Below are 66,023 nucleotides of genomic sequence, written 5' to 3' on the forward strand. Positions count from 1 at the left end.
TGCCATACACTCACAGTTGTTTTTTGTTTGTTTTTTTTTTAAAGCCAGTTTCACCTAAGAATACATGTGACTAAGCAATCAAAAATATTTTTATTAAATTTCATGGTTGAGTACATATCCGGATGTATACCAAACTATGATTGACTCAATGAAAAGCACTTGTGTGTGGTGTGAATTGTGAGTTAAACTGGCCACTTTTTTTTCATGAAATACCATTTTTAATTGAAAGAACAACTGATGGACAAACTACAATTATTCAGACTTGGGTATCAGGCAAATATTTTCTAAAAAAATTAATGAAGTGAGCCTGTCACTTTAAGAATACCACTTGATAGTATTTATCGCCATTGACAAAATTTATGCTTTTGAACTGAAATAAAATTTTTGAAATATTAGCTTCCATCTCTGTGAACTTGACCAATTTTCTGATTCAATTTGTGGTAATATGAACAAAGGTGGAGTTTTTCGACATTGTATAATGAAATGTATTTGCATTTGCATAACTCCGTGAACTAATATTTTTCAAATGACCAATGTATGATGTAACAAAATCATGCATGGATAAAAGTCAATTGAAAGTTCAAGATTAAAAAAAGAAGAAGAAAGAAAGTTCAAGATAGACCAGCCATATAGACTGAATGTTTGTGTCCCTCCAAATTCATATATTGGAACTTTAATGTGTTGGTAATTGGAATGGGGCCTTTGGAAGATGATTAGGTCCTCTCTATGGAGCTTCTATGCCCTTTATGCCATGTGAGGACACCAAAAAGATTGCTGTCTATGATGGAAGCAGGCTTTCACCAGACACCAAATCTGCTGCTATTTTGATTTTGGACTTCCCAGATTCCAGAAATACAAGAAATAAATTTCTGTTGTTTATAAACCACCCAGTCTGTGGCATTCTATGCTATGGTTATAGCAGCCCAGCAGACTAAAAGGTCAATTAAATTTTTTGTAACAGAGTATGAAAAGTTCATTGATACAGATTCAGATTCCATATTGAAGCTAAAACTTTAAAGCATTAAGACATCACCATTTGCTAAGTTTTGGTGGAGTATAAAAGAGAATATTATACATTGTCTAAAAGGCTATTAAAATACTCTTCTTTTTCCAATTACCTATTTGTGGGAGGCTAGATTTTTCTTTTTTTACATACTTCAACCAAATAGCATATCAAAACAGAGTGCATGCACAGGCAGATAGAAGAATCCAGCTATCTTTTATTAAGCCAGACATTAAAGACATTTGCAAAATGTAAAACATTGACCTTTTCTCACATAATCTTTTTTGTTTTGGAAGATATAATTATTTTTTTATAACATTAAAGTAGGCTTGGGGTGCCTGGGTGGCTCAGTTGGTTAAACGTCTGCCTTCAGCTCAGGTCATGATCCTGGGGTCCTGGGATCGAGCCCCACATCGGGCTCCCCATTCAGCGGGGAGTCTGCTTCTCCCTCTCCCTCTGCCTGCCGTTCTGCCTACTTGTGCTCGCTTTCTCTGTGTCAAATAAATAAATAAAATCTTTAAAAAAATAAATATATAAAATAAATAAATAAATAAATAAAATTAAAGTAGGCTTATGGACATTTAAACATAATATATTTATAGTTTTGTTTTAATTTTGAATATAGTAAATATCAATCGATACACTCTCCATAAACACAGTTCTTTAGCTTCCTCAGAAATTGTTAAAAGTGTAAAAGTATCTTGAGCCAAAAAAAAAATCAGAGCTGACATAAATGTTTTAGAAAGAAAAAATATATGACTGATACAGGGACTGATATTAACAACTTATATTATAGTTTACTTCAAAACACCTAAAGATGTTTCTCTGACCTGTCTCCATAATGCAGCGTTTCATAATTTTAGTACTGCCGTTGGAAACAAAGCATAACAAAATCTAGAGGCCACATTAACTGATAGTCATTGAGCCCTTCTGCTTTTTTCTCAGAAATACCAACTTGAGGACTTGCTGTATTTTGCTTTAGCTTTCTTATCTCTAGCAAGTTTGCACAGGAAAAATATTTACTCCAACTCTAAGATTTACATTATCTCACTTCTATTGTCTCAGTGCACAATTTCCTCTATTTTAAAATTATCATTGGCATTCAATTTTGAACATAATGAGTTTGAAATCCTGTGTGAAATCCAAATGGAAATCTGCAGGAGTGAGCAATAGTACAGAGAAGTTGGACCAGGCATATCCATTCAGGAGAGCCCTTCAAATACAGACACTAACAGAAGTTGAAGGCTTGAATGAGAATTTGGAAAGAGAAAAAGAGGACAATGAATAGAAATGTTCAGAATACCCTCATTTAAGGGAAACATGGATGAAAATGAACAAACAAAAGAAGACCAGAAGAGATAGTCAAAGGTTTATGAGAAAAAAACAGAACTGTGACTTGGAAATAAGGGCATGCTCAACAGTGTTGTTTTGACACAGTAAGATTGATTAAATGAGGAGGAGTGGCTCGTTAGAAGGTCATTAATGACATAACTGAAAACAATTTTGGCTGGGTTATGGAGGTAAAAGCCAAATGATAAGAAGTTTCAGAGAAAACAGAAATTAAGAGACTAGAAATGTTAAACTTGGCCTAATATTTCTGGAAGTTTGAAGTTAAGAATAGAAGCCAAGAATCAGACTTCATATTTCTAGTTGTGCTTATAAGTGGATATTACTGTTAGCATTTAGTTTGGGTTTCACTATTGAAAAAAAAAGCAGCAACAACAACAACGGATGACCTATGCACAGGGAGCTACAAAGGTACTGAATCATCCTGCCCGGGCTACTTTAACAGAATGCCACAGCCTGGATGGCTTAAACAACAATTCTAGAGGCTGGAAGTCCAAGATCAAGGTGCTGGCAGGGTTGGTTTCAGGTGAGATCATTCTCCTTGGCTTGCAGAGAACCACCTTCTCATTGTGTCTTTACATGGCCTTTCTTCTGTTTGTATACATCCCTGGTGTCTCTTCTTCTTCTTATAAAGACACCAGTCCTATTGGTTTAAGGCCTCACCCTTTGATCCCATTCAATTTTAATTACTTCCTTAAAGACCCTTCCTCCAAGTAGAGTCCCATTGAGGATGAAGACTTCAACACGTGAATTTTGGAGAGAACACAATTCAGTCTATAAAAGGCACATGGAAGGGCGCCAAATATTAAGTGAAGTGTTAGAGCTTTAGTGATCAAATTTCTAAAGGATGGAAAGTGCAGATGAAAAAAAACTGGCAAATAAAATAAGATTGCAAGTCAGTTCAGAGTAAAAAGGTCAGGAGGCCCAAGAGAACAAGCAGCATGTCCAGGGACTTACACATAGTGTATATTCAGGATATGTGGCTGGGATGGGGAACACAAGTAGAGGAATCATGAAAGAGAGATGCAGAAAGAGATCTGTCTCTCTCTAAAAAATGAGGAAACGACTGTTATAGCAGAGACAACCACAGCAGTAACAGCAATGCCACAGAACTAATAATTAATAATAATACATGTCTTTGCATTTGTTTAGTAATATTTTTAAAGATTTTATTATGAAAAAATCTTATGGTGAAAAGTGAGTCCAATAACTGAAATGATTTGCTCAAGATTAGAATCAGAAACCTGACATCTGGATTTCTGGCCTACTCTTCTGATAGGCTTGCTCTCTCAGACAATCCAATAGAGTTTTATCCCAATGGCCAATAAAATAGAGTACTACTTACTATTTGTCATTTTATTTCATCAATATTCTTCAGATAACATTCAGTATTGGCAGTGTAGAGAGGGTGTGCATGTAGAAATGGACACATAAAATCAAAGGGTGGTTCCAGCAGAGACATTGGCTTGTGTTTCTGACTTTATCTGAGGGGACACATTTTATGTGTATTGCTGAGGTCCTGAGAACTTCTCATTGCTTACAATTAAAATGGGCTCATACACTCAAATACCAGAACAAACTTTGAAATCAAGAAGAGAGAGATTCAAAGCACAAGAAGGATTTGATGTGCCTTTCCTGGCTCTGAAGAAAGTGGGGGCACGTGCAAAAGAAGGTAGGTGGTCTGTAGGAGATAAGACTGGACCCCAACCAATAGCCAGTTAGGGAATAGGGGACTACATAGAACTGAATTCAGCCAATGACCAGAATGAACTTAAAGACAGATTCTTCCTCAGAACCCCAACATAAGAGTTCAGCCTGGCTGACATCTTGATTTTGTCTTTGTAAGACTCTGAGAAGCCAGATGAGCCATAATAAACTCTGACCTGGAGAACTGAGGGACAATAAATTTGCATTGTTTTAAGTTACTATATTTGTGGTAATTTGTTACACAGCAATAGAAAACGAATACAGTTATAAATGTTCTGGCCCCAAAACAAGGAAAATGGAGTCAGTTTTAGATCCAGCTGGGAAGGCCCCATTAGGTTTCAGGACTTAAGGATATTCTCTGGGGCTTTCACCTCTGCCTTCTGGGATCTTCGTTCTGAATCATCCTTCCTTTTTTATGAAAGGTAGATCCTGTTTGTAGCTGACTGATATTATCACACCCTGCTTCCTGCCAGGAGAATTTGGGGATGCTGCGAGTCTCCTTTTATTTCATATTCTTTTCTGCCCCTTTCAGTCCCAGCCGGTAGTGTTCCTGCTAGTAAAATATTCCCAAATACTTTGTGGCTTTATGTGGATTTCTGGAGGGTTTACTCCAACAGACAAAGGACTCACTCATAAATTTTTTTTTCTGAGATAATTCCTTTTCTATTCTTGGCTTGAGCTGAGATGTCTAAGGGACATTGCCAATAAGCTTTTTAGAGAGGCGTTCAGGTCTAATTGAGACCTATGAGGCACACCTTTAATCTCTGGTGATTAAACACTCTGACCCTTTTGATCTTTCCAGGGTGGCAGCAAAATGTTGTATAGACACACCCACACCTTTTACCCAGTGCCACATTTTCAGGAGTAATTTCTTAATTTTAGCATCTTTTGCTATCTCTATAGGCTGAGAATTTCCCAAATCAGCATGCCCATGTACTTTTTGGTTAACAGTTCTTTCTTCAATGTCTTTCTATCTTCTTATATTTTATTATGAGCAGAAGGAAGGAACCAGGCCTCATCTTCAACACTTTTCTTAGAGATCTCCTTAACTCAATATCCAAGTTTATTATTTACAAGTTCTGCTTTCTATGTAACAGCAGGAAACCACTTTTCTAAACTTTCCACTACTACATGGCATGGATCTCCCTTCCTTCAGTGTTCAGTAGCAAGTTCCTCACTTCTTGCTGAGCCCTCAGCAGCAGCAGTTTTTTTTTTTTTTTTTAAAGATTTTATTTATTTATTTGAGAGACAGAGAGAGAGTGCACACACACAAGGTAGGGAGAGGCAGAAGGAGAAGCAGACTTCCTGCTGAGCAGGGAGCCCAAGGCAGACCTGAGCCGAAGGCAGACGCTTAACTGACTGAGCCACCCAGGCGCCCCATCAACAACATTTTTCATGTCCATATTTCTACTAATGGTCTTCCCAAAGCAATCAAGGCTTTTTCTGTCATGTTTCTGAACCTCAGTTCATTACCTGATTCCAAAACCCCTTCTACATTTGTGGGCATTTGCTCTGGTGGCATCATGGATAACAAAATCTGCTACAGAATAAATTATCACAAATTTAGGAGCTTAAAACAAGATACACTTAATATCTTACAGTTTCTGTACGTCAGAACTCCAGCCAGGCTTGAGTGGGTTCCAAGTATTCAAGACTTAAATAAAGGTGTCTACTGACTGCATTTTCATCTGGAATTCAAGTTCTTCTTCCAGGCTCATTCTTGCTATTGGCAGAATTTTGTTCCTTGCAGCTGTAGGACTAAGATCACCATTTCTTTGTTGGCAATTAGCCAGGGGTTACTCTTGGCTCCTTGCTGCCACTATCCACTCCTTGCACATTGCCCCGTTCCATCTTCAAAGTCAGCAATGGTGTATCAAATCCCGTCTTGAGCTTTGAATCTCTTTGTATCAAAAAAAGAGTCTACCTGAAAATCATCACTTAGAGCTGGGTTTAGTCCAACTATGAGGCTTGAACTGTAGATTTTCTACTTCTATTTAACGTATAATTTGTGGACTTTTTTTTTTTTTAATGTTTTTTTTTTTTTTAAAGATTTTATTTATTTATTTGACAGAGAGAGACACAGCGAGAGAGGGAACACAAGCAGGGGGAGTGGGAGAGGGAGAAGCAAGCTCCCCGCAGAGCAGGGAGCCCGATGCGGGACTCAATCCCAGGACCCTGGGATCATGACCTGAGCTGAAGGCAGTCGCTTAACCAACTGAGCCACCCAGGCGCCCTGAACTTTGGTTTTAATATAAACTTCCTGCAAAGAACTCTTCAGTAATCTTTTCTGCCTTGGTCTGAGAGCATATCTTGATTAAGGTATTTTCCTCTTTCCAGCCTCTACCTCTTGCTATCAAATGGTAGCCCCTTGTTCCTCTCAAATTTCGGGAATCATGTGAGGCTTTCCCTTATGTAACTTGTGTACCTATTTGAAAGTCTTGCTTTTATCTTATCAATTACAGATTATAGACTGAAATGCCAGGCACTTACTTATGTGACATTTTTAAATTCTTCCGGAAGCAAATAATAAATGTATATAAATAAATACAAGTAATAAAATAAGTCTTTATTTTAATTGGGATTTAGTCATATTAAATTACCATGTGTTATAATACTTGTTCACATCACAAAGATTATATTAAATAAGAGTATGTCTTCAGGAGCTATTACTAATGTCAGTTACTACATATGAAATTATTTTTGAAAAAAGTTCATGTTGATGTATGTTCCAACATACATTTAGTTATTTTTTTTAATTAGTAACTAAAATTATGCAAAAACTCTACTTCACTTTCCTGTTTGAGAGAAGATCCTTCAACCACCAATAACTAAAGAAGATAAAAATAGGTTGCTCTTAACCTCCTTAAATTAAAAGAATTTAATCAGAGATAGAGTGACAACTTGATTAAAATCAGATTTTTAAAGAACTAGAAAAAAGAAATTGTCCTTTGTTATGTATTAATTTATGTAAGTAATAATTTCATCCAAAGTCAAGTAAATTATCAGTCTCTGTTCAACTATGATGTAAGTTTTCTGTGCCTTAACTCTTCAAAGTCCTGTTAAGTAAAAACATAATTTTTAATATAGAATATAGAACCTAACACTGAAAAAAATGTCAGTGCGGATGGCCATATTTTTCTTTAACCTTTTGCAAAGTCTTTCGACTGTATTCCTGTTTATTCACGTTAAGCCGCACATTGAATTTAAGGGGAGCTGTTTATGTCAGGGACTCTTAGCCTGGAGTCCGACGACATAGAAGGGCATTACTGCTTTAAAATTAACACAGGCTTTGTGTACATTTGCCTTTTTTTTTCTGATGGAGAGTTTAAATTATTTGTCAAATTCTCACACTTTTCTATTTGTAGTACTTAAAAATCTTAACAATAATATTCAGCATTTCATCCACCAAAAGATGAAGTCAGTCTATTTTTCCACCCCTTGAATCTGGTCTGTCCTCGTGAATTGCTTTGACCTATGAAACATGGCAGAAGTGACACGGTGTGAGCTCCAGACCAAGGCCTCAAGAGATTCTACAGATTCTGCCGTAGCTCCCATGGAACTCTGAGACCACCTTGCTCTGAAAAAGCCATGGGAAGAAAGCCCAGCCACCTCATTCTTTGCAGCCAACCCAGCTAGTGACCCAAACATGGAAGTGAAGCCAGCTGAATACAACTAAGTGAGGGATCCTAGGTAAGACCAGCAGAACCACCCAGTCAATCCACAAAAATGTGAAAGATGATAAATCACTGTTGTTCTAAGCCACCAAGTTTTAGGTTATGGTATGTGATGTAGCAACAGATAACTGATCCACCAAAAATCTAATATGCCTCAAAAAGCTGGATTAGAGGCAAACAGCAAGTTTCCCTTCAAGTACTTTTTCCTTTACTACAGAGCCATTTTGACCAATGTGCCCCAAATGGAGACTCTTTATCAACATTTTGATGCTATCTTCTTCTACTATCTAAGTCAAAAGGAGGCGATATTGATTTTCAGAAAAATGTATTACTTTAAAATGCTTTCATAATTTTAAAAAATACCTTTGAAATAATTTTATTATATATGTTTTCTTTGATGTAGTCAAAATTTCCAGGATCTTTTTATCAGTACAAGAGCTCACAGGCCTAAATCCACATTTAATTTCTCTGGGTTAGGCAGCTACTTTTGCAAGTAATATTTGCTCTGCTCTGTTGTCTGATATTTTTCCTTCTGCTTGATTTTTCCTCCTTAGCTTAGGGAAGTTAGAAAGCCTTTGGGGGTGAAATTGACCTATGCCACTGGGGGAAATAGAGCCCAAGTCTGGGAAATCTTGTGCTCTAGACTGAAAAGCGTAAGAATTGTGTGCCTCAGCAGACTGTCAACCAGGAGGCCGCTTTTGCACATCGACTGGCAACGGCTTTCTGTCGCTGCCTCATAAGTTTGTCTCGTTAGTTTTCTTCACACCCAATTCTTACAATAGTGTCAGTGAAATTTCTCCACCTTCTCTCTGCAGATGTAGGGAATCTCCAAGTTGAACTTCTAAAAGCTCTCATGGAGGAGGAGCCTCTCTCTGAGAAACTGATCATTTTATGCTCACTGTGTCTTGACTCAAAAGTAGTTATATATCTTTATCACCTATTCTAGATCTCCTTTGCCCTGTTTATTTCCCACCTGAATAAATGCCTATGATATGAATTTAAATGTGGTCTAATTTAAACAGAAGGTGATCTCAATTCAGTTGTCGCTTATGATTTAAAGATAAATAGTGTTGCTTTTGTTTTCTTTTTTTTTAAGATTTATTTATTTATTTTAGAGAGAGGGGGAGCACAAACTGGGGGAGGGACAGAAGGACAGGAGGAGAGTCTTTTTTTAAATTTTATTTTATTTGAATTCAATTAATTAACATATAGTGTATTACTAGTTTCGGAGATAGAGTTCAGTGATTCCTCAGTTGCATAGAACACCCAGTGCTCATTACATCATGTGCCCTCCTTAATACCCATCATCCAGCTGCCCCATCCCCCCACCCACCTCCCCTCCGGCAACCCTCAGCTTGTTTCCGATAGTTAAGAGTCTCTTGTGGTTTGTCTCCCTTTCTGATTTTGTCTTATTTTATTTTTTCCTCCTTTTCCCCTATGATCCTCTGTTTTGTTTCTTAAATTTCACATATGAGTGAAATCATATGACAATTGTCTTTCTCTAATTGACTTATTTCACTTAGCATAATACCCTCTAGTTCCATCCACGTAGTTGCAAATGGCAAGATTTCATTTTTTTTTTTTTTTTTTTTGGTGGCTGAGTAATATTCCATTGTATATATATACCACATCTTCTTTATCCATTCATTTGTCAATGGACATCTGGACTCCTTCCATAGTTGGGCTATTGTAGGCCTTGCTGCTGTAGACACTGGGATGCAGGTGCCCCTTTGGATCACTACAGTTGTATCTTTTGGGTAAATACCTAGTAGTGCAGTTGCTGGGTCATAGGGTAGTTCTATTTTTAACTTCTTAAGAATCCTCCATACTGTTTTCTAGAATGGCTGCAACAGCTTGCATTCCCACCAACAGTGTAAGAGGGTTCCCTGTAGGGAAAGAGAGTCTTAAGCAGACTCTGTACTTAGTGTGGAGCCTGAGAGGAACTCAGTCTCATGACCCAGACATCATGATCTGAGCAAAATCACAAGTCAAGTTGTCAACCAAGTGTGCCACCCAGGTACCCCTGATGTTGCTTTTCAATCAATGATGTATTCAATTGTTATGTGACATTAAAATACTAAGCTTAGTTTTGCACACACATTTTCATTAAAATATATTTTTTAAATCCTTCAGTTAACTCACCACCTATTTTTCTATTAGGTTTTCATTATCAATGTCTTTATTGATTTGTTATCAATGTTAACAGAAATGTTATGTTTTTAAGACAAATTTAAATAAAATTTCCTCCCTAAAGTTTAGAATGTTAAAATAAACAAAACAGAACTACTTGGTGAATTAAGTTGAAGATAATAATCTAGTACCAATAAAATGAAAAATAATTGACTTTCTCATATAGGGTGTTTCCCCCAGGATTTAAAAGGAATCTTAATATTTCATTCTAAATTTCTAATCCCTCTATTATTTTTCTTTGTAGGTGACACCCTTCCTAGTTTTATTGAACTTTTCCTTCAGTATGCGTTGCATGGTGAGCCATTTCAATAATGATATGCATACTCCAAAATAATGTATTTCTTTACCTTTCTGAAATTCTTTCTTTGACAATCTCCAGCCCTGGTTTGCCCTCCTTGTTTGCTTTCTCTATTCTTGTCCTACAGATACTGAGCATTCCTAGAGAAAGTAACAAAATTATGCACATACTGCTGTCTTCCTAATGCACTCTCTCTGTTTCTTCTTACAAATAGAGGGTACCAGTGTGTCTAGCTAATATAATCCATTTCTCAGCTTATCTTGGTAGTTCTGGTAACTTAGAAGTGTGCTGACAATTACTGGAGAAGTTTTACTTTCCTGACATAGATTCTATGCACCCCTTATTCTCTACTTTTTCCTCATCTTCTTCCTATGTCCAAGATATGAGAAGGATATGAGATACGAACCGATGGAACTAGAGGTAGAATGCCATGTTGACACCATGTAAGGGGACCAGCTGTCCTGGTTTACTAGGGACTAAGGAGGTTTCTTAGATGTGTGACTTCCAGTTTTAAAGCCAGGACAAGTTGGTCATGCCACCTTGATGTGACAATGAAAATGAAAGATATATACTTAGGATGGCAGAAGAGAAAGAAGAGAAGGATAGAAGGGTGATTCCTGATGGCACCCTCGAGGTGCTGTATGAGCCATGCCACCCAGGCTTTTTATTACATCAGAGAAATAAGTCCTTATGCATCAAATCATTGGGTGTGAGTTTGTTACACCTGCTCAAATATGATCTCTAACTGTACTTACTACCTTGAAGCACTCTGGTTTATGTGAAGCACACGACAATCCATCTGAATGGTGTCAACTGCAGTTGTACAGCACACAGCCTGTGTGCCAAAACTACACTTTCTTAAAGCCGTGTACCTCCTAATGTTCCAACGATGATTATTCCTTGCAGATAATGCTGTTTCTTAGATATCCTCCCTTTTGAAATTTCCCCAAACTGTATTCCCTTTCTTTCCTTCATGTGGCCTTTAAAAAAAAAAAAAGAATTAGTTCTCTTTTTTAAAGTGTACCTCCCCATGTGTGAAATTGATTGCTTCCTTTCCCATCTCCTCTGGGGTCTTAATTTATCTGATTTGTTTGAATAATATTTAGTTTCATCTTTTTGTTATTGTAACAATAAATTTGATGGAATTCTCATATAAAGATATGATCCTTGGTAAACTACTTTACCTTAATGTTAAATATTCTAGTTAAAAAAATGAAATTTTGAATAAGTTATTAATGAGCTTGCTCACGTGAATCATCCAAAATTTAGATCTATCTTTTATTTGTATAAGTTTCTTAATGTGTTACCAGCAAATATAGAATCCTCTATGGAAAAAAACAGAAATTAAACAAAACTCTTATTTAAGGTTAATGCTAAACACATTTTTTTTCTTTTTGTATTTTGAAGTAGCTACAAACCTTCAGAACTTAAATCAACATTATTGAAATAATGTACTTCTGATTTAGATTTCCCCCTGCTTTCCCCAACATGCCATCCTAGTTATATGTAAAACTTTGGTGGTAAATTGAGAGGGCAGCTTCTGATTCTCATTTATTATTAAGTAGTATGCTAGAACCTGATGTTTTTATCTATTTGGAGATATCATATGGCTCTCTGGTAGGCTACAGTGCGAAACATCTTTGTTGAATAAGGTTGCTAATGTGATAAGAAATATTCAATGGAGAGAAAAGACATTTTGAAATAAATATAAATCCTCAATCTATATGATCTTAAAAAGTTCACTTAACTTCTGTCTCATTTTTCTTTCTTTTTTTTTTTTAAGATTTTATTTGTCAGAGAGAGAGAGAGAGAGAGTGAGGAAAAGCAGGGGGAAACAGAGGGAGAAGGGAGAGGGAGAGGGAGAAGCAGGCTTCCTGCTGAGCAAGGAGCCCGATGTAGGATTTGATCCCAGGACCCTGGGATCATGACCTGAGCCAAAGGCAGATGCCTAACCGACTGAGCCACTTAGGTGACCCTTCTGTCTCATTTTTCTAATTATTTTTCAAATGGATAGTGTATATACCACAGAAAAGTAGGATGGTATAAATAAAGGTATGTTGTTTCAGTTCTCCAGAGCTATTTAAATTGCCCAAGAGACTAGATGAAGAGAGGGGCAGTAGAAATTATATGTAGTATTTGTGAAATAATAGATTTATTTCTATCATATAGTGTTTTAGTTACTTATTACTATATAACAAACCATTCTACAACTTAGATGCTTAAAAGAGCAATCATGTTGACATCTCTTATAGTTTGTGGTTCCACTGGGTTCAGCTAGACAAATCTTGCAGTGGGCCTACTTGGGGTTCTTTATGAAGTTGTAGTAAACGGTGGCTTAGGCTGGAGTCATCAGAAGGCCCAACTGGGATGATGGGTTGGCTGGGCTTCTCCACTTCTCCAGAGGATCTCAGGGCCTCTCCACTGGGGCCTTCTAGTGTGGTCTGCCACATGGTCTCTTTAGCAGGGTACCCAGACTTCGTCTTCTACTTTTTTTTTTTTATTAACATATATTATTTGTTTCAGGGTAGGTTTTGTGATTCATTAGTCTTACACAATCCACAGCTCTCACCATGGCACATGCCCTCCTCAGTGTCCATCATCCAGCCACACCATCCCTCCCATCCCCCTCCACTCCAGCAACCCTCAGTTTGTTTCCTGAGATTAAGAGTCTCTTAATCTGGTTTCATCTTGTTTCATTTTCCCCTCCCTTCCCCTATGATCCTCTGTCTTGTTTCTCAAATTCCTCATAGCAGTGAGATCATATGATAATTGTCTTTCTCTGATTGACTTATTTCGCTTAGCATAATACCCTCTAGTTCTAACCATGTTGTTGCAAATGGCAAGATTTCAGTTTTTTGATTAGCCAGACTTCTTTAATGGCGGTTCCCAAAGGTGACCATTCCAAGACATGACACAGAAGCTGCCAGCCTTCTTCAAATCTAGATCAGGAGATTGTATAGTGCCACTTCTGCCTCATTCTACTGGTTAATGCAAGTCATAGGCCAGACCAGATACACTGTGAGGCAACTGCTTAAGGGCGTAGAGTCCAGTAATCATGGTTCTTTGAGGGCATCTTTGGTGTCTACCTAGGACAAAAGTTGAAAGGAACAAAAACATTGCTTCCTTTTTCTGGTGTGGGAATCTATAGATATGCCTTTTAGAAAATAATTTTTTTTTTAAGATTTTATTTATTTATTTGACAGAGACACAGCAAGAGAGGGGACACAAGCAGTGGGGAGTGGGAGAGGGAGAAGCAGGCTTCCCGCTGAGCAGGGAACCCGATGCGGGGCTCGATCCCAGGGTCCTGGGATCGTGACCTGAGCCGAAGGCAGACACTTAACGACTGAGCCACCCAGGCGCCCCTAGAAAATAATTTTTGAGTGGTGTTTTCATTATGTTCCTAGTTTACCATTCATGTCTGACAGAATGCTATGTTTCATATTTTAAAGACTTGGCATACGGCACTCCTCAACCAATTCAGTTCTAGACTTAGGATTTCAGTTACATTTTTCCATCAGAAGAATTTTCAAAAAAATAGAGGGGCTTAATCAAAATTAAATGAAAATGAAAGGAATGATCTAAAGGAATGATCATATATTAGGCTAACTGAAGAGCACTAATAAGAAATATAGGCACCTAGATAAAACTGACTAGGAAGAAAATTATGAATTACCTCATGGAGGTCATTTAACATCTAGCCTGATGTAGAAAAAACAAAACAAACTTTCTGAGAAGTTAACCACCCTGCCACAGGCCTCTTGGCCCTGCTACATTATATGACTGTCCCTGCCTCCACCATCACCAGAGTGAAATATAAATGAGTTCCCTGGCAACATGTGTGGGATGGGAAGCGTGGGATTCACAGGAGGCTTTGTGACCCTAGGAAAATGTTTTCCGAGATGAGTTACTCCCACAGATTCTTCGTTCAGTTTATTTTATGTTTTCTAGTATATTATATTAATCTTCCGTATTAATACAACCTACCTCTCAGAGGTTGCTGATGTCAGAGTGTACTGGTGTAGCAAATAACAGAGACTTAGAAAAAGAAAAAAAACAAGATATGGTGTCTAGAAGAGCAGAGAGACTAAAGACAATAAATAAAATAATATCTCTCATTTACCTTGGGCCTATCAAGTTAACAAATTATGTGCAGCAAATCAAGAGATTAATTTTATCTCATATTTCACTGACATTTTATTAAAGAATGCATTGTACATAGACGTAATGAAGTTAGAGAAGTCCACCTTGACAAATGACATTTTGCACTTTTATTTATTTTTTTTTTTTTAAAGATTTTATTTATTTTTCAACAGAGAGAGAGACACAGCGAGAGAGGGAACACAAGCAGGGGGAGTGGGGGAGGGAGAAGCAGGCTTCCCGCTGAGCAGGGAGCCCGATGTAGGGCTGATCCCAGCACCCTGGGATCATGACCTGAGCCGAAGGCAGACGCTTAACGACTGAGCCACCCAGGCACCCTGCACTACTTTTAAATGACTATAGTTATATGTAATTATTTCTGTTTCTACATGTGACCATATGACATAGGAGTCAGGAATTAACTTTTTACTAAGTCAGTTTCAACTGTTCTCAGATATTTAAAATGTGGTTCAGAGAATACACAAATGACCTTTATCAGGATAAGTGATTAGAGAAAAGCGTGATGGTGACTTCATGTTTGGAACTGGGCATTTAAACTATATATAAGCCTATATAAGAAAAGGTAGGAAAAAGCAGTTATGAGAATCCAATGGAAGGACATATTTTAGAAGATTCTAACGTGCTGCTTTAAATTCCTTGCTGTCTTTGGGAGCTGGACAAGGTTATGAATTTCAGACTCATACTAGCATGTGTATTATAGGTGCAATTTTAGGGTCTATTGAATTTCTGCTCTATCTAGGAGCCTGTAGGATAAGGATAAGAGCATTGTAGCCAGCTACTCAGTAACCACAGATATTTCAGTCTTTATTTCGGTTAGCTGGTAATTCTGCAAAATGAATCTTATTCTGGAGTTTGTTTAATCGTTTGAAGGAAAGGACTATACCTTACACATTTTATAAGCAAAAACAACTTTTAGGCTTGTTTTCAAGAACAGAAACAAATAGAGTTGGCAACAGGACTTTTAAAATGGAAAGCTTAAATAAGCATTCTTTTAAAAAGAGTATTTAAGCAGATAGCCACAGCTGGATGTTCTTATCATTAGGCTTACTATGTCAAAGACTTCTATAGTCTAGGGCCACATCAGGTCCAATTAACTACCATAACTTGTGTGTGTTTGTGTAAACAAAACACTGTTATTAACAGTAGTATTGAAATAATCTGGAAGGGGATTGGTAGCCCTTCATATTTATTTGCAGCTTCTGCTATGGTCTTGTTTAATAGTGTGTGAGATGCATTAGCAGTGAACAGAGTTCTTTAAATTTGTGGGGAAATTTGAAAGATTGCCAGCAATAACTCTTTTCCAGACTCTTTCCAGATGCAAAGTAACTAACCCCTTCCTTTCAAGGGTAGTGTGAAGGATAGCAGCTAGGGGAAAAAAGTACAGTTTGATATGGGAGGCTAGGCACGGCCAACTTCTGGTCTTTGTAGTAGAGAAACTTGCAAGCTTGTTGATCCCACCAGGTGTTTGGTACACCAGTCAGGTGTTGGGTTCTGCTGCTGCTGCTGCCTTTGACATGCATGAACTCACCAGGCTGCCACGTTAGAGTCAGGGGTAAATGCTGAAAAACCAAAGGTAAAGTATAGCTGAAATAGAGACTGAGTTACCCTGTAGTAGAGCATACAGCAAGTACGCTGAATGCTTTTCGTAGTAAACAGAGTTCTTTCAATTTGTGGCATAATCTGCAAGACTGCCAGTGATATTTATTTAAAGAATTACTTTGTAAACAAATCTGAGGGATCTACACTAGTTAAACTAGAAGACTAAAATGAATCCTTTGAATTTTCATAGCATTTCATTTAAAATCATCGAAACTCTGAAATTAAAATATTAGATGTTTGCAGCTTTCAGGGATTGTAATTATTGAAAACAAAAGTTGCAAACAGGAAGGTATTGAAATATACCTCTACCAATCAAGGAGGGAACTGAATGTACTCCATGATAAGGGGAACTATCAAAATAAATGTAAAGAAAGTTTATATGATGAGCTTTGTCTTGTAAAAATATTTGTTGAATGATGTTACTCTGAGTGAGGTTAAAAAAAGAATACATCTCTGGAAAGATTTGGGCTGAAAACTGTGCATTTCAATATAAAGAAATTTAAATTGAGAATATATTTTATTTATTAGAGCTTGCTCTCAACTTATTAAGTTACCTCAGCACTTAGAAAATTTTCAATTAAAAATACCATGGTCTACAGAGAAGCATTAATGGTGTCAATAATTTCAAATTTATTCAAATGTGAGGAAAATTTCAGGAAATATTTTTTTTAAAGATTTTATTTATTTATTTTGACAGAGACACAGTGAGAGAGGGAACACAAGCAGGGGGAGTGGGAGAGGGAGAAGCAGGCTCCCCACTGAGCAGGGAGCCCAATGCAGGGCTCGATCCCAGGACCCTGGGATCATGACCTGAGCCAAAGGCAGACGCTTAATGACTGAGCCACCCAGGCGTACCAACAATGAGGAAAACTACGTTTTAAAAAAATGCATTCTTTGGAAAAATATCAGTATGTGGTGCTAGAGAAAATATACTAAGAAATTTATTAACGTATATGAATATGTACTAAGAGTGAGTATGCTGCTTATGCCATTTTTAGCATTCATGTAATTGATAAAAAAAATCTTATAAAATTTTGTATATAAATGTATATTTATGTTAATATATGTAATTGTCATATTTTTGGAAAATAACACTTGAATAGAACTATTCGATATCTCCAGCAATATAACATAATCAAGTTTCCAGTCAATAAATAAATATATGTAAGAATTACACAATTTTAATTAACTTTATTGTCTCTTTCTCTTTTTTGTTCTCAAAAAATGTCCTGGTTAGGTCAATAAATAGGCCCACTAAGTGTACACACACAAACACATACACACACATATTAGATATATACATGCACATGTGTCTAATATATATATATATACACACATTTATATACATAAATAAATATATATATATTTCCCAACAATGGAGATTTCAGCTTTTGGTGAGAGAGATTTAAAGGTAGCAATATAGTCTAGAAGAGGTGGAAAAAACAAAAAACATCATTGCTTCATATCAAAAATGGGAGAGATAAATGTGTATTCCAAAAAGAAAGGAAGGTTAAAGTAATCCCAAGTTTCCTTTGCCCTGCAACAGTCCCCCAGACTTTAAGAAACTGTGTTCATCCTGCCACAATGGTGTATAACCTATCGCTAAGCTCAACATAATGCCAGGTACGTTGGAAGCCTCCAAGTAAGTAATTGTGGAATGAAAGAACAGACAGGCTTTACATGCTGTGAACCTTGCTAAGTGTGGGGAATGCAAGGCTGTGTAGGGCATAGTCCATGCTCATCAGAAATTTTTCTATTGGGGAAAGCAAAAGCCATAAAAATGAAATGTGAAATAAACTTTTAAGCCAAAAAAAATTCTAAGCGAGTCTAAAGATTAATTACAGCTCAGTTATCCCTGATGCTATTTCAAACAGCATTCTGAGATGGTTAGTTATCATAAAAAAAATAGGCCCACTCAACCAATTTTTTGTAACTTCTCTATTGGGCAGAAATTATTTTAGTTATTATATCAGCAAATAGTTTAATGGAAATGATAGTATGATGTACATACTTATTTAAATTTTTTCTCTGAACATATAATATCACAGCCATGAAATTGAAGGACTCGATGACTATAAAGCTGCATGGCAAACAAGCTAAGTGGTAATTAAAATTGCTTAAGCAAATGCAAACCAATTTGTATTTTTAAAAAAAATCAAATTTCAACTCTCTAATTCTGGAGATTTTATATCTTCTGCCTTTTCTGCTTGTGCTTCGGAAAAGAACCTCAGAATTCACATAAAACGAATTAAATACTAAGATCAACAAGCTCCAAATGCCATGGATAGGCTAGGAATAAACAGAATGGAAGGGTAAGCACAAGCACGATCTATTTGGTTTTATGATCTTCTAGTTAAGTGTGAGAACTGTACTTTGAAATTCCAGAAAAAACAGATGGGACGCTGGTTTGATATTTGGGAAATAAACATTCAAATTAATGGTGAATGGGAGATGGAGAGCTCATGGCTTTAGCATAAATAATAAAACAATAAAGATAGCACGTTTTCTACTCTCTCAGTTGACGACAGTACATTTACCTTCCCAGTAGAAATCTGGAATCTAAATAACCCAGGTCCAAGTGAGTGCAAACAACTGGCCTGTCTAGTTCAACAGTAACTGCCTATAGTCAGGCCTTCTAGGGCAGTTCATCTGATTCTACAGTCTGACCTCGACTATGGACTTTTTCCCCTATAGTGGCCCCTGCGGGTCATCCAACTGTCCAGGAGGGAAGCAGCCTGAGTCCGAATCATGACTGCTTTCAACCTCCATCTGGTGGAGGCCATGTCCTTTTCATGAAGCGGATGGGAATGTCGCCCTATACCCCTGCTATTTTTTTATTTTTACAATATTCTTCCCAGTCCTTGCCTTGCTTCTCTCAGTCCCAGACTGAGAAAGTAAAAGCATCAAGGGAATTTAATGGATCGAAAGGGAACCCGGACCACTGAAGAATAGGACGGGTCTGGAGTGGTCTTTTGGAACAAGGGGTTTAAGGGAGAGGCAAGGGGCAACTCTCCCAGCTCAACTGCCCTTCCTAGGAGCGGATACGGCCCCCAAAGCCAGCGAGTCCCTCCCGGCCTGGAAGACAAAGAAAGGCTCAAGGCCCAGTGGTGACGGGGTGGGTGGGGGCAGCGACTCGCGTGAGCTCGGGGACGTGAGAACGCAGCCCCCGCCCCTTTCTCCGCCCCTCCGAAAGGCGGGGCCCCAAGGCCACCCCCGAAAGGTTCCCCAGCGACTCGGGCAGCGGGGTCCAGGCGCCCGCACACGCCCAGGCACGGGCGGCGACGGGCCGGCGCACTGGGGGGAAGGGAGGGGCAAGGGGAGGAGCCGGCGGGCGAAGAAAGGCCGAACGGTCGGGTGGGGGCGGGGCCTGGTCCTGAGGGCGGGGCGGCGGAGTGGGGCGGGGCGGAGCCGGCCGAGTCCCGGGCTGCCTGAGACAGTCACTGCCCTGACGGCGGCGGCGGCGGTTGGCCGGTGGGGGTTAGGAGGAGCACGACCGAGGCTGCTGGGGCAGCTGGAACTGGCAGTTGCCGGGGGCCAACAGGAGGATCTGGAGCTGAGAGCGAACCCCAGGCCGGGTGGAGGAGGCGGCTGCAGTTGGAGTCCGGGGAGCGCTGGCGGCCGCGGATTCTCAGAGGAGCAAGTGTCTGGGGTTTAGAGTCTGCAGCGGCGGCGGCGGCCACGGCGGCGGCTGGGGCCGAGGTAACCGAGGGGCGGCAGCGGGGGTAGAAGCGAGGCCCCTCCTCAGGTCGGAAGCTCGGGGGCTGTGGCTAGGCTCGAACCTGGCTCACCCACCCACCCTTTCCAGTCGCCGGCCCCAGACCGACTTCTCCCCACGTTCCGCCCTGGGTCGGGCGGGGGCGGGAGCGGCGCGTGTGGTGGGGGCGCAGAGCTGGGCACCAACAGGGAGGCGACCCCTCATCTGGGATTGGCAAGGACGTCGGGCACCCCCTCCCCCCTCAAAAGACACACCCCAAAATCTCGGGCGGGGCGGGGTGTTGGGGCGTTCCCAGCCTTCTGGAAGGGAAGACCTCGGCGTAGAAGCTGCACCTCCGTCCGTGGCTTCTCAGAGGTGGCCCTCCTGTGGCTCCTGGAGGCTGCTCAAACCGAAGGTGGTTCCCGTCTCTGGGAATCCCGGAGTTCCTTTTGTCTATCAGCTGAAACTGGAGGCCGGAACTCTAGGCAAACACCCACCAGCCCTGAAGCACTCTACTCCTTATCCCTTTTCTGTCTCGGAAGGAATTCTCCCCAGCAGCCTTTTCTCCGGCCACAGTAGTAGATTCCATTCCTCACCCCCATCCGAAACCTTTATCTTTAGCGCCGAGGAAGGAAGGAATTCACGTTGTACTTGTGTTTAGATTTATCATTCAAGATCATCCCCATCCTCCCCTCAATTTTTTTTTTAACCCATTCTCATCCAGCCACAACGCAGGTAAGCATCCCCTAGATTTTGCAAACTATCAACAAAGAAGTGTGACTAGCCGAGTCAACAGAGTCCTTGACTGGCTGGACTGTGCAGTTTAATAGAGCTTCCTTTAACTGGCGCTGTTCTACCAAGCTACTCGGAAAGACCTTTTTGGCTGGAGTTAAGGATGTTACTGTGTGTGCATAAAGCCTTTTTTTTTTCTTTCTACATAAAGTTCTTTTTTTTTTTAAATCTAGAGTAACTTGATTAAAATGTAGTTGTTTGGGAAGCATAACCATAGAGGAAGTAAAATACAGAAAGGAAATTGTAATTATGATTCTGGGGATAATTGTCCAACTTTTTCAAAGTGCCAGAGATGAAGCATATGGATTTTTTTTTAAGTATATGGAATTTTGAGATTATTTTAACTGGCAAATTGTATCCTTTGTAAGCTTTTAAGTAAACAGCCTCTTAACATACAATATTTTGCACCAAGATATTGTTGTTTTATTTTAGTTACTGGTGGAAATTGTTGATTTGCCAGATATCTTGCCTAGAAATCTGTGAACAGGTTCATTAAGAATTTACTCTCTTGAAAAATGCATTTAACGAATGCTTTGGATTAAGAAGGTGTTCACAGTGGCCTGTCATTTATGCCACATAGAAGACCTTAATCTGAAACAGTTCCCTCCATGGCAGTTTCCCAGACGCCTGAAACTGGCAAGGTCTAGTACTTTGAGTGACTATCCGTCAACAAGAAATATAGAGCTACCTATCTACTGTATACATGTAATCTCTTTGATGGCATTTACTATAATGGACATCTTTTCTGCATCTAATTTTCAGATACAGAATTAACACTTCGAATCTGGAGAAGCATTTTGTACAAATTGAAAGATTGGGCATTCTCTTTAGTTTTCCAGATGTATTGTCTCATCTGCACACTTGAAACATCCACAATCACATAAACTCCCAAGATATAACCATGGAGTTATGTGACCCATCAAGATTTAGGGAAAGTATTGCCACGCTTTGGAACCAGGCAATTTTCCACCAGTTCAACAATTAAACTAATATATTCTCTGCTGATAATCAAGAGTAAAGAGCCAAATAAAGTCATGCACATTCTATTGGCAAATGGCATCTGTGGTTGTTGAGTTTTACTGTAACTCGTTACTATATCATTCACAGTCAACTTAATTTGCAAGTTATGTCCTAATGGATGTAAAGACCTGTGTTGATGTATCCGGGATCTAGCAAATGTTGAAGATAAGGAACCTATTATGACTAATCCTTGGGAAGAGAAAGTCTGCAAAATGGCTCAAACGAGTTTACTGCAGGGGAAGCAGTTTTACTGTAGGGAGTGGGTTTTCCACAAGCTTCAGCATTGCCTCCAGGAGAAAACCAACTGCTGCAATAGTGCTGTCAACACACCGTCCCTTGTAATGAATTCTGGGAATAATGCTAGTGTTGTCTCTGGAAAAGGAGCTGCCTGGGGTGTGTTGTTGGTAGGAGGGCCTGGCAGTGGCAAGACAGCCCTATGTACTGAGCTGTTGTGGCCAAGTTCACCTATAAGCTTGCAGAGAGGTTTACATCGCCAGGCTTTGGCCTTTCATTTCTGCAAAGCCCAGGACTCTGATACTTTGTGTGTTGGAGGGTTTATTAGAGGTCTGGTTGCCCAGATCTGCCGCAGTGGACTACTCCAAGGATATGAGGATAAGCTAAGGGATCCAGCAGTCCAAAGCCTCTTACAGCCTGGAGAATGTGAAAGGAACCCAGCTGAAGCATTTAAAAGGTAACAGTAACAATGCCATGATGTTCTGGTTTCTAGTGTTTTCTAGATTTTTTTTTTTTTTTTTTTTAGTTTTTTTGTCTGTTTAAATTTTGTCGGGTACCTGTACTACTACTGTACATTTGGGGATAATCTGTAGTTGTAAATACACATGTTTACTTTGAGTATTGAAGGAAACAGAATTTAAGCTTTGTGTTGTACAGGATATGGATTAAAAGAATGTCTTTTATTTTACTTGTTTAATAACAGAATGTGAAGCACTGCAGAAACTTAATTTTTTTTAAACTTATGGCAATTGTTTATTTACTTTTCTAATGTTATCTATAACTAATAAAGGATATTTGTTCTTATGGTAGAGAAAACCACTTAGCTGCCTGGAAAATAGGCTACATTTTGAGGGAGGGTGAACTGTACATGACGCCGAATTTAAAGGCACTCTCAGCATAGAATCTCCTATCTTTTTTGCTTGTAGTATTATTATTTCTCTAAGTAAGACAAGTCCTTTTTGAAAGAGATCATTGGCCATTGAGAATCTGAAGAAAATCTGTGTTTGGGGTTTAGTCCCCTTTCAAGTAAACAAAAAGTTAAGTGGTACTTTTAAATATGTGATATTTATAAAATAATGAAAATCTGGCATAATTTTAGTACTTTTAGTGAGCAGTATGAAAAACAACTTCTTCCTAACTTCAGTTAAGCATTTTTCCATTGATAAATGGATTGGTCTAAGAAAAGAGCAAGTGAGCAAAGAAAACATGATTCTTTGAAAATAATTTTTTGCATATCACTCCTCTGCTCATTGTAAAAGAAAGCAGGGAAGTTCTTACTTTTGTGCTTGTTATTGCCTCACTGCTGCTTGAATTACTCATTTTGCATATACTTTTATCCCTACACTGTAAGTATTTCTTAGCAGGCAAAAGTTTGTCCCCCAAAGCTGCAGGTATACTGTGTGGTGATTAGCGTACGTGTGTGTGTGTGGCTGTATGTCTGTCTGTCTGTTTCTCTGTGTGTCTCTAGGAGTCATTTAAGCAGGATTTGAATTGCTTTGAAAGGAGTGGTGTTTATTTTTATGATGTCCTCCTACCTAATGGTATGAAAACTATTAATTTTTAAGTGATACAGAAAATATTAATAGTATAGTAAACACTGTGTCAGTCAGTGTTCTAAATGATTTACAAATATTAAATTATTTTCATAGTAATCCTGTGAAACAGATACTATTATTCCCATTTCATGGATGAGGAAACTGATGCACAGAAAGCCTAAGTAACTTGTCCAAGGTTAAAGGCTAGTAAGTGGCAGAGCTGGGATTTGAAGTATGTGTGTATGTATACAGGTTTGTAATCAAATTCTTTGAAGGACTTGAGGGGGAGAGTAGATTAGAAGTTTGTGGAGGACAGGGGTGTGTGTCACAGTTGTGATTTGAGTGTAGGTTCCAGATTACCTGTGTAAGTGATACAGTAGTAGGCCGGAATGATTTTTATGGATAGTGGTATGGAATTCAAACATGGGATGGGTATATTAAAGTCACCCAAAGGGATGTGTCTCTGCGAGGTGTGATATTATTGCAGAGTTTTTAATGTATAAGTGCAGTCCAATAAAACTCAGGGCAAATCTGTTATCTTTTGCTGTTAGCCACCAACATCAGGGTTAAAACTAGTAGATCATTTTTAAATAACAAGTAAATCTGTTAGATGATACTGGTGCACAAATATGAAATACCAGGTTCAGTGGACAGTTTTAAATGTGAAATCACTGTCTATAGAATCAATGTCTTTAATATATAAATCTCTACTTTTTAAGAGACTTAAATCTCTGTACATAAACAACTCTTTTCATATTGACTTCCTACTTTTTCTGAAGATCCTATCCCTAGTTGAAGAGCTGAATTTTCATTTTTTATAATTTCATTTCTTATAAGTTATTTGGATTTAACACCTTAGGAAATCAGTTTCAAAGAACTTAGCTAACTAAGTTGAACTTAGTCCAACTAAATTAGGTAATTATACAATTTATTTTCTTGGAATTTATATGTAAATTTCAAATGCCTTTAAATATTTAAAATAATGTCTGATAACTATATTTTTGCTATATTCTCATTTTGAGCAGATCTTTCTGTATGGTATCATAGATTTTTCTGAAAAAAGGTCCTTCTACTTAGATGGTCCTCCTAATTTTTTTTCCCTGTGTGAATTTTAGTTATTAACTAATTGAAGGGAAATAAGAAGCAATTAGAGCTATATGTAAAAACCACACCAGTCCTGATTTTCTGACTGACAGAAGAAATTAATCACTTTGATAAAGGAAGCATAGTCTTTCTATTTGGAACATTTTGGTGCTTTTAATTTCCTCCTGGATCTTTCAAGAACCTGGGTCACATTCTTTCTTCATCATTAAAGTAATTAATCATTAAATTAGGTGACTCTGGTATTCTAACAACTGTTTCTGATAATTCATAGAGTACACTCTAAGACTATGAAGCTCTAATGTAACCATAATGAAATGCAAATATGAGAATACAATTCATAGTTAAAGAGAAATATTTTTGCATAGTCTATGGCATTAGATAATCTAAGCCTTTACTTTTGGACAGAGAGTTAAGATTTTATTTTAGGTTTATTGGTGATTGATTTGTTAAATAAGTCCTTTAGAGAATTTTAATAGGAATCTATTTTCTTTAGGCAGGGAGAAATGTAATTCAACAGGTAAGCAATCATTGTTTTCAAGAAGTTATAATATTTCAAAGGAGACAGAGATCAGAGCTTATTATAACATGGTGGGAGATGAAATATAAGCAAAGTAAAATATTTTTTCACTTTTGAAAAAATTAAAAACCACTTTTTTTAAACATCTTTTTAACATCTAACACTTGATAATATTGATGGTTTCATATATTCATGTGTGAGACAATTTAATAGTATTGGAAAATTGATAAAAATCTTAGTTCTTCACAGTTCCACAAAGTTGGGGAGATTGCAGAGAAGCGATTCAGTATCGAATGCATTTTATACACTTTTCTTCAGTTTACTTCCTAATTTTTTCCCTAGTATTTATCTTCAATGATACTAGATAAAATATGTAATACCACAAAAAAACTTCTTACGTGAAGTCATGGACCTACGTGGTAACTTGTTAATTACTGGTCTTTTTCTATATGATAATAAAAATAAGAGGAACATTATTTTAATCTAGTTAAATGTTGCTGCTTTCTTTCCTTTCTGACATGATGTACTACCTTGATTTTTAGATTTAGTTGTCACAAAATTTCTTCTGACATTCATTCATTCTTATAACAAATATTTGAGTCTTTTTTTTTTTAAGATTTTATTTATTTATTTGACAGAGAGAGAGAGCACAAGTAGGCAGAGCGTCAGGCAGAGGGAGAGGGAGAAGCAGGCTCCCTGCTGAGCAGGGAGCCCATGTGGGGCTAGATCCTGGGACCCTGGGATCATGACCTCAACCGAAGGCAGATGCTTAACCTACTGAGCCACCCAGGAGCCCCTTGAAGAGTCTTTTGTGTTTTAAGCACAGTTTAGCTGGAGATATTTATTGAGAACCTTGTCTGTGTTAAGTAGAGTTCAGGTGTAGATAAATCAGTGAATAGAACAGACAAAATGCCCTGCCTTCACGGAGCTTAAATTCTTAAAATAATATTTATCCGATTTCTATGAAGAAATAATATTTGGGGTAAATAGTTGTTATAGTGTCCATATAATACATGAATGTTTTAACACTAGTTGGAAGGAATTACATGATCTACTAAAGGGTATGATGAATGAAGACCCATTAATTTCTATTTTTCCCTTTTTCATTTTTCTCTCTTAATTGGTTAAATTGCAAAGCTATTGTTACTGTGTTTAGAATTTTTTTTTCTCATTTCTGTTGATGGAACTAAGTTGATGACAATTACATTTTTACTTGAAAATTAGAAGCTGATTTCTTTTGTTTTGCCTTTTCCCCTTCAGGCTCTTATTGCGAAACTTTGTATATTTTGTGTATTTTCTAGAGTTAGTGTTAGTGTTTCCTGGTAGTCATAAAACTGTAAAACAAATTCCAGTTATTTTTGACAGAAGTGTCAAGGTATCTAAGTTAGGGATGTGAGAAAGAGTTTCAGATCTTGTGACTGGTTTAGAAGCACAACTGAACGTGGTTATTTCGTTCAACGAGAATCTCCTTTTTGAACCTTACTGTCATGGTCCTTGAACCCAAGGATGTTCTTGGAGATTTAGATGGATGTGGTGCTGGGAAATACAAATTTTTGTTCCTGGTAGATACCATTCTCTAATTTTTATTTCTAGTTAACAGTCTGCAGGACCAGGTATGAGTTTTCTATGTGTGATAACAATTTTCCTTAGTAAAAAGATTTTCTTCTCTGTAATGTGTAAATGGAATAAAATCATGATGAAGAATTAGGATGACTGACTAAACTTTGAGAGTTTGGCAAGAAAATGTGTTAGTAGTGAAATGCTTGTTGGAAAAGAATTGGAAACTGGAAGACCAAACTGACATTTGTTTTTTATGTCAGATAGGAATCCTCAAATGGTTGAATCTTTTCTCTGATCTTTTTATTTCCTTCTTGAACATTTATAATTTTTCACTTGTATCTCTCTAGATTTTTAGCTTCTTTTGTAGTTATTTATGCGTATCTCTCTGTTATCTCCTCCATTAGGCATATGCTTCTTCATGGCATTATTCATGACTGATTAATTTTTTATATTTACTGTAGTGCTTTGAACAGCATTTTGCGTATAGTAAGTGCTAAGTGATTATTATGCTACTTACCTATCTAGAATATGTTTGAGCCTAATTGAAGGACAGCTGAAGTTCTTGGATAAGAAAAGGAATTGAAATGTTGTATTATTTAGGTCAGTTTTCAATGTAGACCAGACTGGTATAGTGATTATTAATTTATTAACCTGCTGTGTCTGCTCTTTAGCATGTATGAATATGGCATTAGTCCAGATAGTTTAAGTGGCCAGATGTCTATCTTCTGTCTTAACTGACTCCAAGTATTTTTGGCATACTCAACAAAGGGACTAAGAACAGAGTGAGACTGAGTGTATGCTTCCCTCTTACCCTCAGTTTTGGGGTATTTTCAAGGCAAAATATTCCATTATCTGTCTTGTATAATTAATACTACTTAAAATAACTGTCATTATCTATTCTTAGATATTATCAGATTAAGAGATCTTGTAAAGTGTCTTTATTGTTCACATTTTAAATAAATTAAATGGATTAATATTTTCATAATCAAAATTCTATTTCTTTTAGTCTAAGATAGTCGTTTTTCACTGAATTGTCCGTTGTTTCCAATTTTTAACCATGTTATTTTTACTTTAAGATGGACTTCCATTCATTCAAACCCTCCCACTTTCCCTTCCTAAAACCTTTTCTTTCTACCCTTGATGGGTTCTTTCTCTTCATATTCATATCTAAGAGCTGCTACCTTTGGTTCCTGTTCCTGGTACTCCTTATCATTTGCTGAACCATTCCTCTACCTTAATCACTTCTGCTATAATGACATAACATATTGCTCCATATCTATACTGTTTAATTTCAGTCACATTTTTAGTTCTGGTTGGCCATTCTTTCATTTACTTCTTAATAACTCAGTTTTTTTTTGTTTTTTTTTTTGTTTTTTTTAGACCAGAGAGAGTAAAGTTATGCTCTACAAGTAGAATATTTTTTACCCAATTCAGGAAATTTCACACACACATCCAGATTTTGTTTTTCTTGAAAAAAAAATGGAAATTTTGACAATATTAGGTTCTCATTCTTTTGAATCAGTAATCTGGTAGAGCTGAGTTAGCTGCTGTCTTCAGATGGTGCCTACACACCCTAATTTGATCCAGTTCCCCCACTCTGATATTCTATTCCAAGACCACTTCATTTGTTTATATATCCAGCCTGGCTCCTCCTGGCATTTTCAAACACAAACATGTTTCCTATTCCTCTGAAAAAAAATGTATTTTTTTAAATTTCTCACTAAATCTTCATATCATCTCGAATTTGTATATGCAAATACTACTTTTATCTATGACTTCATTTTTTAACTTAGTGATGTTTGACTTCTATACTTCTATATAATATATATTCACAGAAAGATACTTATGTAGTGTAGTTTCTGAACTCATTGCTCATTCTATCTTAGCTTTCAATGATATATTCTAGAACTTTTTTCATTATTTGTAATTTCTTCCTTTCAAAATCCCCTGACTACATTCTTTGGTCACCCTTGCTCTAAGTTCTCTCTGTTTGTCCAACAAATCTTACTTAGTTCTTCTGTCGTTATACATACTCCTTCAATAATTTTATTTACTTACATGGTTACCAGTGCTCATATCTAATATGATAGCAATGAAAACTGCATCAACAGCCTTTATCCTCACTCTGATCAACATGTATCTTTTCACTGGAGTGTTCTTCACTAGACTTTCCGTCTTTCAAATCAGCATCTCTTTCAGCATTTCTATTCATTGGCTCATTCATTTATTTCTGAAACAAATATGCTGCACCTGCTGGCTGCCAGAAATACGCTCAGTGTCAGGGCTAGAGCTGTGAGCCAAACAGGACACTGGGTTAAGTGTGGGGTGGGGGGATATACATTGAACAAATAATCACAAAAGTAAATGTATAAATGCAACTTTAACAAGTGCCAAGATGGAGGGAAAGATACAGGATGAAAGCGTATAATATGAAACTTGACCATTATCTGGAATTCTTGGAAAACGGACTCTTAGTATCTAAGTTGTTCCTTAATTCTTATTTCCTAGACTCTTTCTACTTAAAAATGTGATCTTAAGATCAACATTATTGGCATCTCTTGGAAGTTATTAGAAAGGCAGAATATCAGGTCTTTTGAATCTGAATCTGCCTTTTAACCCATTTCCTAAGTGCATCCTGTGCACATTGAAATTTAAGAAGCACTGCCCTCAGCTTGTTTCTAGAGTTTTCTTTATTTTCTATTAGTTTATTCTAAGGTATTTGATCATTTTCTTAGAATGTTTCTTGAATCTTTTATCCTAATCTAGAATATTTATTCATCTACTCCTAGTTGATCTACGTAATTTTAGCCTTTACATTCTAATTCATTTTGTTCATAGTTGACCAATTAACCATAGTAAAACAGTGCTTTCTTTCTTTCTTTTTTTTTTTAAAGATTTTATTTATTTATTTGAGAGAGCGAGAATGAGAGAGAGTACATGAGAGGGGGGAGAGTCAGAGGGAGAAGCAGACTCCCCGCCGAGCAGGGAGCCCAATGCGGGACTCGATCCCGGGACTCCAGGATCATGACCTGAGCCGAAGGCAGTCGCTTAACCGACTGAGCCACCCAGGCGCCTAAAACAGTGCTTTCTTTACGTCATTCCTCTGAGACTGTGATAACCTATACAGCAAATTCAAATTTCTCTGCTTACCTTTATTAAAAGGTCTTGATAATTTCGTTCTGTTCCATCTAAAATATGTATCATGTTTCCAAAACTTCATCAGAGCACACAAGCTCATTTGTTATTTCAAGAAACATTTTAAGCATATAAGAGAGTGTTAAAGGGGGTAAGAGATGTGAAAAGTAGGAATATTCTTACTTTTCTCAGTGTTTAGTAAGAACTTCGTGTGTGTGTGTGTGTGTGTGTGTGTATAAAATAAGGATATGGATCTTTTGTTAGTTACGTATGTTGCAGATATTTTTCTTTTTGTTTTTGGGGTTTTTTTTTTTTTTTTGCTTTGTTTTTAGCATTTTTGATGTTTTTAAAAAATTTTATGAAATAAAATGCTTTCCATATGGTAAAGTGGTTTGATTTTATGAAGTAAAATAAGTAAATACTTTTCTGTCTTTAAAAATACCTTTTAAGGGACACCTGACTGGGTTGGTGAGTAGAGCATGTGACTCTTGATCTCAGGGTTGTGAGTTCAGGTCCCATGTTGGACATAGAGCTTACATTAAAAAAAAATGCATCTTTGAAGTATATTCTGATTGGTTGCCTATTTACCCTACAGTCATTCTAGTTATGTCTTTTACCATACTATATATAATTGTCTTAAATTTTAAGTCAATTTCACTCTTTCATGTTATTCTAATCTCAGAAATATATTTTTTATCTAATTTTATTTATTTATTTGAGAGAAAGAGAAAGAGAGTGAGAGCATGAGCAGGGAAGAGAGAGAGAGGCAGGCCCCTGCAAGCAGGGATGTGGGGCTCGATCCCAAGACCGCAGGATCATGACCTGACCCGAAGGCAGATGCTTAACTGACTGAGCCATCCAGGTGTCCCTCTAATCTCAGATATATTCTAATGTTATTTTTTTCTACTATATACATGCATAGTTAAATATAGTCTTTGGTAATAAAATAGAATTTTAAGTGCTCGTGTAATTGCTTAATAAAAAAACAAGTATTAATTAAGAGAACTAATTATACCTTACTTGTTGTTATCTAGAAGAAAGATTTGGAGCTTTCCAGAAGTTGCTGACCTTTTACAATTATGACTTATGATTTGAATACATAGAAACTGTGATAGATTGGAGTGCCTGGGTGGCTCAGTCGGTTAAGCATCTGCCTTCAGCTTAGGTCATGATCCCAGGGTCCTGGGATCCAGCCCCAGTTCGGGCTCCCTGCTCAGTGAGGAGTCTGCTTCTTCCTTTCCCTCTGCTTCCCTCTCCCTCTGCTTGTGCTCTCTATCAAATAATAAACAAAAATCTTAAAAAAAAAAAAAAAAGAAATTGTGATAGATTGAATTATCTGTTTTTGGTCTTCATCTTTCTATGTATTCTTGGTCTTTGCCATATGGTATTACAGGTCCTTCTACTAGAGTAGAAATACACTTCTCTGCCTTTTTCCATATGGCTCAACCATGTTATTTGGTTTGGCCAGTGGCATGTCAGTAGACACGATCTAAATAGAGGCTTAAAATGTGCATGAATAGTTGGGCTTATCCTCTTTGCTTCTACTATCACATGAGAAGGTCTTGTGGCGAGCTTTTCAGTTCAAAGAGGATGAGAAAGGTATGCAACCAGTAATATACCACTATTGTAAAAGTAGCTAACAATAAAAAAGCTAAGGAAATAATATTTCATATAGGAAATCCATAATTTTCATCAAAAATTTAGAAATCGATTCCTCAATTTCACTCATCCCCCACACTCAATCCGTTAACTACTTTTGTTTTATTTCAATGATAAAACAAATACCTTCACTTCTCTGCAGCCCCATTTCTGCTACTCCTATTCTTTCTTGTGTAGATTCCTGCACTGGCCTCCCAACATGGTCTTCCCGTTCCTATAGTTGTCCCTCTTATCTTCACAAAGCAGTTTGAATATCAGATCATATTACTTACCTGCTTGACATCTGCCAATGGCTTCTCACTACCTCTAGAATGAAATCTAAGCTTTACATGGTCCTGTCTTTGCCTAGCCTTTGACCTCAGCTTGTACCACTTTCATCCTTGTTCATTGCTCTTTATCCACATCATTACCCTTATTTTGTTTTGCAATAGGTCAAGTTCCAGCCAGCAGGTTTTTGTATGACTGCTTGCTCTGGTATCACTTATATGCCAGCTTTAATTTTATCTCCTCAGAGAGCCTTTCCTTTCCATTGAGTCTAAGAAGTCTCCCCACCCAGTCACTGTCTTACATCAGATTATCCCACTTCGTTTTCTTTATTTCTTAATTTTCGGTGTCTATCATGATCTGAAATTATTTTGTGCATTTGTTTACTTCGACTTTATGCCTACCTAGTGGAATGAGCAGACAGCTTGACTGTCTTGTTCCCTTTCTATCTCCAGGGCATAGACTATAGTAGAGACCTTAACTATTTCTTGAATTGAGGAATAACTATATTTTAATTTAAAACATTATAAATTTGCTCATATTGATAATTTGTGTTGCTCTAACCATATTCAGTTTTGAAATAGTACACGTTTTTCTGTGGAGCAATTTATATAGAGAAATTTTATAGTTTAGATAATAAGGATCCATTTGAACCAGTATTTTTTATTTTATTTGTAGTCTCTTATGCATGTTGAAATTAGTTTTTATAAAATGGAAGACTCTTTAATAGCATCAGATTGATGTTATATGATGTGAATCATGAGGCCACCTTTTGCTTCTCTTCCATAAATCCGTAGTTTCATCTTTGTTTCATAGTTTCATTCTTATAAATCTTTCTGAGATTATCATTTAAAATTCATATTCATTAGAAAGGAGAAAAAAAACTTTTGTAGCTTAAATCTCAATTATTATGCGTATTAATTGCTAATTTAGAGAGAGAAGCAGCTTGCAAACCATGGACTTCACAGGAATTGAAACATAAAAATTAATGGCACCAACTACAAGAAATGGTTGCAGAAAAAGAATGAAAAAATGGAAAAAATGATGTATTGTTCCTACCCCTGAAGTTTTTCAGTTATACAAGAAATAAAATAGGAAAACAAATATGCATCTACCTACCTATTTTGCCATATTTGATTTAAGTCTGAGTTTTCTGTTTTGTTTTAAAGGAAAAAATAATCCACATTCGAAGCCTTCCCAGGTATCCCTTACTAATTTTGATCTCATACCCCATAAGATGACTCCTCTTATGGATTTACTTTTTATATCTATGTAGTTTGACTAACTTATATGCAGTTTGACTACATAGGGAGATATGTATGTATATTCACATACTAGTTATATGCTCAAGTTTTATACATTTTTGATTCTGTATCGGCAGTTCTCAAAATTTTTTTATTTTAGGTTTTCTTTGCACTTTTAAAAATTATTAAGGATGTCAAAGAACCTTTATGTGGGTTATGTATCAGTATTTGCTGTATTTGAAATTTAAACTGATAAACTTTAAAAATATGTACTAATAAATATTTAATAATAAATTCATTACATATTAACATAAGTAACTTTTAAATGAAAGAATATATATTGTCAAGGACCAAAAAAAAAAAAACCAAACCCAAAACCACATACTTAAAAGAAGAGCATTGTTACACATTTTTTACAACTCTTTCTAACATTAGGCTTAATAAAAGACAGTTGGATTATCATATCTGCTTTTGAATGCAGCCTGTGGAAAACTCTACTGTATCCTTGAGAGAGAACTAGAGTGAAAAGGCAAATCATATCTTAGTTTTATTCTTACCCTGAAAGGTTCTAGAGTATAGGAAACCCTTAGGGAACCTCAGACCACACTTTCAAAACCACTCTTCTATATAAGTGGTATTGTGTTTCTGGCAGTATTCTGCAATATTTTCTGTGTAACTTTTTTTTTTTATGTTATCTATGTTGTTATATGTGGTTCTGAATGATTCATTTTAACTACTGTACAATATATAATTCCAGTCTTTATGTTATGATTCATTTGTTGTTGTCATGTTGATACTCATTTAAGATGTACTCAGCTTTTTATGGGGCGCCTGGTGGCTGAATCGGTTAAGTGCCCCACTCTTGATTTCTGCTGGGGTCATGCTCTCTGGGTCATAGGATCGAGCCCTGTGTTGGGCTCTGTGCTGAGCGTGGAACCTGCTTAAGATTCTCTCTCTCCCTTTCCCTCTCTCCCCACCTGACTTGACTGCATGGGTGCACTCTCACTCCCCATCCCTGCCCCCAAAAAGTTGTATTGAGCTTTTAAACTTCTACAAAACCATGCTGCTAACATTCTCTCTTGGGCATACATACTAAAAACGAAGTAGTGAAGGGTGACTCCAAATTGCATAGTTAGAAGTGAAATTTGGGATCATAGGGTATATTTATCTTCAACTCTGTGAGATAGCACCAAACTAACCTTTAAAATTGTAACAGTTTGGGGCGCCTGGGTGGCTCAGTCGGTTAAGCGACTGCCTTCGGCTCAGGTCATGATCCTGGAGTCCCGGGATCGAGGCCCGCATCGGGCTCCCTGCTCCGCAGGGGGTCTGCTCCTCCCTCTGACCCTCCCCCCTCTCGTGTGCTCTCTCTCTCATTCTCTCTCTCAAATAAATAAATAAAATCTTAAAAAAAAAAATTAAAAAAAATAAAATTGTAACAGTTTATTCTCTTACAGTGTTGTGTATTTGAGTTTCCGTTACTCTTTTAGGTCACTGACACTTACTGTATTGTCATAGTTCTTTATGTTTCAGAAAGTGAACATGAAATGGTATCTTACTATTTTAAATATCTTTGATCCTATGGCTTGTCATTTTGTTTGTAAAATTTTTGTTTTGAAATGTAAAAAATGAGTATTTTTTTATTATTTCCTTTATGTTTTACTTTTTTTGGGTCTGAATATTTAAAAACTTGTTCTCTACTTGATTGTTTTACTGGCATTTGTTGAGTGGCATGTCTTTCACTATTAATCTATAATACCACCAGTGTGAGATACAAACATGTATGTATGTATTTTTGAGTTCTCACTTTTACTCTGGTCTATTCATTCATTCTTTCATTCATTCATTTAACAATTATATATTGGATACTTGGATCACCAGATGCCATTCTTAATACTGGGATATATTAGTAAAAGTGGAAATGTCATCGTGTTTATTGAGCTTACATTTTTTGGGTTGGAGTGGGTGGTTGGTAGAAAAGTAAAAATTAATAAGATACTAATAGCATATCAATTGACAGTAAATGCTGTGTGGAAAATCAAACTAGAGTAAGGAGGATAGTAGTGATGTACTGGGAGATTGTGGGAGAAGGATTGCTATTTTACATTGGGGAGATTAGGGCATTGTGAAGGAAATTTCTGACGAGAACATTCCAGACTGAGGAAATATCAAGTGCAAAGTCCTGAAGTGGAACTTGGTTTAATATAATCCAAAAAAAATAAGGGAACCTGTGTGGCTAGAACAGAGTAAGCAACAGGGTATGTGTAGGAGACAAGTAGAGAACAGGATCCATACAATGTCTGGCCTTCAAGGCTGTTGTAAGGACATTTATTTTTAGTTTCAGTAATTTGGAAGACATCAGGTCTTCTAAACAGAGTAGTAACATCCTCTGGCTTAAGATTTTAAAGGATCACATTGGCTACTTTGTTGAGAACTGGGTTGGTGAAGGTGGAAACAGGAAATCAGTACCTGGCTAGTGTAGAAATGGAGGAAAGAGGCAGTGGTGCTTGGACTTGGGTAAAGTGGTGGAGGTAGTGAGACTTGTTCTGTTTTGATTATTTTTAAGATTGATCTGAAAGCACACTGGATGTGGAGGATGAGGAAAACAAAGAGGAGTAAAGGACTATTCTAAAATTTTTGGCCTAAAACTGGAAGGATGGGATTGACCTTTACTGAAACGGAGAAGACTAAGGGAAGCACAAGTTGAGGGTTAGAGGTCTGAAGCTTAGGTTTTAATATGTTCAACAGCAGATACCTAAGCAGAAAAGTTGAGTAAGTAGTTAGATTCACAAGTCTAGATTCAGAAAAGAGGTGCTAGCTGTATATATAAATTTCAGTGGAATATAGATGGTACTTAAGGGCATTAATAAACTTATGTAAAAAGCGAATGTAAATAGAGAAAGAGAAGATCCAAGATCTGAATATTGATATATTTCAAAATTGAAAGGTTGAGAAGATGTGAAGAAGAGTAGCTAGTGTGGTAGGAGGTGAGAGCCAAGTCCTAGAGGAGGGGTATGGAGGTGGAAGAGCTTCATTTCAGCCTTACAACAACACTACACAAATAATGCAATAAATTAATTTGAGAATATGATAACCACTACAAAGAAAACAGTTGAGATGGAGTGTTTAGAATAACAGCAATAAGTGATGATGAAGTCTTCTTAAGACATGGTGATCAGGGAACGTGTCTTTCAGGAGCAAAATTTGTGCTGAAACATAAAGGACAAGAAATTCTATATGGGGGAACTTTCTAGGCAGAGGGAGTACCAAGTGCATTGGCCTTTAAAAAAAAAAAAAGACATGCTTACTGTTAGAACTGAAAGGAGAGCATTGTGACTGGAGCAAAAGGAAGGACTCAGGAATGAAACCTAAGATTTTGGCTTAAGAACTTTGGCTTAACTTGGTTAAGTTTCTGCCTTCAGTTCAGGTCACAATCCCAGGGACCTGGGATTGAGTCCCACATTGGGCTCCCTGCTCAGCGAGGAGTCTGCTCTCCCTACTTGTCCGCTCGTTCGCACATGCTGTCTCTCTCAAATAAATAAAATCTTAAAAAAAGAAAAAAAGAAACTAGGGGATGCTGAGATACATCAAGTGACATTGGAAAGGCAGGTGGGGAAGAACTTATTTGGGTGAGATCATATGATAATTGTCTTTCTCTGATTGACTTATTTCGCTTAGCAAATATCCTCTAGTTCTATCCACATCATTGCAAATGGCAAGATTTCATTTTTTGATGGCTGAATAGTATTCCATAGTGTGTGTGTGTGTGTGTGTGTGTATCTTCTTTATGTATATACCATATCTTCTTTATCCATTCATCTGTTGATGGGCATCTGGGCTCTTTCCATGTTTTGGCTATTGTGGACATTGCTGCTATAAACATTGGGGTGCAGGTGCCCTTTCAGATTACTTCTTTAAACATACTAAATTTGAGGTGCCTATGGGGCATCCACACAGGAGATTGGTAGCAGATAGTTTGGGGGATTTTTACTTTTGAGTTTAGGGTGAGGTCAAGGCTAGAAAAAATAACTCAACATTTTTAAAGCCATAGATTGGCTTCTGGTTATAATATGAATAAGTAAGGCATGGGAAATAGTACAAAAGCAAGAAAGTAAAACTATGAGAGAACTATAAGCTCAAACCTTAATATAATGTGGAAGTTGATATCAAATTGAGATGCAGACAAAACTGGCAGAGCTTTTATTCTTTAAAATAAGTGCAGACCCTGAATATCATCAAGAGTATATAAAGGTTCTTATTTGGAACCATGGAGACAGGTTGTAGACTTATGCTAGAAGTTCCCCTGGACTGAGTTAGGGAGAAAACAAAGAGGGCAGGGAAGAATGAGTCAGACATTTGGGGGTAGTTTAGGAGGGGATTGTGGTAAGAAACCCTGCCTTATGTTTATCCCCACAACTTCTGATCTTAATTGGCTGGGGAGAAGTAGAAGCTCAAAGATGTTTTTCATGCCTGTAACTCTGAGTCATAAGGAGAATTCTTACAAGCCTGGACACTGGCTACTAACCTGCAGTTGCTGGTCCAGAGGGAACTTATCTTACTGAAGAAGAGCTGTCACAGATATATAAAAATACATCTCAAGAACAAAAAAGGAAGGAATCTGAGAAGCAGAGCACGAGAAACACTCACCAAAAAAAATGTTGCCATGGAAAAAAAGAAATCTATGGCCAAACATACAGCCTTAAATGAAAACGTAATTAATAAGAAATTACCTGAGTTAAACAGTTGCACAAAGCAGAAATAGAAGTGCTGGGAAAGGGGTGCCTGGGTGGCTCAGTAGCTTAAGCACCTGCCTTGGGCTCAGGTCATGATCCCAGGGTCCTGGGACCAAGTCCCGCATTGGGCTTCTTCCTCGGTGGGAAGACTGCTTCTCCCTCTGCTTCTGCCTGCCACTCCCCTTGCTTGTACTCACTCTCATTCACACTCTCTCTCTGACAAATAAAATCTTTAAAAAAAAAGTGCTTGGAGAAAAGATGGTAAGACAATGGAATGAGATGAAACATGCCCAAAACGTGTATGAGGGTTTACTCTGTGAAAAGGGAGATATTTCAAATCAATAGGAGAAAGATAATCTCATAAATAGTTTTGGGATATCTGTGGAGACATGTGGGAAAAATTTGGAACCCTAGGTCACATCTTTATGTCAGAATTTGATTAAAAAATAAAAGTAAAATGTTCAAAGCTTTTGAAGAAAACATGAGGAAATGCTTTTCAAGCTTAGAGTTGGGAAGGCCCCCCCAGAAATGTGACATAAAACTCAGGAATCATAAAAGAAAAAAAGACTCTGATATATTATCTGTATAAAAATAAAAAAAGAAACTGCATGTCAAAAAAAAAATATGTTAAAAAGTCAAAAGGAAAAATAACAAATAGTGGAAAAAATTAGCAACAAATGTATTTTATTAATACTGAGGAGTCCCAAAAAGAGAAAAATTGACAATCTTTTGTAAAATGGGCAAAGAGATATAAAGACACAGTTTAAAGAAAAAGAAATATGACTCCTAGACATATGTAAATGGGGTTGGCCTCATGATAAACAAAATGTAAATTAAAACTACAATGATGCCATTTTTTTATGTATCTGTGTAAAAATTAAACAGGCACTATTACATAGCTGTTGGATATATATATTTATGTAATTTTTAAGGAGAGTGTTTTGTCAATTACTACCAAAGTATACACAGGTATGCCCCTTAACCTAGCAACTGTAATCCTAGTAATATATATTACAGATGTGCTTATACCTTGCAAAAGATATGTACAAGAACATGGTAGACTTAGACTGAACCATATCAATAATCATATTAAATGTAAATGGCAAATATCCTAATTAAATGGCAGTTTGCTTGGATAAAAATGTAAGATCTAATTATATGTTGCCTACAGTATACTTTATATATAAAGAGACACATAGTCTAAATGAAAAAGAATGAGGAAATATATATTATCCTAAGCCTAATCAAAAGAAAAAGCTTACATTAATATCAGGTGATGTAAATTTTGAAGAAAAGAATACTACCAGGGATCAGAGAGGATCATTTCATAATGATAAAGGGATCAATTCCTGAAGGATATAACAGTCATAATTGTTTCTTACTAATAACACAACTTCAAAATATCAAAAACTAATACAGTTGCAAGAAGACGTAATTACATTCAAATCCACACATACATTCTGATATTTTAACACTCCCCTTTCAATAATGGATAGAGCAAATAAACAGCAGATCAGTAAGAACAATTGGACAATACTATCACCAAATGACCTAATTGACATTTGTAGAACAGTCTACCCAACAATAGCAGAGTACACATTCTTTTCAGGTGTCCATACAACATTTACTAAGATAGATATATTCTGGGCCATAAAACAAATCCTAATAAATTTAAGGGTATGCAAGTTATATGAAGTATGTTACCTGATCACAGTTGAATTAAGTAATGATAATAACACAATAACCTAAAAAACCTGGGAAATCACCAAATATTTGAAAGCTATACAACTCACATCTAAAAAACCTGTAATTCAGAGAAGGAATCAAAGGGAAATTATTTTGAACTAGATGATATTGAAAATAGTTAAGAAGGGAATTCATAGTATTAAAGGATTATATTAGAAGGAAAGTATGAAAAAATTATTTAAGTTTTTATTATAAGAAACTATAAAAAGAAGAGCAAACAACTAGTAAGCAAAAGCAACAAAATAATCATCAAATCCTATCAATTTCACCCACCAGATTTCCCTCAAATCCTTATAATATTTGCTATAATATAATTAGTAGACCCTAGTGGTTAAGAGTATAAATTCTGGTGACCAACCACCTGGTTTGCCTAGGAGTTGGGGGTGGGGAGGAGGTGCAGCTAGTTTCTCAAATCAGTGCTTAAAACTTGGAAAGTCCCAGGCAAACCTTAGGATGAATGGTCCATCCTTGTGTAGGTTCTGGAGTCAGACCTTGGACCTGAATCCCTTCCTTTAACTTTGGACAAATGACTTATCCTCATGTGCCTTGATTTCCTCATCTGGAAATGGGTATTATAATAGTACCCATCTTAAAGAGTTTATGTGAAAATCAAATGAGTTAATGGATATGTAAAGTACTTAAAGCATGTAAAACACTGAATTAAAGTTAGCAGTGGTGCTCCCCCCCTTTTTTTTTTATAAGCAGTGGCCTCCCAACTCACTCTTCCCTTGTAGATTTACCCTGCTTCAGGCTTTCCTTCAAATATAGCCAGTTACCTTTATAAACACAAATATAAACATCTCAATTTCCTGCTTTAAAGTACTTCAGTGGCTCTTTAGTACCCTTAGATCACAGTCCAAATATCATAATAAAGTTTATAAAACCCAGTGTTTACGTATTTTCCTAACTTTTCTTCCATACTTTGTTCAGTGGTCTTTCTCTTCTTTAAGACTTTCAGGTGAGGTTCCCACAACTAGATTTTTTTTTTTTTTTTTTTTTTGGTCCTGTGTGTTGTCCTTACCCTAGCTCTTTCTCCTGACTAAGCTCCTTTTTTTGGCTTCCCTGAGCTCTCCCCCACCCTATCCCTGTCAAAAGTAAGTTCTAAGTTGGCCCTCTGTGTACTCCCATAGCACTGTGTGTTACTTCTCAAGTGGCAGTGATTATAGTACATTACTTTGGTATGTTATATACTATGGTATAAATATTACTATAGTACCTGTTATTCGTCAACCTTCTTTGTTCTCATAATAGAGGAAATATATACATAAGGTACAGTAAAGTAAATTTTCCCAAATTCAGCATATTCCTTCTGTCAGGATTGCCCTTCTTCCTCTTAATTATAATTTATTGTAAAATGTATTATAAATTTATTACAATTCCTGGAAAACTATAATTGGTTCTTCAAAACTTAATTCATCTGAGCACCTAATATTTGAATATTTCTCTGACATCCTCTGCCTTTCCTCTCTACTTCCCTTGAGTTGGTCATTTATCAATCACATTAGTGATGTTACTGCTTTTTATCATAGCACTGAGCATAATGCATTGAAGTTATTTGTTTTCCATTCTAGACTACAACAACGTCAAGTCTTTATTTAGGATCTGTTATGGGCACAGCACTATGCTAAGTCTTGGAGTACACTCATGAGCAAAACTGACATGGTCCCTCTTTTCTTGATGCTTACAGTGTAAAGGAAGAAATAAGGATCATTGACATTAAATTAATAAGTCTAACTGTAAATTTGATAGTGTTACGAAAGAAATATTTTTAATACTATGAAAGCATATTACAGGGATTCAATCTTGGAAAAGTGGCTCTCAGGCTTACAATCGAAGATTAAGGAGGAGTTAATTACATGAAGAGAGAAAAGAAGCACATTTCAGGCAGAGAAAACTGCAAATGAAAAGGTCCTTGTGTGGGATGACTGAGTGGCTCCCGGTTAAGTCTCTGCCTTCGGCTCAGGTCGTGATCCCAGGGTCTTGGGATCGAGTCCTGCATCGGGCTCCCTGCTCAGCGGGAAGCCTGCTTCTCCCACTGCCTGCTGTTCCCCCTGCTTGTGCGTGCTCCCTCTCTCTCTCTCTCTCTCTGTCTCTGACAGATGAAATCTTTAAAAAAAAAATGAAAAGGTCCTTGTGTAATTGTATCTTATTTAATAAAAGTCATTGAAAGAAGGCTAGTGTGGCTGGAGTAGTATTGTAAAAAGGTTCCTCTGGCTGCAGTAGAACTCTGGGGAAGTGGTTGGAGACATGTAACATACAGAACATCCAGGTGATTATGGTGGCCCAGGTGAGAGAGATGATGGTAGCGTGGAGTAGGATGATGATGTTACAGACTGAGGTGGGTTTGAGAGATTTTTAGAAAGAAATATTGGTAGGACATAGTGATAAATTAGATCTTGGTTGCTATGGGATTGAAAGTTTAAGAAGAGAGTTGTAGAAAGTATTAGCTGTAAAGTTTTGGTATTCATAACTAAATGGATTATGTCCCTTTCAGTGCCTTATTCAGCACATGACATGGTTAAGTAAATGTTTGTTGAAAATGAATGAGCATTGTTTCAGTTATGAAAATGTTATATTCGATTGCAGTATAAGTTATGAGTAGGAAATGCTTGTTCTGTTGAATTAAATGTAATAATTTGTTCTTTAACATTGAAATTTGAACATACACCAAACAGGACGTAGATTATAGTAATTTATCTTTGTACCATCTTTTAAAAATAAAATTTGTGCGTGACAAGCTAGTATAGCCTGCAGTCATTTTGTAAGAGAAATAATAATGAAACATTTCTAAATGATATGGGACACTTGCTATTTTCTTTTTATTAAAGTGGTCCCCAAAGGTTTTTTTTTTTTTTCCTTTGCAACACATTTTAACTTGGTTATAAGCAATTCGAGCTTTTTATTGGTGATTCAAAAAATCAGGAAGGGAATATTGAAATGTGGTTTCCTAAAGTTCCTACTGTCCTCCTTAGCTGAATTACTAACACACACACACACTCTCTCTCTCTCTCACTCACTTTATTGTGGAAAATGTTGTTATTGAAAATGTGGACTATTTAGGACTAGTATCTTAAAGTAAGAAATTGGAACTTGTACAATATTTTTATTCTAAAACCTTAATTTATGTATTCTTAAAATATATTTATAACCTGTATGACTAATGTTTGAATGATAAACTAAACATCATAGCCAGTAACATTCAAAATGTTCATTTGGATGTGTTTTACAGATGTGTTCTGCTCCCTCTTTTGGGAATGAAGCCTCCCCAGCAAAGCCTGTATCTGCTTGTTGATTCTGTTGATGAAGGGTGTAACATTACTGAAGGTGAACAGACGTCTACCAGCTTATCTGGAACTGTTGCAGAGCTTTTAGCTGGTCACCATGAGTTCTTTCCACCATGGCTATTACTTCTGTGTTCTGCCCGAAAACAGAGTAAGGCTGTTACTAAGATGTTTACCGGTAAGTGTAATTATTGCCATGTATGTATATTGATATGTTATTGATATATTTCTAAACTATCTGTCTTATCTTCTAAACTATGTGTTGGCATTTTTGTGCAAATGCCACATTGGTTTAATATTTTTTTATTTTTTTGGTACATTTACTTCCCTGCCCTCGTTGTCACCAATATTATTATTCTGAATTACATATTTTTACTTTTATTCCTCCAGATTGACTTTAATAGCATACTTTTTAAAATTATAACTATTAATGATATAAACAAAAAATACTAAACTTGGTTAAAACTTTTAATATAGGAGAATTTTGAAATATAAAATATGCTTTCTTTCCATCCATGAGCATAGCGTATTTTTTCATTTATTCAGCCTTTTTCCTAGACTTTTTTCAGTTTTCCTTGCCTATGTCCTACATATTTCTTTCTGCTTTTTGCTATTGTTTTAAGTTGAAATATATGGGCTTTGAATTGAAATGAGTGCGTTCAGAATTAAAATTGGTAGGTGTATCACCATAGGGAAAGAACATTAAAATTTTTACTAGGTCTAAATAAGTTTCATCCACTCATATCTGAGGATTTAACATTGTTGGAAAGAGATTTTCTCTTTCCTGATGTATTCACTACACTAACCAGTAGCATTTTTATTAATGGCTTCAGATTAGAGTCAATTTAGTGAAAATTACTTTGGCCCTTAAGCAGAATCTTAACTGCCTATGAGGTTATTATTGTGGGCTAATGGCAGTTGGTATGTGTTATGGGACTGAAGGAAATAGCCCATTTGAAACCGTTTTGTGCACAAAGAAATTAATCCGCAAGTATTTTTGAAGATTTTCATACATATTTATTATATCTGGTTATAAGATAATACATGCTCCATATAGAAAATGTTTTAAATGACAACATACTCAAATATTAACATCTTTCAGGGATAAAATATTAAGTAACCACTCTTTAACATTATTTATTAAATTCTGTGTATGTTACCCTACCTAGTTGAGATCATACTTATATCAATTTGACTTCCTGCTTTTCAATAAAGTTTAACTAAAGCCTTTTAGTGTCACTGTATTGTCTTTTTAATAACCATTTTAATGGCTACATAATTTACTAGTGTATCAATATGCCAGAATTTAGTTGACTTTCTTATTGTTGTATTTCCTAGTCCCTTCCCTCACAGATTCTTTAGGATAATAAATACTTGCAGTAAGCATCAGGTTATAAATACTGACACACATCCTATCACCCTGTCATTCTACTGTCCGCAGCACTAAGAAGTTTCATACCCTGGGAAATATTTTCAGTAAGAGTACAAAAGTGGTTCAACAGAGATATGGTCCAACATTTCAGTAAATTCTGTTTTTATCCCCCTAAAAATGTTGAGCATTTTTCAGCCTTATAAAAATGTGTTTAAGTGCTTTGATAGCAATGTATTAAATTGTGCATATTCATAATAAGAGAATTGCATATATAATGATTTGAAGTTGCAATTTTAAAAAAGCAATTATTTTCAGTAACTTTAACTCAAGATATTCAAATTATTAACAGATACTTTCAGTTTTGTTTTAATGAATAGATAACTATCATTAATGATAACATAACAATTTATTCTATCTAAATTCATATTACTAAGCATTTAGATTTGGAAGAGCTTTATTTTTTAAACTGTAAGCATTTTGTATGTATTCTTTATGAAAGTGTATTTATAGTAGTAATTTAGAGGCAGTGACAGGTAATACTCTAATTGGATATAAATATTCAGTCCCATAATTAAGGCTAGTGTACATTCAGGTATGTGGATGGAAATACATAAATTTTTCAAGTGAAAAAGATCAGCTTGTAAAAACAAGCAAGTGTTACTTGTTATCTTTGGCATCCTTTTTTCCTTAGTCATTTGGGAGTTCAGAAAATCTTACCGAGGTGCTTCCATGGATATGTATGTAAGACTTTCCAATGTTGAGTTTAGTATCTCTTGTCATTAAAGTTGAGAGGAGCCCTGAGCCACTAATAGAATAAGAAGTAGTTCCATTTATAGATCAGAAAATGAAATAGTTTATCTGCCATTAATGCATTTTTACAGAAGGAAGAGAAAACTGATTTATATACTTATAGATATTGTGGCACCTGGGTGGCTCATTCGGTTAAGCAGCCGTCTCTTGGTTTCAGCTCAGGTCATGATCTCATGGGTCATGGGATCAAAGCTCCTTGGGGGGCTCTGCGCTCAGCAGGGAGTCTGCTTGAAGATTCTTTCCCTGTGTCCCTCCCCCCACCCACGCATAAATCTTTAAAGTGTATATATATATTCATAAGTGTTAATTTATTGGTATTAATTGATTTGTTATTGATTTCTTTGCTTATTAGTTTATTATATATTGAGAACATCCTCTTCAAATATATGGCAACTTCTGTAATCATTTTCAGCTGATGACATCTACTTTTTTGTCTCTTTAGGTTTTCGAAAAATAAGCTTAGATGACCTTCGGAAGGCATATATTGTTAAGGATGTTCAGCAGTATATCCTTCATCGTTTAGATCAGGAAGAAGCTTTGCGACAACACCTCACAAAAGAAACTGCAGAGATGTTAAATCAACTGCACATTAAAAGCAGTGGATGCTTTCTTTATCTAGAACGAGTTCTAGATGGAGTTGTAGAAAATTTTATTATGTTAAGAGAGATTCGTGACATCCCAGGAACTCTAAATGGTCTCTATCTCTGGCTGTGTCAGAGACTTTTTGTAAGGAAACAGTTTGCAAAAGTTCAGCCCATTTTGAATGTGATTCTTGCAGCCTGCCGGCCTTTGACCATAACGGAATTATATCATGCGGTATGGACCAAAAATATGTCATTAACCTTGGAAGACTTTCAACGTAAGTTAGATGTCCTTTCCAAACTTCTTGTTGATGGACTAGGAAATACTAAAATACTATTCCACTATAGTTTTGCAGAGTGGCTTCTGGATGTGAAACACTGCACTCAGAAGTATTTATGTAATGCAGCAGAAGGACACAGAATGTTGGCTATGAGTTATACCTGTCAAGCCAAGAATTTAACACCGTTGGAAGCACAAGAATTTGCATTGCATTTAATTAATTCAAACTTACAGTTAGAGACAGCTGAGTTAGCTCTCTGGATGATATGGAATGGTACACCTGTCAGAGATTCCCTGTCTACTTTAATACCCAAGGAACAAGAAGTGCTACAGCTGTTGGTTAAAGCTGGTGCTCACGTCAACAGTGAAGATGATCGCACATCGTGCATAGTCCGACAAGCTTTGGAAAGAGAGGATTCCATTCGGACATTATTAGATAATGGAGCTTCGGTAAATCAGTGTGATTCAAATGGGAGAACATTATTAGCTAATGCGGCATACAGTGGCAATCTTGATGTAGTGAATTTACTTGTCTCCAGGGGAGCAGATTTAGAGATCGAAGATGCGCATGGACATACACCACTTACCCTAGCTGCTAGACAAGGACATACCAAGGTAGTTAATTGTTTGATTGGGTGTGGTGCAAATATTAATCATACTGATCAAGATGGTTGGACAGCATTAAGATCTGCTGCTTGGGGTGGCCATACCGAGGTAGTTTCTGCACTGCTTTATGCAGGTGTAAAAGTGGATTGTGCAGATGCTGATAGCCGAACAGCTTTGAGAGCAGCAGCTTGGGGAGGACATGAGGATATTGTACTGAATTTGCTACAACACGGTGCTGAAGTCAACAAAGCTGATAATGAAGGCAGAACTGCGCTGATAGCAGCAGCATACATGGGCCATAGAGAAATTGTGGAACACCTCCTGGACCACGGAGCAGAAGTGAATCATGAGGATGTTGATGGCAGGACTGCACTCTCTGTAGCTGCACTTTGTGTGCCTGCAAGTAAAGGACATGCATCAGTTGTTAGTCTTTTAATTGATCGAGGTGCTGAAGTAGATCATTGTGATAAAGATGGCATGACTCCGCTGCTGGTAGCTGCCTATGAAGGACATGTCGATGTGGTTGACTTGCTTCTAGAAGGGGGAGCAGATGTAGACCACACAGATAACAATGGTCGGACACCCCTCTTAGCAGCAGCTTCTATGGGCCATGCCTCAGTTGTAAACACACTTTTGTTTTGGGGTGCAGCTGTGGATAGCATCGATAGTGAAGGTAGGACAGTCCTCAGCATAGCTTCAGCCCAAGGAAATGTTGAGGTAGTACGTACTCTCCTGGATAGAGGGTTAGATGAAAATCACAGAGATGATGCTGGATGGACACCTTTGCATATGGCAGCTTTTGAAGGTCACAGGTTAATATGTGAAGCACTTATTGAACAAGGTGCTAGAACAAATGAGATCGATAACGATGGACGAATACCTTTCATATTGGCTTCGCAAGAAGGTCATTATGATTGTGTCCAAATATTATTGGAAAATAAATCCAACATTGATCAAAGAGGTTATGATGGGAGAAATGCACTGCGGGTTGCTGCATTAGAAGGGCATAGGGACATTGTTGAATTACTCTTTAGCCATGGAGCTGATGTTAACTACAAAGATGCTGATGGGAGGCCTACGCTTTATATTTTGGCCTTAGAAAACCAACTTACAATGGCTGAGTATTTTCTAGAAAATGGTGCAAATGTAGAAGCAAGTGATGCCGAAGGAAGGACAGCACTTCATGTTTCCTGCTGGCAAGGCCATTTGGAAATGGTGCAGGTTCTGATAACCTACCATGCTGACATCAATGCTGCCGACAATGAAAAGCGATCTGCTTTGCAGTCTGCAGCTTGGCAGGGCCACGTAAAAGTGGTTCAGCTTCTGATCGAGCATGGTGCCATAGTTGACCATACATGTAACCAGGGTGCAACTGCACTCTGTATTGCAGCCCAGGAAGGGCACATTGATGTTGTGCAGGTTTTATTAGAGCACGGTGCTGATCCAAACCATGCTGATCAATTTGGACGCACAGCTATGCGTGTTGCAGCCAAAAACGGACATTCTCAAATAATTAAATTATTAGAAAAATATGGTGCATCTAGTTTGAACGGCTGTTCCCCATCTCCTGTTCATACAATGGAGCAAAAACCTCTGCAGTCGGTGTCTTCAAAAATGCAATCATTAACAATCAAATCAAATAGTTCTGGCAGTACTGGTGGAGGGGACATGCAGCCTTCATTGCGTGGTTTACCTAATGGGCCAGCTCATGCATTCAGTTCTCCTTCAGAATCTCCAGATTCTACAGTCGATCGTCAGAAGTCGTCGTTGTCAAATAATTCCCTGAAAAGCTCGAAAAATTCATCTTTGAGAACTACATCATCCACAGCAACAGCTCAAACAGTGCCAATTGATAGCTTTCATAACCTATCATTTACAGAACAAATTCAGCAGCATTCGTTGCCACGCAGTAGAAGTCGACAGTCAATTGTGTCCCCGTCTTCCACGACGCAATCCTTGGGACAGAGCCATAATTCACCAAGTAGTGAATTTGAGTGGAGTCAGGTAAAACCCAGCTTGAAGTCAACTAAAACAAATAAAGGGGGGAAATCAGAAAATTCCAGCAAATCTGGGGCAGCTGGGAAAAAAGCTAAACAAAATAATTCTTCACAGCCAAAGGTTTTAGAATATGAAATGACTCAGTTTGATAAAAGAGGGCTGACGGCCAAATCCGGGACTAGTGTGCCACCTAAACAAATACCGGCAGAATCTCAGTGCAAAATTATGGTACCTTCAACTCAGCAAGAAATTGGTCGATCTCAACAGCAATTTCTCATTCATCAACAAAGTGGGGAGCAGAAGAAGAGAAATGGGATAATGACCAATCCAAATTACCATCTTCAGAGCAACCAGGTTTTTCTTGGTAGGGTTTCGGTCCCACGGACAATCCAAGACAGGGGGCATCAGGAAGTGTTAGAAGGATATCCTTCCTCCGAGACGGAATTAAGCCTTAAACAAGCCCTGAAGCTTCAGATTGAGGGTTCTGACCCTAGCTTCAACTATAAAAAGGAAACACCATTATAAAAGGTAACATTTCATCAACATAGAGAATAAAATGTCAAAAGTAGGGTTCTCTCTACTGAGGATACTCTTTTCCCTAATAGTCACATGGCCAATTCCCTCGCCTAATCTCTAGTCAGATGCCATCCTCTCTTTCAACAACACCTTCCCTTTGCTTCCTTGTGAATTCGAATTGTCCCGCCACCAGCACTCTCTTTTTCCCTTTCCTGCTTTTTGTTATCCAAAGAACTTTTTAGCATACTTTATGTACTTTATTTTTTATTATGTTTATTATTTGTCTCTTCCCAACTAAAATGTAAACTCTGTGAAAGTAGGGATTTTTATGTTTTGTTCTCTGACATATTCCATGTACTTGGAATACTGTTTGGACCTATGGTCGTTTCTCAGTGAAAAGGTATTGAGTAAGTGAATGGATGAACGAATGAGTGAATGAATAAATGAATGAATGAATAATAATACTTAATGGATCTCAGATTAAGAATTACTTCCTATACAGTCATTTCCCCTCTTAAAAGTTCTTTGATGGTAATGGAGGGGAGAGGACCATTTCTGTAATATTCACATTTTGGTTTGAATAAAATAGTGTATGTAGTGCTTAGTAGATAGGTAGTCAATGTTAATTTCCTTCCTTTTTCACCCTGGAAGAAATCAAAGATTTAATCAGCAAAAGGTAATTTTTATTATGACAGATCTCTTAAAAATCTTCCAAGTAAAATTTGCACACACCAAGAATAGGTGAGGAAAGATGGTAAGTTGGATGTATTGGCAAGAGGGTATTTAGAGCTTAGTATATTTAGACAGAAGAATTATATGTTTAAACCTCAAAATAAATCATATTTATTAAATAAAAACTTTTTCTTTCCACCACAATGGATGCTTCATTAATTACATAGGGGAAGTTAATGAGAAAATATATACATAATTTTATATAATAGATACTTTTTCAGAAGCACATTTCTCTCATTAGAGATAAATCCAAAGGTTTCGTTAGGAATCTTGCTAATTTATACTACAAGTATATTTATCCCACTTTGCTTAATTATTTTTCGCCCTCTAACAAAATTGTACTCTTTAGTAAATTGATATTTCCTCCTTTTGCTTTTTTTGTCTTTGGAGCTATATTTTAGGGGTATTTTAGGTGAAGCATTATTATAAATTATAAACTTCCTGTGCTTTCTAATAGTAAACACCCTTCAATATGAATCGATGGAGGACTGATCAGATATCGTTTAAAAATAATTTGTGTAAAGTAGTTCATTCTGCCGTGTGATTTATTTTAAAAATATCTTGTTCTGATGGTACAACCCTCTAACTCTCATGACATCTTTTGTAAAGGCAAAGTATAAATATATATTAAACAGTAAAACACATGAATTAGGGTAAACATCTTATGGATTCCTTAAAAGTGATTTTTAAGTTGACTAATGAATCTCTAATAGATGTGTCCACTTTATGCTTTACATAGTAAGTATATTTATAATTATATAGGGTCTTAAAACTATATGTAGTTATATAATAAGTATAATGTAGAAATTAATTTTTTTTTTAACTTTTGCATTAGTTTCCTATTCTGTGAAACAGAAGACATTGTGATTGGAGTGGTTCTTCAGCTACTGGATGAAAACATAAAATGCCTGTTGATTTGCTGAAAAAAAAAGAAGAATGTGATATCTGCAGTACAGTTACCTTAATTACTGTAATGTGCCTAAATAGTAAGGCTGCCTTCTCAATGTAACCCTCTGTGCTTAAAAAATTTCATTTTGTGTGCTTTGTATTCACTACACAAGAATAAGCACTTTTGTTTTTAAATGCAGATATATACTGCAGTTCCCTGATAAAAGCTGAACAAAATTTTAAGTTAAGATTTGATAAATGTGCATGTGCCATGATTCAAATATATACGAAAAGGCAGTGTTCTTTGTATTTATTTTATTTTTTCTTTTTTTGTGGCAAACGAAACTTAAGCATATTGTTTCAGTCACATTTGCATTGTTGTAGTGTATGGCTTGTTTTTGTATCTTTAAAAATGTTGCTCAATAAAATAAATCATGCAACTATTTTATGTTCAGTACACCTTCAGCATTGGTTGAAAATGTGTTTCTATTTAATGCCACACTGAGGTGAAAAATGGTTTGTTGACAGATTTTTAAAAAATAATTCTAGTGTTTTAGGGAGCTGCTCTGAGTAGTTTAAATTTGGATTTCCCAGTAGAATCCTCCTAATCTCTGGCTACAGATGACAAAAAAGAAAAAGCGAGAAAGAGAAAGAGAGGAAAAAGCAGACTATAGGCAGAACAAAGTTCTGTTTCATTCACTGGGATGCAGTTTCACCTTCCACTCACTTGTCACTCCACCTCCAAGAAGACAGACTATCATCCCTGAGGCATGAAAATTCTCAGGGACAAAGCCATGCCTCAGGGCGTGTGTACGTAGAAGGACATGCACCTGTCTGAGGGTAGATTTTTGATCCCTCAACAATTCATTGACTACACTTATCTCTTCTGTCCAGTTAAATAAAATATCATTTCCCAGCATGAATTTTCATGCTGGCTTCTCTCTCAGTTGTTTTGATCTTGTAAATCACTGCATGACCAAAATAGCCCCCGACTCAAAATCAGTTGAATCAGTTTTCGTGGTAGTTGGATGTAATACGTGCGGTCCTTCACAGATGACACCACTAACCTGTCAGTCATAGCACATGTGTATTTTTTTATTGATAGTTGGTAAACAATAGTGATGGATTTGCACTTTTCTGTCCACATACTCTTTCCTGTTTTCTTCTTTGACCAGTTGCTCACAGGATGACCGGATGGCAGGGTTAAAGATGAAGTCTGTGACCAGGGAAAACAAAGGTGACCGGCTCAAATGAGCAGGGGACTCACAGCCTTGGCCTCCCAGATGGGCTCTAAAGTAGTGAGGCTGGCTTAGATGGGTTGTGTGTATGTCTGGAAAGGTTAGAATTGATTGTTGAGAAGCCAGGGTTGTGGGTTTGATCTCTGAATAAGCCCCGTGAATTTTAGAAAGCCCAGAAATTCTATTTTTCCCATGTGCTGTTGATAAGAAAGAGGAATGAGGAAAGAGAATTTGGAGATTCAGCACAAAAACACTACTACTGGAGAAAAATCTTGAGTAACAGAGGTCAGTAATGTCATCTTCATATATGAAGGACACACATGTGATGCATTGTTCACAGAAATAGAAATGTGTAATTGGTTGTGATAAGTGTTTCATTTGAATCTTCGTGTAAGGCTTTTGTTTTCTTTTATTTTTTAAAGTCAGCGAAACACATTTTGTTTGTGTCATCGGCAAGTCATAATCAGGAATAGGAGAGAAGTTCAATCGATATTAAGGTGACATGGCAATATTGATAACTCGAATGTGAATGTTTCAAGTACTGAGTTTTTGTCCCTATGGGACATTTATTAAATACACTTAATAGGACTCTTGCAAAGTAGCCTTAAAAGTGTTAATGATTCTATTGATAAATATGAATTCATACTATTATTAGAACCAATCTTACTCATATCTCAAATACAGTACATTTACATTACTGTAGAAGATGAAGCTCTAATTTCTTATTAGGTGTATTTTTCTTTAGAAGAGAACCCTGAAAGCTGCCAGTTTTTCTATTAACCTTGAATTATTGGAATTGTATTTATTTAATTTTATTGTTTTTTACAAAAATGCACCTTGTGGCCAAAGGGCAAAGATATGATTCATTACATAAGGGATTTATGTTTTTCAAAGAGCTGAATGTTTTCATATCCATATTATGTACACTTGAAACAGTTGGTAGGAAGAGAGTCTGTGGGAAAAATATGATTTTCAAAAGTAAGTATTCCTCTGGATGTTTCTGTATTAATTGTGTTTTGGAATAGGACAGAACTGGCTTTTAGGTAGGATAAGGATGATAAGGGTGCTGAAGATGCCCTGCTTTGCCTATTTGTTTTTGTGGGGGATTTAATAGCATGACTAAAAATGGCTTTTGCTTCATGAAAAAGACTAATAGTCCCCTCAATTAAAAATGCCTAAATAGCTATTTTAAAAATCAAATGTTTAAATTTTGTAAATCACCTGATGTCACTACACACCTATGACGCCATGTGCTTATAACTTTTTTAACATTCCATCTGCGCCCGTTCCCTAAAAGTTATGAGTTGGTAATAAGGGAAGTGATAGAAAATACAGTAATGAAAAATTAAAATCTGAATGTATGTAGGAAAGGTTTTCGAAGGAAAATTGACTGGAACTCCTGTGTACTTACAAAGTACAGCCAGTATCTTTTGTCTCTCTTCCTTATCCCCCCATCCCTACTGGAATCCTTACCAAAAATAATTCACTACTTTAAAAACAGGAGTAAATAATTTTCTCAGTATTGTTTGGCTATGCAAATGTTTGGTTTGCTTAATGTTCTCCATTTACACTTCTCAGCAAATGTAGTTGCAGACAAATGCTTTCTTTTTATTTTTTCCTTGGTTTGGGGTATGTAAATAGCCTAAAAATGTACATTGAATTTCACATTGTTAAAGTTTATTTTATTCCTTGTATTATATTAAGCAAAAATCCCTGTGTATATGAAAGTGCATAATAAATATATTTGCTCTACAGAGGATATCTTGTTTTAATTTTACCCTTGAACCAGCAGAACATGCGTGACATGTTTACAGTGAAAACGACTATTAGTTTTAAGTTGTTAACTTATTTTAAATAAATAGAAAATGAATTTGGAAACATTTTACCAAAAAAAATGAGATATAAAAACTTTACAAAAGAAGGTAGAAAAACAAAAAGATCTAGACTTTATGTCTTCCAAAACCTTCTGTAAGGACTTAGTGTTCTTTTTCTTTCTTCCTTGATTGATAACTATATAACTACTGTACCTCACCATGTCAGGCTTCATGATTTGGAAATTGCAGTAAGCCAGTCAGTTGTGTTTATGCATGCCCCTTGGTCGTCAGAATATTATGGCCATCTCACATTTGATATTTTGGAGTTTATTGCAAGTATGATCATTTCTGTGTATTCTTCACTTGGTAAAGTTGAGTCACTTCATGATCCGCTTCTCCCACCAGAACACAACATCGTATATATGTATGTGCACGTGTGTGTTTATATACAATATATTAATTACTCCAGGGAGTGGTTTCTAAAAAGGCCAGCAAGGTATTCTGTGTTAGGTGATCTTATGATAATTACAGAGTTCTGCAGTAATTACCAGATATCATTTATAAATATGTTGGATTAATAAAAATTTGACTCGAACTTTTTAATAACAATGTTTAAACGCAAAGGACTGGTGTACTTAGAATTCTGAAAGAGACTCGTTGACTAAAACTTATATGGAGTTTTCTAGTTGGTGATCCAGAGAAATACACTGTGAGAACTTGGCAATGACTAAGATTTTTACTCCTTTGCCCTAGTAGTTGGAAGGATTCCAACTAATAGTAGTGATACATACTCTTAAGGCTTAGATTCCTGGATTTGGGGGAAATTTTCATTAAGCAAATACATGCACTAATCTTACTTTCAGGATAGGGCTTCTGCTGGCTTGTCTTGTTAGTACAGTAGAATTACAATTATCCAGTATTAAAAAGGAGTCATTTGAAATTTACTGCATATTTAGATTACTACTCTTAAATGTACACAGTCATTACCCACGCTGACAAAATTTAAATTACAAGAAACATATTCATAGAATTTAGAAGAAAGTTTTACTTTCAGCTTTTACATATTTTTGGTCTACATGTTAAAAAGTGAGGTAACAATAGGTCCCAAAAGAATTGATGTACAGTTCTAGTGAGTGCTACTCCCATTCTGTTTGTAAAGTTATGCTGAACTAAAACATACAGGAAAATAAACAAATCTTAAGACACTGTCCTATAATTTTTTACAAATTGAACATACCTCCTTAGCCATCACCCTGACCAAGACGTAGGCCATAACCATATATCTAAGGATAAACCTCCTGTATCTGAAACTAATGATTATTGTGAAGGTAGAGGGTAAAAGAAACCATGTGATTTTATGAGATTTGATGGTGATTTAATAACTCCATTAGTAGCTTTTAGTAGGTAAAGACATAACAAACATAAACACTGTATACATGCAAAAAAAGAAATGCTATAATTTTGATTAATTCTCATAGAGAAAGACAACTTACGCATTTACAAATACCTGCTAAAAAACTGCGTGCATGTTTTAAAAGTACTGTAAGTTCAGTATATCCAAACCTAAAGCCATCAACTTTCTCATTAAACACCAATCCTCTTAACCTTTGTGAATAGTTTTCCCTTCTACTTTAAAGACACTGAAATGGGCTACTGTAGGTGATGGTCTATGGGTGTGGCTTATGCTCAGAAGCGGACCTGGAAATCCCTTCAGGGAGCCCTTCTTGGTAGAAAAGGCTTTGGTCCTTTCTCAAGAAATTAACCAAGGGATGATGCACTGTTACATACTTTAAGTTAAAATATAGTGTGACTAAAATTTTTAATAATTAACTCAAAGGTTTAATTAGAAAACCAAATATCCATCCGCACTGAATCACTAAGACGGCTCCTACTTTACACATCGCTCTCCCGGGCGTGTAGGTTTAAAACTCCGAAGTAACATTACTGCACTTTGTTTCCAACACGTGTTGCTAGGTCTAAAATGGATTTTTATGTTACACCAGGTTTTCTAAATGCTGCATGGATTCTTCTCTCTTGGCCACTCATAATGCGCATCATCATATTAAAATCTCTGAGAGTTCCTTTAGGAAAAGATAAGTTCATTTAACTTTGTATACAACAGTGTTTTTTCAAAAAATCTTTTTGATGATAGAGTACCCTGCTCCACAGTCTTTTAAAGAGCACCTGTTAAAACATGGGTGAAAAATACATCGCAGAGTCACCTTGCCTCTCTTCACTGCTCACGAGGAAGTAGCCATCACCATGGGCTCTCACCCTCCCACATTTCCTATTCCCTCCTCCCTGCCTGTTGCCACCATTCTTGAGTGGGCCTCACCTGGCCTCGCAGAACCCCCTCTTCACCAGGACTCCTACCCTCTGTGCTGGGCCTTCTCCAGCCCTACAAACTGACAGCAGATGCGTTTCTGAAAGTATGGCTCTCTTCTCATCACAGACTCCAGCCTGCCTTGAGTCTCTCTCCTCTGCAGTCTGTCCTTCAGGTAGCCACCAGTTATCTTTCTAGAGCATCACTCTGATTCTGGCTTACTCCTGCCCGGAAACCTTCGCTGTCTCCTAGCGTGTCTTACAGAACCGCACAGCTCATGCCTGTCCCGAAAAGCCCTCACAGACTATCTTTCACCCCTCCTTCCCGCTGCCGCTGCTTCCCTGTCCTCTCCAGCTCCACCCCCACTGGCCACGCACCAAACCCTCTGCTCCCCAACCCCCACAGCCATATTTGCTCTTGCTAGAACACTCCATGCTCCTTCTGAGATATATCTCTCTGCTCGCATTGATCTTTGTCCCCGTCTCCCAGCCAGAGAGAAGTGCTTTGTAGTTACTGTTGTATTTTATACTTGCCTTTTATGGTTCTTCTGCATTATGCTAAACATATATTGTCTTCTTTTCTCCGCCTGTAATCTTCTTTCCGACAGGAATTGAGTCTTACCCATCTTTGTATCTTTTGGATTATCTCATACATAGTAAGTGTTCAGTTACTGTTCTTTTCGTGGCACTTTCTTTTCATTCAGAAACAGCTGTGGGAGAAATATTTAAATTCTGCTATTTTTGGTCCACTTGTTAAAACATATTGAGCTTACCCGAGCTCCAAGAGTGATCAAACTTGGTAAGAAATAGTCTATATTTTCTTATCACTGCTTTCCCATCTATTTTATTCACTTAGTTTGTATTGAATATAGCAGAAAAACAAGCCAATTTTTTATCATTTATTAGCATACATGGCTGACCGATAGCTTGTTAGCTGATAACCTGACCTGACCTCTTTGTAACTGGAGACAATTAAGTGGAATCCAGTTTATTCTTTTAAGAAAAACTTAGTAACTCTCACTAAAATCGAGAAAACTTATCCATTTGTCCTTCAGTTATGCAGCAAGGAGGGAAAGCCGGTGGTTTTCAGGGATGCAACAAGGGCAAGTATGTAGGCTGTCAGCCCTGCTCTGTATCACAGACACATCGCTCCCTGACCCTTTCCCTTGGAAGCCACTGTAAGTTCTTCTGGTAATGATAATAATAGGCATTTGACTTGAAACCTGGTAATAACTCATTTGATGTAGATCTTAATAGAAGCTGCAATGAAAACCGTTGGACATGGGGGGTGCGGGGAATAGCCCATTAAAAATGAAATAAAACTGGTGAAATAAAATTTTTAAAAATGTGTAACCAGGATGGAAAACAAAAGAAAATGTGATCTTAAAACAAAAATAGAGGCTCTAAAAGAGAAAACAAGAGGAGATTGTATAAACTAATTAATGAAGACTATGGTTTTGCCTTATTTCAAAGTTCTAAATTCTATTTCATTTGATTTGTGCAAAAAAAGCTTTCATTAAATTTTATTCACATTTATTATTTGCATTTCTCACATTTATTACTTGTTCTCTTTAATAGTAATCATATTTCCTTTCTAGTTAAATTCTTATTTAATAAAGAATGACTTTTAGTGTCCATTCGACATTGAAAATTTGTCATATTGATACTAACTTAAGACTTAAATACAAAGAGAACTTTATCCCCTCATCCCTTTGGGTTCTAATGCTTTTCATCTCTGTTTCGGGCAATTTTTTGTGACCAATAATGCAGTCATTTCAGTGCCAGCAACTTCCTATTGGAAGTGACATTTATTTATTTAGTCAGTAAATATTTATTGAATACTTAAGAAGCAGTCACCAATAAAAGTGATAAACAAGAAAAACAAGGTTTATGCCCACAAAGCATTTACATTTTAACAGTCTTTTTTTAAAGAAAGAGTAAAAATAGGATATGATTAGAATAAGATTATAAACTCTATGAGAAAAGAGATATTCTCTTTTATTCACTGCCATATTCCTAGCAGTTCTTGGTATAAAGGAGGTGCTCAGTAAATATTAGTTAAATTAGTGAGTGAATGCTTTGAAATAGCTTTGTAGCCAGAGAAAATATCTACAGAATCTAGAAATTTAGAGTTTTTTTTAATTTATGTGTCTAATATTGTCTTATTTCTAATCCCCAAACTGTAGTGAAGGCTAACCATGTTCTGTGAAAACACAATCCACAACACATATGAAACACATTAAGACCTGCAGGGTGCTAGACCAAGGCTGAGTATTTAGAAGTCTTTGGTTGAAGGAGACAAAAACCAACTCAAGCCAAAGGAAATGTATTTGGGGGATATTAGAAACTCACAAAAGTCATGGGAAATGTGAAGAAACTGGCCTGAACACAGGGAGAGTTCAAGTTGTCTATAGATTCTAAAAAAAGGATGTTCAGAAATAGCAGGAAATATTTGTTTAGGGAGCTGGGATAAATGAATACCAATTGTTTTCATTGTGTCTGTCATTCTGTGTAAGTTTCAGTGAGGTTAGCTTGGGTCATGCTCCCATCTCTTAGCTGGGAGAGGACAGAACATCAAATCACTTTCCTGAGATCATATTCAATAGGGAATACAGAGTTCTCAAGAGGGAATTGGGGTATAATTAGGAAAGGAAAATAAATGCTAGGAAACCCCAGCTCGAAAATGTCAGCCATAGTGCTTATGCCAACTGAGGCATATCAAGAATTGTGACATCACATTTTACCCCACTTATAAGCTCACAGGTCAGCGTGCCACAGTTTCATAGCTATACCAGCAGAAGACACAAGACTTGAGGTCAGAGACAAAGAACTTTCTTACTCATAGCACAGCAGACATCATGGGCTTCATGTTTGCACTGGTTCTCCTTATCCCCATGCTGTATGACAATGAAGCAGGAGCAGGCCCAGAAGGATGCCACATGCACAACTAAGGAGCTACAAGCCTAGGACTCTCGATCTTGTAAAAGGGCTGCTAGCAGACTTGCCCAAACTTTGCCCCAAAGAGAGCCATCGTTTTTATCTTGGGCAGCAAAGAAATCTGCCCTCCACACTGAAAGGAAACACATATTATATTTCCAAGGTTATTTGCATCCTTGAAAAGATATTCCAGACAAATGATGTCACAAGATGGCCAGAAACATGAGGGATTCATGGCGAATTGTCTACTAACAAGATCAGAGGATGAGAGGGACAGAGAGACATTGATAGATGAAAGTCTGATTCAAATCAAAGAAGAAGAAAAAAACCAATGTCTGAAACACTAGTTCAAAGAAACTAGAGGATAAAATAAGATTAGGGACATGTAGCTGAGAGATTTGGGTTTTGTGGGTTCAGAGGGAACAAGGCAGTGGTGCTGGTGCTGGTGTTGGGAGATGTCCTCAAACCCCAATGGTCGTGTGTTGGTGCCACGTGTCAGGCAGACTTACGACACCAAGAGCAGGATGGATCTTTGTGAGTTTGTGCCTCCCTCTGCTTGGTGGAACTTGGAGAATTACATAAATGTATTTGTGAAGAAGATGCAGGAACACGTGGAGATCAGGCAGAGTTGTTTGGGATTCAATCAAGAGATCAGCTTTATGCCACTGCCTTAACTACAGAGTGCTTACGCTTCACTCAATAAGCTATTCTTTGGTGTTCCCAGAGTAGTGTCTGGGCCTTTCATGGTTTCCTAAGGGAGAAGAAGATTGTGGCCATCATGCTTTGAAATATTTTCCCCAACAAACCTTACTCTGTATGATACAGGCATCTCCTCTGTCCAAACTCAGAGGTACCTCCTGGAAGAAAAAAAACCAAACATAGTCACTGTAGGTTCCAGGCCTTGTCACAGAGCAGTGATGGCCATGCAAGTGTGGGACTTGAGCCAAGAGTGACACCTTAACCTTTAATGGAAGAGGCGGGGCAAGAGTGGGCCATGTCCCTAGTTATCTTACCTGTATTTGTTTCTGCTGTAATGGGCCTCCCAGGAATATTCACAGGAATATCTCTGCTTTGAAAACATATCAGTGGCTTCAGGGCAATAATTAGTGTTACAGGAATAAAACAAAACAAAACAGTCTTAAACTAGCATTAAAGAAAAAAACTTTCTTTTTAACTGAAGTATATGCTAATATAGATTGAAACAAGAGTAAGAACTTCAAGTAGTTACCCCATGGAGGTGGTAAAAAATTTAAAAAATATGTTTTAAGGGAAAGAAAAACTGGTCGGTCATTTTTGAAAATTAAGTAATGGAAAGCTAGAAAGAAAAATTAGTAACGGAAAGCTAGAAATTTGACTTATGAAGTCAAATAGAGGCTTTATCTGAAGTATTTACTCCCCCCTTTTTTTTGTAGTGACCCTATTCAAACCTCTGATAATGAATTCCTTCATGATAATGAAGTACTTCAGAACATCTCAAAAAAAATTTTGACATCATGGTACTAAAGCTGCTATTTAAGATATATTTCAGTTAAATATACTCATAAGGGAATGCTTAAGAATAAAGATTGAAGGTCATCTAGAATTTCCACTGGATAAAAAGCAATTATAAATAAGAATATTTCCCTAAGGTCTGAAAAATGCATATATGGGTTGGCTTAAGAACTTTCATTTTTTTAATCAATTGGTTGTTAGATAGAAATATCACTTATTTCTGCTATGGATGTTGGTATAGTCCTGCTTAAAACAGTAATTTTTGATGTAAAATTTATCTTGGATCAGTGGATTTCCAAACTCAGCTGGCCATTTTAGCAGCTTCTCCGTATTTTCTGAAAACCCACCATTTTTGTGAAGCGCTGTCCTGGGTCATCTAGTTCAACTTGCTCCTTTAATGGAATGACTCGGAAAACTTAATCTCAATCATGTGACAGATCTTCTTAATCCAAGCTGAGTGGTTTCCCATTCCCGGGTTTCCCATGTCAACCTCGAAGATTTTACATTCCACTTTTTGTATTGATTATTCTGACATTCTTCCTTCCCCATAAGGGAATCCATAGAGAAGTTTGATTATTTCAAAGAAAAGTGGATCATATTTCCTTCTTTAACCTATCCCAGTACTGAACAGAGATGCCCCTGTTTTCTAATCATAGATCAGTACAGGAAACAGTAGCATATATCCCAGTTTTGAGAAATTTTTTATCCAATTTTTCAAGTGAAGATAAGCATACTGTATGAAAATACCACCATGACATAATGAAACACATATGAACCTTGAATGAGCATAGACTAAACAGTATTATTGGGTTTCCTACTATCTCTAAGCATATCTAAATATCTACAAGGTCTAAGTTTCTGTAAGAAGAAATTGGGGGCACCTGGGTGGCTCAGTCGGTTAAGCATCTGCCTTTGGCTCAGGCCATGATCCCAGGGATCCTGGGATCGAACCCCACATGGGGCTCCCTGCTCAGTGAGGAGTCTGCTTCTCCCTTTGCCCCTTCCTCGTCCCACCCCCCAACTTGTGCTCTCTCTCTCAAATAAATAAAGAAATAAATCTTTAAAAAAAAGAAATTGATCTAAGAATTAGAGCAAAAATTTGCTCAAATGTAAGCAAACTTTTTATTTTATTTGCAAAATTGATCTAAGGTTCTTGTGTATTCTTCACCTGGATTCTTTCAGTGATAGTATTATATAAGCATAGTACACTTACTAAAACCAGGAAATTGACATTGAAAAACACTGTTAAAAAAACATTTATAGGGGCGCCTGGGTGGCTTAGTTGTTAAGCGTCTGCCTTCGGCTCAGGCCATGATCCCGGGGTCCTGGGATCGAGCCCCGCATTGGGCTTCCCGCTCGGCGGGAGGCCTGCTTCTCCCTCTCCCACTCCCCCTGCTTGTGTTCCCTCTCTCGCTGTCTCTCTCTCTGTCAAATAAATAAATAAAATCTTTTAAAAAAAAATTATAAACCTTATAAATGAGGTTAAGCCTCTGACTCTTGGTTTCAGCTCAGGTCATGATCTCATGGTGGTGAGATTGAGCCCCACATCAGGCTCTGTGATCAGTGTAGAGTCTGCTTCAGATTCTTTCTCTCCCTGCCCCTCTGCCCCTCCCCTGATTGTGCACTTGTGCGCACGCTCTGTCTCTCTAAAATAAATAAAATCATAGAAAAAAAAAACCTTATTTGTATTCCTCATGGTTTTCTTTCACTTTTTAATAGTTCTAAGACATTTTATCACACACATGGATTTATATATAACCACTGCTATAATCAGGAAACAGAACTGTTCCATCATCCCCCAAAACTCCCTCATGCTCTCCCTTTATAATCACACTTTTCCCACAAACCAAGCCCCCAGCAGCTATGGTGACAAAAGAATTCACAGATAATTTAGTTTTAAAAGTCCAACTTTATTGAGCTAAATGTATATATTAAATAATAAAATCTGTTTAACTTTGTGTTGAAAAGCCAGTGATTATTTCTAGTGAAACATGAAATGCAAGGCAGCAATTTCCCTTTTGTCTTTCTGGATTTTATACAGAAGTAACAAGATGAACATTAACAAAACCTGCATGCTCATTTTTAGTGAAATCAGAAGACAGACATAATTTACAGATTCAAATAAAAGGGTAGGGTCTGCTGTGAGTAGTAAGAGCATCTCCTAAGCTTGGGATGAAGAGCAGCAAATATTGTTTCAGGGGGAAGGGACAGCAAGATGGCCCAATGGTGACAGAATTCAGATAACAAAAGAATGCAGCCAAAATACACTTTCTTAAGGTAAAAGACCAACCTGAAGTAACTAACCTATATTTGATGCATATATGGAGATCTATTTACTGTTACTCAGATGAATTTGAAAACCTGGAAGAAATGGATAATTTTCTTAGAAAATTTAATTTACCACTACTGACCCCAGACAAGATTTTTAAAAATCTAAATATCTTATTTCCATAGAAGAAATATAGCACTCTCAGGGGAGTAGTAAAAAAAGAAGCAAGAATAGATCATTTCACAGAAGAATTCTATCTGACTTAGAGCTGAAAATTTTCATGTCTTTAAAACTGTTCTAAAACATTGTGGGGAAGAAAAAAACACTTTCAAATGCTTTATATGCAGTTTTCATAATGCATGAACTTGTTATTACAGTTTAGTTAAATAACACTATTCCCTCAACAACAAGGTTCAAATTTCAGTAACTATGATGTATTAACCATGAGTCATTGCATAAAGTAAACACTTCACTGCTAGGTTTCAGTCCACAAATCTCTATGTACATAACAGATATGCATTATGACCAGTGTCCCCCATGTCACCTCTTTCAAAGTCTGTTGGTGACAGGTCACTGAGTATCTGTCACTCACTTTATGCACAGACAGCAAAACATGAAATTGTGTTGTTTCCTTGTCTCCCGATGACAAACCCCTGTATCATTTTTTAATAATGGATCATCAAAAGAGGAAATTAGCCAACAAAGATTTAAGTATAGCAAGGACATGAAAATTGATGATGCTAGAGTAGAATTGGATGTGAGAAGATTTAAAAGTAGCAGCGCAAAGACAGGGTGAGATCCGGGCCTCCATGAAGTTGTAGTACAAACTGTGTTAGCAAAGTTTGATAAATATAAAAAACAAACCAAAGTTGTTTAAATATCTTCTAAAATGTGCAAAGGACAGGAAGCCACTATGGTTGAAACTATATACAGCCATTATGAGAAGACTAAAGTTTATTCCACTGCCAATAAAGGTGGATTTCTTTGTCTTAGGAGTTGGCACAAATTGGTTAATATTATCTGGTGAAACCATTAACACAGCTCTGGATGCTGCTGAGAAATGTGCACCCAGATTGCAAAGGTTATTAAGATCTCTTTGCATGGTTTCAGTGTGTGGGTCACTTTTATGTTTTCATACTACAGTGAAAAACCAGGACTCCCTGTATAAATGGGTACCAACTTAATGAAAAAGAAAATACTGGACCTATAGACTGATCTTACGATTTTTGATTCAAAAAATCTTAAGTAAATATTGGCAACCAGAAACCAACATTACATTAAAAAATATTTTATCATAACCAATGGGGTTATTCCAGGAATTCAAGCATGGTTCAATATTGGGAAAGCTATTTATATAGTAGTTCTTTTAATTATATATCTAAAGAGAAATGTATATATCCTTCATGGATTCTGAAAAGACACTTGATGAGCTACAACAAGAGTTCTTGATAAAAACACTATAGAAATAGGATAAAATATATTTCTGAGCATAAAAGTCATTTTTATGCTTAATAAAGAAATAGGAGATACAGCCCACTAAAGTCAAGAATATATCAAGAAAATTCACTATCATCATTCTTACTTAATATTGTTCTAAGTTAGTAGCCAATACAATTAGAAAAAGAAGAAAAAAGGGTTGAGTTTGTAATGAAGCAGGGGACGTTATCACTATGTGTAGACACTGTCATCATATACTTGGAAAAGTCCAAGTGAATCAACTGAAAAACCACCCTAAGCAACTAAAGATTTCAGTAAAGCAGGGAAGCACACAGTTAATATGTATTTTCCGCAGTTTTCACATAAACACGCAATAACCAAGTGCAACACACGGTGGAAGAAATTCACAAAAATGACATTTTTGGGGTCTGTCAGAACGACAAAAATCCCCAAATTCGATCATTTAAAACCTTCCCTTTTCGAAAATCCACGAGAAAACAGGTGTGCTCCTTCACTGCAGAAGGCAGTATATGCTGCTACGATCTCTATGGAAAGCAATTTACTTACTACGTAATGAAAAAGAGCCAAAGGACAATAAAAATTGCAATGTGGACCAAATGAACAACACTGGCTTCCTCTTCTTCTCATCTTACCTTTATTGGATGGAGACACTTTTCACCAAGTTTTGAGAAAAAAAGATGTCTTTAGAACTACACTGACCACTGATATCACACGTGGCCCCTGTGGTCGTCCCTAAATAATTATTTAAAAAATAGAATGGTTAGAAAAGGAAAAGGACCAGGGCTGTGACTTCAATTTTCTTGTGTTTATAGTAAAAGATCTAATTTTTTTCATGGGAAGAGCCTTCCATTGATGTGCATATGCAGTTGCCATTAGCCTTTATAGGGGCCAGCCATTTGCCTGTAACGAAGGTGCATCCTTGACATCAAATTACAGACAGAAAGGTCGTAAGCAAAAGAGAAACTTTGGTATGGAGCTTCTCAAGAAGCACACTGCTGCCTTTGTACTTTTTCTTTCTTCTTTTTTTTTGAAAGGTTTTATTTATTTGAGAGAGAGAGAGAGAGCCCATGAGAGGGGGGAGGGTCAGAGGGAGAAGCAGACTCCCTGCTGAGCAGGGAGCTTGATGTGGGACTCGATCCTGGAACTCCGGGATCATGATCTGAGCCGAAGGCAGTCGCTTAACCAATTGAGCCACCCATGCGCCCGCCTTTGTACTTTTTCAATCCACGGTAAGAACTTCCATCTACTTTCCCACATTAAACTATCAACTTTTGGGGCGCCTGGGTGGCTCAGTCGTTAAGCGTCTGCCTTCGGCTCAGGTCATCATCCCAGGGTCCTGGGATCGAGCCCCGCATCGGGCTCCCTGCTCCGTGGGAAGCCCGCTTCTCCCTCTCCCACTCCCTCTGCTTGTGTTCCCTCTCTCGCTGTGTCTCTCTCTGTCAAATAAATAAATAAATAAATAATCTTTAAAAAAAGAATATATCAACTTTTTCAAATTACCGGGAGGAAATGTAAACAGTCGCTATCAGTTTCTCCAACAAACAACTGACAACTTGTGCTCTGGCTTGCTCATCTTAACACATTTTAACATGTCTTTTTCCCAACAAAAGGAGGCTTCTTTTAAGACACAGTTATACTGGGGATGTGAGGAGGTGATCGGTGGGAGGCGACACCCTTGCTGCTCCCGAGTTAGTGGGAAGTTAACCCTGTAATGGCTTGAGGGGACTGAGCCATCTGGTTTCACAGTTCATTACCCTTTCACTGTCAGGAGCAACACATTCTGTAAGGAGTTGCTCTTTGCTTGCTGAGCAGTTTAGAATAGAAACTAACAATGGGATTAAGTTCATTCTGCTTCCCTGCAGGTTTCCATCCTCAGGGTGCCCTCAATTTGAAGAATAGAAACATCGGCTCAGGAGTTGGGGAAATGAGAACAGTAGGCAGAACACAGGGGTGTAAAGCAATCAGAGTTACATTTGCAAAGAAATAGCCTACTTAGGATGAGGCCAGTAGGCACAACCAAAAACAGAGTCAGTCCCCACTAACACCATCACGGTGGAGAGTTAAAGGACAGGCAGCATTTGTGAAGTGACCAGAGTGGGGAGAAAATCCTTCTTGGGGAATCCGTGAATTTTGGTAAAGGCTAATTTAGTAGTTTTCCCTCCCTCCCTCCCTCCCTCCCTCCCTCCCTCCCTTCCTTCCTTCCTTCCTTCCCTCCTCCCT

General features: G+C 37.0%; 1 protein-coding gene across 1 annotated transcript; it reads left to right on the forward strand.

Moving 5' to 3' along the window:
- The first annotated feature begins 19,432 nt into the window (after window positions 1-19,432).
- ANKRD50 (ankyrin repeat domain 50) lies at window positions 19,433-51,847 on the forward strand. The gene is made up of 5 exons (XM_021681504.2): window positions 19,433-19,675; window positions 21,225-22,173; window positions 42,440-42,669; window positions 45,116-48,666; window positions 50,222-51,847. Exons 2-4 carry the CDS (start codon window positions 21,662-21,664, stop codon window positions 48,661-48,663), a joined length of 4,290 nt encoding a protein of 1,429 aa, XP_021537179.1. The 5' UTR covers window positions 19,433-19,675; window positions 21,225-21,661; the 3' UTR covers window positions 48,664-48,666; window positions 50,222-51,847.
- The last annotated feature ends 14,176 nt before the right edge of the window (window positions 51,848-66,023 follow it).

Source organism: Neomonachus schauinslandi, chromosome 2, assembly GCF_002201575.2.
Source record: "Neomonachus schauinslandi chromosome 2, ASM220157v2, whole genome shotgun sequence".
In the NCBI taxonomy this organism is placed as follows: Eukaryota; Metazoa; Chordata; class Mammalia; order Carnivora; family Phocidae; genus Neomonachus; species Neomonachus schauinslandi.

Bases quoted from the DNA above. Each gene is read 5' to 3' on its own strand.
- ANKRD50 (XM_021681504.2), top strand. From the start codon at position 21,662: ATGACTAATCCTTGGGAAGAGAAAGTCTGCAAAATGGCTCAAACGAGT. The intron at 22,174-42,439 runs GTAACAGTAACA...TGTGTTTTACAG, and splicing joins CCAGCTGAAGCATTTAAAAG to ATGTGTTCTGCTCCCTCTTT. The intron at 42,670-45,115 runs GTAAGTGTAATT...TTGTCTCTTTAG, and splicing joins TGTTACTAAGATGTTTACCG to GTTTTCGAAAAATAAGCTTA.